Source organism: Eptesicus fuscus, chromosome 6 (genome assembly GCF_027574615.1).
Source record: "Eptesicus fuscus isolate TK198812 chromosome 6, DD_ASM_mEF_20220401, whole genome shotgun sequence".
In the NCBI taxonomy this organism is placed as follows: domain Eukaryota; kingdom Metazoa; phylum Chordata; class Mammalia; order Chiroptera; family Vespertilionidae; genus Eptesicus; species Eptesicus fuscus.
The window spans coordinates 66,071,459-66,124,405 of record NC_072478.1 but is presented as its reverse complement, the minus strand read 5'-3'; the positions used below and the strand labels follow the sequence as shown (position 1 = coordinate 66,124,405).

At 38.7% G+C, this 52,947-nt stretch overlaps 1 protein-coding gene across 2 annotated transcripts; it reads left to right on the top strand.

Annotated features, from left to right (window-relative positions):
* The first annotated feature begins 266 nt into the window (after positions 1–266).
* Positions 267–49,639, top strand: HSPA4L (heat shock protein family A (Hsp70) member 4 like). 2 transcript variants are annotated; one of them, XM_054717753.1, is made up of 20 exons: positions 267–698; positions 1,795–1,992; positions 9,418–9,475; positions 12,303–12,443; positions 12,804–12,926; positions 14,912–15,011; positions 15,345–15,478; positions 18,289–18,533; positions 18,658–18,734; positions 20,189–20,340; positions 21,471–21,583; positions 24,327–24,460; positions 27,112–27,311; positions 31,220–31,315; positions 37,459–37,596; positions 39,099–39,224; positions 39,730–39,837; positions 41,890–42,009; positions 46,471–46,632; positions 48,956–49,639. In XM_054717753.1, the coding sequence occupies exons 1-20, from the start codon at positions 307–309 to the stop codon at positions 49,145–49,147; spliced, it is 3,009 nt and encodes a 1,002-aa protein (XP_054573728.1). In that variant the 5' UTR covers positions 267–306; the 3' UTR covers positions 49,148–49,639. The 2 variants fall into 2 exon arrangements, with proteins under 2 accessions (XP_054573728.1, XP_028006274.1); XM_028150473.2 differs by lacking the exon at positions 267–698 and adding an exon at positions 1,544–1,703.
* The last annotated feature ends 3,308 nt before the right edge of the window (positions 49,640–52,947 follow it).

Sequence of the window (52,947 nt, the reverse complement as noted above, 5' to 3'; positions counted from 1 at the left end):
TTAAATGGCCCTAGGAGATTTTGGAATAAATCTAGGTGGTGGGCCCAAGAGGATGATGGCTGCAGAGGCAACTGAGGGGGAGGGTCAAAGCCAGGTGCCACCAGGGGTGGGTTTCTATGGGGAGCCCAGTAGCCAATCCCCATTGTGCTCAAACACTGGCCAGCGGGAGGCCCCTCCCCAGCCTTCAGTGTCCCTGACAACGGCATTGTCCACCAGAAGCTCCAGTGAACTTCTGAAGAGGTGTGACTCCCTAATGTAGAAAGACCAGAGTCAAAGCAATACTGTACATTCCAGTTTCTCTTGAAAATGGACTTCATGGTCCCTATAACAATAGCAGCAGGAGCTATAGCCACATTTGCTGTTGCTGCTGTTGTAGCATTGATAGTAGTAAAAAGCATAAATTCTTTTAAGAAGTGGAGAAATAATGACAATACGAGTGCTGAAAATTTTGGTGAAACCGTCAGTTTCAAGATGGAAACAAGTGGGAAACAGGATAAAGAATCGATCGAGAAGGAACAGAAAGTATCCGAAGAATTAGTAGAAAAGGAACCGAAAACATCCCAAGAATCGGGTGAGAAGAAACAGGAAACATCTGAGGAAGTGGATGAGAAGGGCCAGGAATCATATGAAGAATTGGGCAAGAAGGAACAGGAACCCCATGAAGAACTGAACCAGAAGGAACAGGACAGCCAAACTCCGTAAGTGTAAACTATGACTTGGTTAATTTTAGAAGGACAGACATCAGATGCTGATCACGTGAGAGGGACACAGGGCTGGGCCACACCAGGCTGCTATCCTGCCTCCTACAGGGCAGACGCTGGAGGGAAGCCCTGGCTTGCTGGGTGTAGTGGTGGCAGACACACAGATGGTCACTTTCCTGAAAAATCGGTTTTCGGCGGCAAGGGTTAGCGGAGGGGACTGCATCTTTAGAATGGGGCGAAGGAAGTTACATGGAGGGAAAGCTGTCAGTGTGCTGGTTTCTTGACCATTTGGTTTTGGGTATTTCAAGCCCTGGCAAGGAGAAACACACACACACACACACACACACACACACACACACACCCACACCCCCACCACACACCCACACCCCAAGATCTGTCCAGTCACCTTTCACACAAGGCATTGAAGTGAAAAGGCCGCTTTCCCCGCGTGGCGGCTCCCTTGGGCGAGGCGGCCGTGCTGCACAATGGGCTCGACCTCACAGAGCCGAGCGCGGCGGGCGGCACGTGGGCGCCTCGGGACGGCGAGGTGCTGGGCTGCGATTGGCCCCTGCAAGGCTGGGAGCCGGTTTCGGTGGCATCCCGCCGCTGTGCCAGGCGTGGCCCCGGTTGCCAACAACAGCCAGGGCCGCCTCGGAAGCCGCGGGGCGGAGCGCGGGGCGGGGGCGCCGCTCCCCGAGCCAGCCGCAGTGCTCCCGGCCGCCGCGCGAGGGCGAGCGAGCCAGCGCCGTTTCCTTCCTCCTCCCGGATCCTCCGGCTCCGCCTTCCCGGTCCTCCCATCCCCCGGCTGGCTCAGCCTCCTCCATTTTCCAGATCTTTCTCGAACCCGCAGCTCCGCGAGCGGCCGTTGCCCGAGCGCTGACGGAAGCGGCCGAAGCAGCGGCTCGCGGGTCTCCCCGGAGGCCGAGCGCGCAGGCTCAGAGCTCGGTAACTGCCGGTTGGAGACGCCGACCCGCAGTGGAAACCCAGGCGGCGGAGGCGGCGGTGCGGCGACCTCCCTCTCCGCGGTTGCCCGACGCGCTGCCCTCATTTAAAGCGTAGCGACTTCGGGTCACCTCTTCTTTGCTTCTCGTAGGAGTCGCAATCCCAGGAGCAACAGCCCGACAGAGGACGCGGTCCCCACCCAGGAGCTTTCGGCACCAGCATCCCGACGACTCGGCGGCGGGATGTCTGTGGTTGGCATTGACCTCGGCTTTCTCAACTGCTACATCGCTGTAGCGAGGAGCGGCGGCATTGAGACCATCGCCAATGAGTACAGCGACAGGTGTACCCCGTAAGTGCCGTGTCCGGTCCCAATCCCGGCCCTGTGTGAGGTCCCGCCGGATGACTCCTCGGGATGCGCGCCGAACCCGGGGGTGGCAGGTGCAGCTGGGCGAGCCGGGCGGGCGTCGGGCTGCCGCCCCGCAAAGCGCCAGGGACTTAACTCTTACACTTTGCGCATCTCTACTTGCTGTGCCCGCGCCCCCGCCTCGTTCCCTAGCGGCCCTGCTTTAGTTTGCGGCAAGGGGTTGGGGTGGGGACCCCCTCGACGCCCTGAACATTAGAGAAAGATCTCCCATTACTTCTTTCTAGTGGGGCTTGCGGGAAATTCTCGGCCGCGGGCGCCCCCCCACCCCTTGCCAGCCGAGTGGAGAATTCTGCATTCATTCTGCCCTTCTCTCCTGCATTCATTCCCCCGTCTCTCTCTGCGTGACAGCTTTCTCGCAGAAAAGTAAGAAAATGAGAGCTTAGACTGCACACATCGGAAGATGAGTTATAGGGTCATCTGGCCCAGAAAGCTTTTTTCCCCCTTTCTCTTTCCTTTTTCTTTTCTTTTTTTTATTTTTCTTTTTTTTTCTTTTTTTATTTTTTTTAGCCAGTTGAGGTGTGCAGGGTTTTACCCCAGTGTCCCTGAGAATTCCAGGTAATGGCCCGGTTTCCAGGGGCGTGTGTATTAACACGTATTAATAGGAGAGAATTGGGGATGGGAGTCGTTGGCCTCTTGCATGGGTAATGTACACCCTTTAATGAGAAATGATGGTGTTAGACTCTATCCAAAGCGCATTTCTACAGAATGAATTGTTGTGAGAGTCGGAGGCGGCTGTCCTGTATAAACATGCTTGAGGAGTGATTGTGTTTCGAACACTTGATGAAAGACTTAAAAGAAGTGGCATTATGTCATGGAAACATGTTCCATTGTTTCTCTGGTCTGGGAAGTTTGTTGGCAAAATATATAATTAAGGCAGGGATATGAGAAATTGGCTTCGTGTTGTAGGCTCTTGTTACCGGTAATTTTATGAGGAAACCAAGTTTCCATGTCTTACCTTCTATGGACAAGTAACTAAACATGTTAATTTGACCTTTATGAATGGTCCAAAATATAATAAATATAAGACTAATCGTAACCAACACCAGTGTTAAGCTAAGACTTTAAATGATTAAATTACTGAAATTCTATGAATAATTTTTAAATATGTCAAGATATCCAGGAGTAGCTTACTTGAAGCAGTCTGCTTTGGTTTCTTTGAAGAATATTCTAGAAGGTTTTATATAACCTTTTCCAGATATGCATTATATTTCTATTGAAATTTTGGGTATTTATATACTCAAATATGAGCTTAGGTCAGTTAATCTTCATAGTACTGTTAAAACTCTTCTTTTTAGCCGAAACCGGTTTGGCTCAGTGGATAGAGCATCGGCCTGCGGACTCAAGGGTCCCAGGTTCGATTCCGGTCAAGGGCATGTACCTTGGTTGCGGGCACATCCCCAGTAGGGGGTGTGCAAGAGGCAGCTGATCGATGTTTCTCTCTCATCGATGTTTCTAACTCTCTATCCCTCTCTCTTCCTCTCTGTAAAAAAAAAAAAAAAATCAATAAAATATATTAAAAAAAAAAAAAAAAAAAACTCTTCTTTTTACATTTAAAAAATGTTTTCCATGTTCTAGTTGTCAAGCTAACATAACACAGATATTTCTAAGATATAAATATAATATGGAAGGATTCTATGGAAAAGAGGAAAGAAATGCTCAATTCCATTGGTTCAGCATCCATATAATTTTCACATTTGTTTCATTCTTTAACGTACATGATTATATTTAAATGAGAGAATACTGTGTGTAAACCAAGGACAGTTTAATGAAACAAATAATTGCTTAATTTTGGCCTACAATTAAGGGCCAGGTAATTTAATATATTAATTCTTCAGACTTCATCTCTGTAAAGTTGGGAGTGCTTGTACTAGCCTCTCATGTCGTGCATAAATTGAAGAGGGAGAAAGAAATTAACAGGCATAAATTGAAATTAGCTTAATTTTTCTGAAAATTTTCTTCAAAAAATAATTATACAAGCAGTACATGCTCATTGTAGAAATATAGGCACATTAAAAGATGAAATTAATAATTATAATTATTCCACCCAGAAATAAAACTTGCATGGTTTTCCCTGTGTGTGGTTTAAGAATAGATTATGTTACTTTATATTGTTTGGTAACCTCATTCTATCTAAAACATATCTTTACACTAATTTAGCATTTTTATCATTTCCTTAATTTAATCTATCCCTTATTGAACATTCAGATTGTTTATATATATTTTGATAAACAACTAGAGGCCCAGTGCATGAAATTCGTGCATGGGGGTATGTCCCTCAGCCCAGCCTGCACCCTCTCCAATCTGGGACCCCTCGAGGGATGTCCGACTGCCCATTTAGGCCCAATCCTATCTCACAATCCAGGACTGCTGGCTTCCAACTGCTCGCCTGCCTGCCTTCCTCATTGCCCCTAACCACTTCTGAATGACAGCTTGATCACCCCCTAACCACTCCCCTGCCAGCCTGATTGGTGCCTAACTGATCCCCTGCCAGCCTGATTGCCCCTAACTGCCCTCCCCTGCAGGCCTGGTCCCCCCCAACTGCTCTCCCCTGAAGGCCTGGTCACCCCTAACTGCCCTTCCCTGCAGGCCTGGTTGCCCCCAACTTCCCTCCTCTGCCAGCCTGGTCACCCCTAACTGCCATCTCCTGCAGGCTTGATCACCCCCAGTTGCCCTCCCTTGCAGGCCTGGGTCCCCCCCAACTGCCATTCCCTGCAGGCCCAGTCGCCCCCAACTTCCCTCTCCTGCAGGTCTGGTCACCCCCAACTTCCCTCTCCTGCAGGCCTGGACCCCCCAAACTGCACTCCACTGCAGGCCTGGTCCCCCACAACTGTTCTCCCCTGCAGGCCTGGGATCCCCCCAACTGCCATTTCCTGCAGGCCCGGTCAAGCCCAACTTCCCTCCTCTGCCAGCCTGGTCACCCCTAACTGCCTTCCCCTGCAGGCTTGATCACCCCCAACTGCCCTCCCTTGCAGGCCTGGTCCCTCCCAACTGCCCTCCCCTGCTGGCCTGATCACCCATAACTGCCCTCCCTTACAGGCCTGGTCCCTCCCAACTGCCCTCCCCTGCTGGCCATCTTGTGGCAGCCGTCTTGTGACTACATGGTGGCAGTCATCTTTGACCATGTGGGGGCAGCCATCTTGTGTGTTGGAGTGACAGTCAATTTGCATATTACTCTTTTATTAGATAGGCTAGAGGCCTGGTACACGGGCCTGCAGGGAAGGGCAGTTGGGGAGGACCCAGGCTGGTTTGCCCTGAAGGGTGTCCTGGATCAGGGTAGCGGTTCCTTTGGGGCATGGGGCAGCCTGGGCGAGGGGCCTGTGGTGGTTTGCAGGCCGGCCACGCCCTCCGGCGACACAAGCATAGGCCAGGGCTGGCTGGAAGCAGGTATCTGGGATTTATTTTATCTTCTATAATTGAAACTTTGTTGCTTTGAGCAGAGGCCAGGGCAGGCCAGGGCAGGCGGGAAGCTTGGCTTTCTCCATCGCCGGGTGCAACCCAAGCCTCCTGCTCGCTCCAGCTCCATGGGGGCTGCCATCTTAGTTGGGTTAATTTGCATGCTCGCTCTGATTGGCTGGTGGGCATAGCGGAGTGATGGTTAATTTACATGTTTCTCTTTTATTAGTGTAGCTGTGGCAATAACTATCTTTGTAACTAAAATTTTTTTAAGTAGCTAATCTTTACTGGAATTTTTATGTGGCAGATACTAAGCTAAGATCCTTCTGTTTTACAGAGAGGAAGGGAGAAGGATAGATAGAAACATCTATCAGCTGCCTGACCCATTCACCCTAGTGGGGATCGAGCCTGCAACCTAGGCATATGCCCTTAATGGGAATCGGACCGTGATCTCCTGGTTCATGGGCTAATGCTCAACCACTGAACAACACTGGCCAGGCTATAATTAAATTTTTTACTTTTAATTCCTTCAAATAAATTTCTAGAAATAGAATTAATGTGTGTACATTTGAAAGGCCTTCGATATGTTTGTACTGTTCAATTAAGTATACAGATGGGGATTGGAATTTCCATTCCAGGCTTAATTATATCAGAGTAATTAGTTTCAAACGTGGGAAAAGAAACTGCAGCCAAAGATCCTCATTCAGTATCAGATTAAAGCATGTGGTCAACTAAAACATTCTGCCATGTTGATAATAGTGCTTGCACTATCATACACACCTTCACTTTTTTAAAACTCAAATTGTGCTGAGATGGGTGGAAGGGCAGACATCTCACACTTTAGCATGCCAAAGCTAGGGCTATAAAAATATTTTATTTTATGATTATTTTTATCCTCACCCGAGGGTATGGTTTTATTGATTTGAGAGAGAGAGAGGAAGGGAGAGAGGGAGGGGAGAGAGTAAGAAAGGAATAGAGAAAGACAGAGAGAGAGAAAAGAAAAAAGAAAAGGAGAAGAGAAGAGAAGAGAAGAGAAGAGAAGAGAAGAGAAGAGAAAAAAGAAAAGAAAAGAAAAGAAAGAAAGAGAAAGAAAAGAAAAGAAAAGAAAAGAAAAGAAAAGAAAAGAAAAGAGAAAAGAGAGAGAAACATTGATCAGTTGCCTCCCATAGATGCCCTTACTAGGGATCAAACCCAAAACTTTTAGGCATATGGGATGACGCTTCCAACTAACTGAGCCACTTGTTCATCTTTTAGTATGAATATTATCTAAAATAAAACAAAATAAATCTTCACTCATTGCCTTGAATTTGTGGGTGAGAAATTCTAAAAGGTTTCTAGAAGGCCAGGAATGATAAATACAAATTACATAATATCTGAGTTTAAGATATTTAAAGCTAACCACTTAATTTAAAACAGTTGATTGACCTCTCATATCATTATTAATTGAGCTATTGTATTTTTTAGAGTCGACTCAATGATAGCAGATGAAGCTACAAATAGTTATTGTGATCTTATAGAAACTGGCAAGTAAGGTCAGAATTTTAAAAATAGGGATATATTAAAAGTGTAAGTGGTAAATCAAAGCATTTTGAATCCTTAGTTGAGATTGACAATGAAGCAAAGAAATTTAGAGTGCTGACCTTTTAAGTGAGAAGTCTCTGAGTCTGCTGGCAGTATGTGTTTCCTCCATCCTCATCAAGCATGGCCTTATAAAAATAGTCTCTATAAGAGAGAGAGAAAGTTAATCTTAAATTTTAAGGGGAAATATAACTTTCTTAAAGTAATAAACTGTCATTTGATTTTTATGCCCCTCCTCTTCTATAAGTGACATAGGACATTTAGAAGGTCTGTTTGTTTAGAGTTCTGTGGCATTCTCTGAGAATCTGTGACAGCCAATATAGTGACAATATTAGATTGAATATTATGGATTTAAGCTGCATTGTAAACACTCCTTTTTTTTTAGATACAAAATGGAATTTCTAAATAGTAGTTGAAATAATCTATGAAAGGATAATATATGTGGATTTTATGTTATACATTTCTTTAAATAATTGAATAACCTTTCCTATAAAACCTTTATCTGCCTAATATGTGATATAAAGTGTCCATTTCACTTGTTATTACTAAAGTTAGGTAAAAGTTTTGAGAGTGAATGGGTATTTATTTAGATTTTTCTGAAAATCCTTGGCAGATACTTATTTAGTGGTTGTGTTCTAGAATATTTTTGACAGAAAATTGAACAAAGAAAGGAGTTTGAAGACCTTTAGCTATATTTTAATTGTTTAGCTTTCTCTGTGACGTAATATATGTATGAAGTATATTTCAAAGCATCTAGCACTTAATAAGTAATAGTTGTTGAATCAATCTTATTTGGATCTAGTGTTCAAAAGAATTTAAACACTTGAGAAATCAACCTAAGAATGAGATTTTCTGTGCACTCAAGTAATGGTAGTAAAGTATTGAAAAGTTAAAAATTATTCAGGAGATTACTATGCTAAGTGAAATAAGCTAGTCAATGAAAGACAAATACCATATGATCTCACTTATATGTGGAATCTAATGAACAAAATAAACTGACCAACAAAAGAGAAACGGAGGCATGGATACATGGAACAGACTGACAGCTGTCAGAGAGAAGGGGAGAGGGAGACTGGAATAAAGAAGGTGAAGAGATTAGCCAAAGAACATACACGGTGTAACCCATAGACACAGACAACAGTGTGGTGATGCCAGAGGGAGGGTTGTAAGCAGAGAACTTTCATGACCTTAGTCTTTAGGAGAATTTCTCTGGGTATTATATTGAGAATAGACATATACTATATACTGGAAATGTCCTCAGCAAAACACATATTAAAATGCTTCCTCTTTTTTTAAGCCTTTATTCAGAAATCACCTTTACTACTAGTTTTTTCTAAACCTTATTATCTAGATGTGATTAGTCTTTTTTTTTTTTTTGCTACTGTCATTCATAATCATATTCTGATTTTTTTCAATAGACTATAAATTATCCAGAGAGTGATTGTAGCTAGTATGCACACAATGCCTGTAACTATTTGTTAATTAAATAAATAATTACCTTAGTTACAATGGAAATCATGAAAATACTTTCTTGAATCATTACATTATTGATAATAATGTTACTCTATACTTGCATTTATAAGCAGAATTATGTATAAATGCTGAAATAAAAACAGTAATTGTATTGTTCAAAGCATTTACCTATATTCACTTAATTAATACAGTCCTATGAGCAGGTGTTACCATTACTATCTTCCAGATGAGAAACTGAGGAAATAATGGTTAGGTGATTTCCACAAGGTTATTTACTTGTTATGTAGCAGAGCCAGGATTTAGATCCAAGCAGCCTGTCCTTATTGAATACAGTGTATTTTTTCCATTGATTTTTAGAGAGAGTGGAAGGAAGGGGAGGGGGAGAGAGACAGAGAGAGAGAGACAGACAGACAGACAGACAGACAGACAGACAGGAGAAACATCATTGTGAAAGAGTCATATCGATTGGTTGCCTCCTGCACTCCCCGGTTGGGGCTGGGAATTGAACCTGAAGCCCATGTACGTGCCCTTGACCAGGAATCAAACCCGCAACCCTTAGGGCCAGGGCTCATGCTGGAACCACTGAGTAACACCGACCAGGGTGAATCCAGTTAATTTTATTAGTAGGTCATAAACCAATAGAATTTGAAAAACAATTTTAGAAACCAACACAGTGTTGCCACCAATAGAACATTTTTTAAAAGTATAACATTTATTCTAACCACTTTTCCATTTCTTATGAAAGTTTGAAAATATGTAAAGTTCTGATTTTAGATAACCTCTTTTTAAAATAGTACATGATTACATTAATCCTTTAAATTTATTTTTATATAAGGTGAAGCAGAATAATAGCACATTGATATAAAAAACACCATGGAAAACAACATTGTGTTTTTCCCCTTTTAGGGCCTGTATATCTTTGGGATCAAGAACTAGAGCCATTGGAAATGCAGCTAAGAGCCAGGTAAATTGTTAATGTAGATGTTTTGATTTATAGAAACAATTAACTGAATCTTGGTAACTAAGCTCCCATTTTACGTAAATTAAGAGTGAAAAGAAAGAGTAGGGAAAATATGATAGATGCTAAACCTCTGTATTTTATTATATATATTTTGCTTTGGTTTATAAAATATTTTTAAATTTTATTCATTAAAAATCTTTAGTTGTGAAGTTAGGATGTTCCATCATATAGCATCAGTTTTTCACTGGGTAGTCATTTTCTATGGGATATCCTATCTAGAATATACACTTCAACAACAAGTGAGTGACGTCTTGGTAAAAGAAGGTAGGAAGAATGGAGGAACTAATTTCCAGAGGAACCCAATGTGGCTACCAGTACTTGACATGGAATCTGTTTAAGTCTTCATATTTTTAGGCTTCTGAAATACTTATGGTAGCACATTCACTTTTAACCCTTTGCACTCGCTTGCTTTTTTCTCGATTCCTTTATTCTACTCGGGATTTAATTTTTTAAATACCCCAGATTTTACAAAGTGCGGCAGTAGAATAAAAAAACTGGAGTTTCTTTTCATACAAACTTATTTATTTGGATTTTTTTTAAATATATTTTATTGATTTTTTACAGAGAGGAAGGGAGAGAGACAGAGAGCTAGAAACATCGATGAGAGAGAAACATCGATCAGCTGCCTCCTGCACACCCCCTACTGGGGATGTGCCCGCAACCAAGGTACATGCCCTTGACCAGAATCGAACCCGGGACCTTTCAGTCCACAGGCCAACACTCTATCCACTGAGCCAAACCGGTTTCGGCTATTTGGATTTTTTTATATTTCAAATTATTGATACATTCAAAGAGTATACAAAGAGCTGCTACCGATGCTAACCGTGTCGAGTGCAAAAGGTTAATATTCCAGGCTATAGGTTCATTGTCCATGGACTTCGTTTATTGCCCTAAACTAAAAGCCCTTAATAATTTCTTTAAAAATTTTAATATATACCTGGGTCTTCTTTTCTTCATTATAAGATAACTTGTTTAATGGGGCTTTTTCTTCATGACTTTGTAGGAATAATTGCTCATTTATCCAGGAATTTTGCTTATAATTTTTATCAAGTTTGTCTTATAATTGGTCTAGATATGAATAAGCTTGTATCTTCTACTTTCATCTATATATATAAAAGCCTAAGCGACCGTCCAGCCATTCAACTGCTTGACCAGTAGCTATGATGCTCACTGACCACCGGGGGCAGACGCTCAATGCACAGGCATGGAAACATGGAACAGACTGATGAATCTCAGAGGGAAGTGGGAGGAGGAAGGGTGGGAAGAGATTAACCAAAAATCTTATGTGCATACTGGAGGCCCAGTGCATGGATTTGTGCACTGGTAGGGTCCTTCGGCCTGGCCTGCAGGGATTAGGTCGAAACCGGCAGTCCAACATCCCCCAAGGGGTCCCGGATTGTGAGAGGGTGCAGGCCAGGCCGAGGACCCCATCGGTGCACAAATCTGTGTACTGGGCCTCTAGTTTGTACATAATTGTTGAGTTGGTTCCAAAATGCCCCCTTCACTAAAGTTTACATCTCATATTCTGGCTAATCTTCTAAGTGTATCATAGATATCAGAGTCTCTAAAGAAAGTTATTTCTCCTAAGGAGCTAAAGACCAACACGGTAATTCAAGATTCCTGCATTTTTCATCTCATAATTGAAGATCAACATCTATTTGGCTTTTAAAGGTCACTAAGAGGGCACAAATGGATCTCAGTAATATTCTATTGTTAGAACTACATATTCTAGTTAAAGAAAAAATTGCTTTATCAAAGTACAAGCCATTTACTAGTTAGCACTTTAACGTAGCACCATGCTTCATGGAAAGAGTTTTAATTCACAAGCCTAGGAGCAATTCGTTGCAATGGAAGCAACATAGTAGTACATGAGAAATTTCATAAAGAATTACGTATTCAGAGGAAAAGAAAGATCGGACAATAAAAAAACATATTAAATAAAAACAAATGAAATTGGAAAGAAATAAGAGAAATCAAAGATACTAATTTCCTTGGGCAGCGATTTCAACCTTTTTCATCTCATGGCACACATAAACTAATTACTAAAATTCTGTGGGACACCAAAAAAATATTTTTTGCCAATCTGACAAAAAAAGATATAATTTTGATTTATTTACAAAAATAATAATAATAATGATTACCTACCCTATTGCTCCAAAGTGATTTTTTAAAAAAAAACTCAGGTGCCTATACTTGTATATAAGGAGTTCTAGTACCACGAAATAACCAATCAAACACAATTAGATGCAACTCTATTATATGACCTATATATTTATGGTTCAAGACAAGGCATTCACACTTGATTGCTATTGTCACGTTGGCTGTTGTCATTTTTTATTTGACAATCTAAGGGAAAAGGAGGTCAGTGCCCCTGACTAAATTATCAGGTATTTCATTTTTTAAAAATTCTTGTGGCACACCACTTGAAAATCGCTGTACTAGAGCAAAAGTGTTGAGGGGAACCAGACACAAGTTATAGATAGGTTTTATTATCTGAAAAATATTTAAATTTTATTCTTTCTTTTTTGAAGACAGTAATTTTATATCTAACTTTCCTAGGAAAGGAGGAATATTGGGGGGGGGGGGATAGTTTACATGCATATGTTCTCATTGTGTAATTTTACTATTAGTAGGAAACCAGAAAAATGAATGAATGTGTGTAATTCTGCACTTGGATGTGTAGGATAAAGAGACTTAGTGGTTCTCAAGTATTAGCATAGTGTTTATTTTTCATTTATTAAGTAATTGATAAAGTGTTTACTGCCAACAGATAGTCACAAATGTAAGAAATACAATTCATGGCTTCAAAAAGCTTCATGGACGATCATTTGATGATCCTATTGTGCAAACTGAAAGGATCAGGATTCCCTATGAGCTGCAGAAAATGCCTAATGGAAGTGCAGGAATTAAGGTAAGTTTATATTCCCGGAATACAAACATATATTTGAATTAAAGTAACCAGATACCATATTTTTCTTCTTTATTGTTAGCTAGGAAATTGAATGATAAAAATTGCTTTTGTGGGAGGTAAGGATATGTAACAGGTAAAGACACTTTTGCAAGTAATTTGCTTGTAACAATGTGTTAGGCACTGAAACTTCAGAACTAAGAGATTATAACACTAGAACAGTCCTTTTGGAATATAACTTCCTTGAGCAAGGACTTTGCCTTTTTCACTGTTGTATATCCAGCATGTATAGTGGAGATTTTCAAAGAATATTTATTGGATGAATAAATGACTCAATAAAAATCTCTCAACTTTTGGTTTCAGGTGCGGTACCTAGAAGAAGAGAGACCTTTTGCTATTGAGCAAGTTACTGGAATGCTGTTGGCTAAGCTTAAAGAGACTTCAGAAAATGCTTTAAAGAAACCAGTAGCTGACTGTGTGATATCAGTAAGTTTTACTTCAGTAATGAGTACTCTTGAATCCTATTTTCTAGGGCACTATAGTTCTTCCTTATGCATGGGGGTTAAGTTCCAAGACCCCTAGTGGATGCCTCAAACCATGATAATACTAAACCCTGTATCTGTACTATGATTTTTTGTATGCATATATACCTTTTCACTTAAAGAAAGCAAGCGCTTTACAGTTTCTTTTTGGCATATTCGAATTACCAGCATCATTACTCTTGCACTTTGGGGCCGTTATGAAGTAAAATAAGGGTGACTTGAACACAAGCACTGTGGTACCACAACAGTCAGTATGATAACCAAGGTGGCCACTATGTAGGCCCCTGGGCAGATAGTGTATACAGCCTGGATACTCGGGACAAAGTGATGATTCACCCAGGCAGGACAGAGCAGGATAATACTAGATTTCATCACACTACTCAGAAGAGCATACAATTTAAAACTTATGAATTGTTTATTTCTGGTATTTTCCCTTTAGTATTCTCAGAACTTGGTTGACCATGGGTAATTGAAACCATGGAAAGCAAAACTGTGAATAAGGGAAGCATCCTGTATTAATGTTATATTAAAATGATTTTCTTTCCTTTCTTTATTGTTTCTGCCCTTATCCAGTAAATAAACTTAAATCCAGTTTTACTTTTTTGTTGTTGTTAATCCTCACCGAAGGATATTTATCCATTGATTTTTATTTTATTTTATAGAGAGTGGAAGGGAGAGGGCGAAACACAGAGAGGAAAATGTCGATGTGAGAGAGACAAATCGATTGGTTGCCTCCCATATGAGCCCTGACTAGGGCCAGGGATCAAGCTTGTAACGGAGTTACATGCCATTGAATGGAATCGAACCCAGGACCCTTCGGTCCACAGGCCAATCGCTCTATCCACTGAGCAAAACTACTGGCTTGGGCTCCATTTTTACTTTTAGATTAAAAAGAAATTACCTTATTTGGTAAAGTTCAGGAGAGAGGTTCCCAAAAGTCATTCATGATAATCAATGAATCTTGTAAAAAATACAGTTAATGTATGTGATTAGTGGCTTCTGTAAATGCCACTTCTTCCTAAGAATCTTTCCAGGGAGCACTGACTTTCCCACCTCTAGGGCTTGAACATTGTATCTCAAAGGTTGAAAACTCCCACATGGGACTTTGAAACTGTGAATATTCTGTATCAGAAAGAAGAGATTTTGTTTTAATGATAAATTGGATATATTTAATATGTATACTTTCTAAAGTTTTGACATATGCATATACCGATAAAACCATCATCACTGTCAATATAATAAACATATTCCCTTGTGCCTTTTTAAAGATAAAACTTGTTGGTTTTATAAGCTGTACAGTGTGATGCTTTCATATCATAGTGAAATGATTAGTGCTGTCAAGCTAATTAAAATTAACATATTCACCTCCTCATATGGTTACCTTTTTTTTTATTTTTTTTGTGTGTGATGAGAGCACCTGACCTACTTTCTTACAAAATTTCCATGATACAATATTATAAACTACAGAGCCCATGTTGTATATTAGATGAACTAATATTTTTTCATAGGTCAAACCAACATAAGAAGGATTTAGACTAACATATTTTGGAAGTCCTGTAGTATTATTCCATATTATTCGTTGCTTTACAATTGTTTGTACTTTAGGTCACATTTTATGATATAGAATAGCCAAACTTAAAAAAAAGAAAACAATGCCTGTCCCCCTGGGTCTCTCATAGTGCCCCATGCCAGAGCAAACTGTGACCTTGAACCATAGTCTGCAGGCACTGGAGCAAGTTACACAGGGGGGTGGGGGGTGGGGGCGGGTGGAAGAGTATGTTTTCTCATTTATTTCATTAGAACACCATTCTTTGCCTTAAGCTGTACACAAATTTTAGTGTAATTAATTTACATTTTCAGCTAATGAAATGTTTAAGTAAAACATATTACATAAATTTACTATACTTAATTGTTGTTTTTAAATATCAGATTCCTAGCTTTTTCACTGATGCTGAGAGAAGATCTGTGATGGCCGCAGCCCAGGTTGCAGGTTTAAATTGTTTAAGATTGATGAATGAAACTACTGCAGGTGAGCACTTCGCTGTTTGAAATTACTGTCAAAAAATACTGTTACTTTTTAAAAACTGTTATGTACTGGTTCTTGTAAGCTTTGCATTTTGAAGTATAAAAGTTTGGCATGTTTTACATTGGCTATAAGAATCATTAATCTTCAAGAGTTATAGATGAGTAAAGAAAAAATAAAATTAAAAATATTAATTAAGCAAATTATGAAGTTAAGTTAATTTGAAATTAATAATTTGTATTACTCTACTGTGTATTAAAGTGTATAGTATCAAAGTGATTTATCTGTTTCCACATGACTGCTATACTGAAAGTAACCTAATTCTTTGTTCTTACACAGTTGCACTAGCATATGGAATTTATAAACAGGATCTTCCCCCGTTAGATGAGAAACCAAGAAATGTAGTATTTATTGATATGGGACATTCTGCCTACCAAGTCTCACTTTGTGCTTTTAACAAAGGAAAACTTAAAGTAAGTAAATAAGTGATTTGCAATATTTAGCTTTAATGGTTCAGAGCATTTAAGACCATGTAGAGAACCTTAATGTCTGGATTTAAAAATCCATGAAAACTGTGAACTTGAGCAAGGTACGTAACCTCTCTAAACCTTAGGTTTCTCAGCTGGGGATACCATTAGTAACTATCTCATAGAACTTTTGGGGACAAAATGAGTTAATGTATACAAAATGCTTGGAATGCCACATAGTAGATACTATAATATTCATTAGCTATTTGTATTATTGAGGTATTACATTAGCTATCAGATAATTTTACATATTTATCTATAAATAGACATAAGGAAACATTTTTAAAAATGATTCCATTGTTTTTGGAAACCTTTGTATCCAAGAATCCTAATCAAAATTTTCTGCAATGTGGCATTATTTACTTGTATATGCTTATTTTCTTAGAGTCTGTATTTGGTTTTATATTTATTTTTACATTGGTTATCTTATCCAGACTTACACATTTTCTCCATTATGTACATGTATAGAATTGACTAGAATATGAAATGCTTTGGGTTATCCAACACCTTTTAGAGCCTTTTGTCTTACCTATATATATAAAAAGCTAATATGCTAAGTGTCTGACTGCCAACTGGTCGCTATGACACGCACTGACCACCAGGGGAGAGATGCTCAACGGAGGAGCTGCTGTGACGCGCACTGGCCATTTACAGAGAAATGGCACCACAGAGCTGGTGCCCACAAAGCAACACTCGGCTTCTCCCAAGTGGGACACAGGCCCCACCACCCGAGTGACAGCCCACCAAATCGCAGCCAATGCTGCTGCCGAGACCCCATAGCACAAAATGTGGCTCACAGCCCAGCCCAGCCTGGAAATGGTGGCTGTGGGTGCCAGGTAATGACATGATGTAGCAACGCCCGGCTTCCTCTCCCTAGCAACTACTAGCCTTCTTGCAGTTTTTTCAGCCCAGGAACACAACTTGCTTTATAGCCAGGTGCAAACATTTCACACTATAACCAAATGTCTGTAAAGCATTTTCCCATGCCTAATCTCATTCGATCCTCACAGATGTCCTGGAGTAGGTAGACAGGAGTCTTGGTGGAATCCTATTTTCTTTTCATTAGCCAGAAAATGGAGATTTAGAAAGTTTAGAAACTTGACCCGACTGAAAAGAAGTAAGAAATGGTGGACCTTGAAAATGACTTCAGGTTTTCTCACTGCACAGAATATAGTCAAACACTGCTCCAGTTAAATATTTTATCTTTTGTTCTCCCTGTGTGATCTACAATAATAATCTGCTTCATGTTGATATTTACTGCTGTGTTGCTGCTGACAATTACCTGAAAGAGAAGTTGGGGTGCTTCACTGGGCTGGAAAAAGTTTAGCTAAATCAGAAAGCAGGTCTAATTAAGCAAGTTTATCAATAGACTAGAGACCCAGTACACAAAATTCATGCACGGGATGGGGGGTTCCCTCAGCCCAGCCTGCACCCTCTCCAATCTGGGACCCCACAGGGATCGGGTCCACACCAGCAGTTGGACAGCCCTCTTCCAATCTGGCTCCTAACTGCTCACCTGCCTGCCTGCCTGATTGCCCCTAACTGCCTCTGCCTGCCAGCCTGATCGCCCCTAACCACTCCTCTGCCAGCCTGATTGATGTCTAACCGCTCCCCTGCCTGCCCAATCGCCCCCAACTGCCCTCCCCTGCCGGCCCAATGGCCCCCAACTGCCCTCCCCTGCCTGCCCAGTCGCCCCCAACTGCCCTTCCCTGCAGGCCTGGTCCCTCCCAACTGCCCTCCCCTGGCAGCTTGGTCACCCCCAGCTGCCCTCCCCTGCTGGCCCCGATCACTCCCAACTGCCCTCCCCTGTTTGCCTGTTTGCCCCCAACTGCCCTTCCCTGCACTTTGTAAGTAGGCATTTCTGCTCTCTACTGTGGGGAGAGAGACTACACATCTTGGTCCTATGACTTCAAGAAGTTCTGTGACTTGTCTATTCCTGTTCCACCTAATTGCTAGCTGGGGCTTATTGGTCAGCATGCTTACCATGTCAAATTCTTGTCATTCTTCTTCATACTTTTTGGTGTTCTTTTTTGTTCTCATGTATTCTTTTGTTTTTCTGTATTTTTATAAAAATAGACTCATTTTTAAAAAATAATTTAAGTTCTACTCCCTGAACTATAAATTGACCAATTATAGTATATTTTAGGTTTAATCTTTGGATCAGCTTTTCTTGGCTACTTTATTTTTGGTTATGTATTTATTACTATTTCTTTGTTCTGTTAAACTTAGTTTTTGGCCTACCTGTTTAATGCTGTTATAGAATAAAAAAGTGTGTAATGGTAAAGTTTTAGTTGTTGTAACTCAATTATTTCAGAATTAGAGATATATTTTTATTGATTTCAGAGAGGAAGAGAGAGAGAGGGATAGAAACATTAATGATGAGAGAGAATCATTGATCGGCTGCCTCCTGCACATCCTATACTGGGATTTGAGCCCACAACCCGAGCATGTGCCCTGACCAGGAATCGAATCATAACCTCCTGGTTCATACATAGGTCGTTGCTCATCCACTGAGCCACACTGGCCGGGCTAGAGATTATGATATGTTGATCTGTAACCTAAAGCAGATAATTCAGAGTGAGTACATATCCTGGCTAAATATAATTGATATAAGTGACTTCAAATTTGGTACCCCAGTGATTTTTGACAAGTTTTTTGGGTTTGATTTTATTTTAATTTTAAGAGGGTATTTTTGTTTGTTTGTTTCAAAACATCTATATTTCTGAAAATTCTGTTCTGGTTTTTCAATTAAACAGGTATTGGCTACTACCTTTGATCCATATTTGGGTGGCAGGAACTTTGATGAGGCTTTAGTAGACTACTTCTGTGATGAGTTCAAGACCAAATATAAGATAAATGTGAAAGAAAATGCTCGAGCCTTGTTGCGTTTATATCAGGAATGTGAAAAACTAAAGAAGCTAATGAGTGCAAATGCGTCAGATCTTCCACTGAACATCGAGTGTTTCATGAATGATCTTGATGTTTCTAGTAAAATGAACAGGTACCATGTATGTTTTCAGTTGGAAAAGTGTTTGCTTATTTTATAATGTTTAGATTCTGTTATTTTAGAAGATATGCTTGATTTTTATGTCTCAAAATAGTGAATTTCATTTCATTTTCCACAGGGCTCAATTTGAACAATTATGTGTTTCCCTCTTTGCCAGAGTTGAACCACCATTAAAAGCAGTACTGGAACAAGCTAGTAAGTGGAGATTATTGGACTAACCATGGAAACTGTAGCATGGTATTATTCATTTGAATGGTATAGGACAGCGATTTTTAGCCGGTATGCTGCAAGAATTTTTAAAACATATGATACCTGACTATTTAATCAGGGACAATGACATTTATTTCCCTTAGATTATCAAATAAAAAAAATGACAACAGCCAGCACAACAATAACCATCCACTGTGAATGAATCAAAATTATACCTATTTTTTTGTAAGATCGGCAAAAAATATAATTTTGGTGTGCCACAGAATTTTAGTAATTAGTTTATATGTGCTATGAGAGGAAAACGGTTGAAAATCTCTGGTGTTGGAAATGATAAAACTATAAACCTTCATCTTTTTTTTTTTTTTTGAAGATTTGTATTCCTCATTTTAGAGGAGGAGATTATGACTCACTCTTTATTCATAAAAATAAGGTAGTAGAAATCTGGGTTTTTGAGAACTTATCCTGGTTCATTTTATTGTTTATATCATAAAACTAAAGCTAGTAAAAACTGAGGTGTTTAGAAGATTTCTAAGATGAAAGTAAAGAAAAAATGGGCCCCTAGCTGGTTTTGCTCAGTGGGATCATTGGCCTGTAGATTGAAGGGTCTGATTCCGAACAAGGGCACGTAACTCAGTTGCAGACTCAATCCTCGGTTCTGGTCTCCCCAGTTGTGGTCGGGGCACATGCAGGAGGCAAGTAAGCTATGTGTCTCTCACATCAATGTTTCCCTTTCTCTCTACCTCTCCTCCCTTCCTTCCACTCTCTCTAAACATCAGTAGAAAAATATCCTCAGGTGAGGATTAATTTTTTTAAAAAGTAGAAATGGGAATATGTTGCTTGTTGTTAAAATTTTTGGTAATAATTAAAAGTACCTTCTGTGGAAAAAATTCTCATTGAAAACTGTTCCCAAGGAAAGAAGTGTATTTTGCCCTTTAAAAAAATTGCTTTCTGTGTGGATTCAGGAGGTGAAAGATAAAACATTGAAGGACTTTAGAGAGTCCTTTTAAAGCCCATGAGGCACTAGCTGGTTTGGCTCAGTGGATAGAGCATCGGCCTGCGGACTCAAGGGTCCCAGGTTCGATTCCAGTCAAGGGCACATGCCGGGTTGTGGGCTCGATCCCCAGTAGGGGGCATGAAGGAGGCAGCCACTCAGTCATTGATATTTCTATCTCTCCCTTCCTCTCTGAAATCAGTAAAAATAAGTAAATAAGTAAAGTCCATGAGGGGCTTGTTCTTATTGTCACTCCGTCACCAAGTGCAGTGCCTGACACATAGATAGTATTTATTAAATTTCGCCTTTTATTTGCCCATCTTCTTTCCTTTTATTCTTGTTTTAAGCAAATGAAATATTCACTTTTTAATAAAGTACTTTCCAAGGTCTACTTTTTACATTGTTACAAAGATTACCTTATTTTTCTCAAACACATTTTGCTTTCCAGACTTACAGCGTGAAGACATAAGTAGTATAGAAATTGTAGGAGGAGCAACTCGAATTCCTGCAGTAAAGGAACAAATCACTAAATTCTTTCTTAAAGACATAAGTACCACATTAAATGCTGATGAAGCTGTTGCAAGAGGATGTGCATTACAGGTATGATTAATATTAGTTTTATTTTGGAATGTGTATTTTTCCAGAAATATGGTGACTGACCTAAAAGGAGTTTAAATATTATCTGGTCTAACCACTTGTCAATAGGCTAAAAGTAAATTGAAATTATTCCTGAAAAGTAAGTCTTATGTCTTTCCTATTTTTTATTTTTGTTAAGTATATCTTTATTGATTTCAGAAAAGAAGGGAGATGGAGAGAGAAATAGAAACATCAGTGATGAGAGAGAATCATTGATTGGTTGCCTCTTGCAGGCCCTTTACCAGAAATCAAGCCTGCAACCTGGGTATGTGTCCTGACCAGAAGAACCGTGACCTCCTGGTTCAAAGATCGATACTCAACAACTGAGCCACACCAGCCAAGCTATTTATAATTTTACACTATCATAAAACAGTATGTCTATAACTCTATAACATTTATTTTATGAATCCATATAATTATTCCCATTAAAATTATTTTTGGGGGTTTTAAAATATTTTTGTATTAATTTTTGTAAGGTCACAGTAAAAGTACTCTGACACTTTTATTAAAAAAATATATATATATTTTTTTTTATTGATTTTAGAGAGGAAGAGAGAGAGAGAAAATCATGGAACAGTTGCCTCCTGCACGCCCTACTGCATTGGGCCTGCAACCCAGGCAAGTTCCATGATTGGAAATCGAACTGTGATCTCCTGATTCATAGGTCAAACACTTAGCCACTGAATCACAGCTGGGCAACACTTTTAAATTTTAACTAGTTTTACCATTAACCCTTTGCACTCGCTTGATTTTTTTCTCGATTCCTTTATTCTACTCAGGATTTAATTTTTTAAATACCCCAGATTTTACAAAGTGCAGCAGTAGAATAAAAAACTGGAGTTTCTTTTCATACAAACTTATTTATTTGGATTTTTTATATTTTAAATTATTGATACATTCAAAGAGTATAAAAAGAGCTGCTACCAATGCTAACCGTGTCGAGTCACACTCGACATCCGAGTGCAAAAGGTTAAACAGTAATTTTAAAATGTAACAATTTTATTGCAACGACTTTATTAAGCAGTTTAATCAAGGGTGATCTAGTGCGTGCTTTGTGTTTGTTGATTTAAATATGATGTACATTTTATTGGCAGTGTGCGATTCTCTCACCAGCATTTAAAGTGCGTGAGTTTTCCATAACGGACATTGTTCCCTACTCAATCACATTACGATGGAAGACCTCTTTTGAAGATGGAACTGGGTCTGGGTAAGTTACTTTTTAATATGTTTGTGTTTTTTATTGCAGAGAGAGGGAGAGGGAGAGGGAGAGAGGAAGAGAGAGAATGAGAGAAAGAAACAAGAAACAAACATTGATGTGAAAGCGAACCATAGATCAGCTGCCTTCTGTACACCCTCTACTGGGGATTGAGCCCGAAACTCCAGGTATGTGACCAGGAATCAAACCAGCAACCTTTTGGTTGTGAAGCAAAAAACACCCAATCAGAAGAGCAAAAAGAAAAAAATAATCTAAAAATATGAAGATAGTATAAAGGGCCTCTGGGACAATCTCAAGTGTACCAACATTCGAATTATGGGGGTGACAGAAGGAGAAGAGAGAGAACAAGATATTGAAAACCTATTTGAAGAAATAATGACAGAAAACTTCCCCTACCTCATGAAAATAATCGACTTACAAGTCCAGGAAGCACAGAGGCCCCCAAACAAAAGGAACCCAAGGAGGCCCACACCAAGACACATTATTATTAAAATACCTAAGGATCAAGACAGAGAGAGAACCTTAAAAACTGTAAGAAAAAACAAGTTAGTAAGAAGAAAGATAACAAATATGAACAATATCAAATGGCAATAAATATATGTCAGCAATTGAATCTAAAAATCAAAATAAATGAACAAAGAATCTAATGAACAGAATAAACTGATGATTAAAATAGAGCCGGAGGCATGGAAACATGGAGCAGACTGACAAATCTCAGAGGGAAAGGGGAGGAGGGGCAGGAAGAGATTAACCAAAGTACTTATATGCATACTAGTGACTTGGTGCACAGATTCGTGTACATTGAAAGGAAATTAATTAGGAAATGGCTGGCAGGGTGGGACTGGACCAGATGGGCCGGGCATGCCCTGGAGCCAATCTCCTGCAGTCCCTCCCTGGCTGGCTGCACCTGGGGTGGCACCACGGCTCGAAGAGCGTCTGCGGAGTGAGCGGGGTCCCTCCAGCAGGTGGGGTGCCTTGGCCTGGCCTGCAGGAATCGGGCTGAAACGGGCTCTCTGACATCCTCTGAGGGGTCCTGGAGTACGAGAGGGAATTCTGCAAAGTTGCTGTCGTACAGGGTGTGGAACGCAAATGTGCAGTAAACCAGCTTCGGGGCCGACAGTGCCCCAGGAACAATATAACCAATGGCCGAAGGTGGAATTGCGCAGCCCCGCGAGGAATCAGGATTACTCCTCTCTCGTTTTGGGGTGCGTCACCCAAGAACTGTCGCTGCCAAGTCACCGCAGCTTGGCAGCTCCTGCGTTGAGTGTCTGCCCCATGGTGGTCAGTGCGCATCATACCTACCGGCTGGTCAGACGGTTGGACGGTTGCTTAGCCTTTTATATATAGAGATTATATATATGGACACAGACAATAGGGTGTTGAAGACTTGGCTTGGGGCCGGAACCAGGTGGAGGAGGGCAATGGAGAAATAAAGGTGTATATCTGTAATACTCTCAACGATAAAGATTTAAAAGAAAGAAAATATATGCAAAGTTAAATTTTAAAGTAAATATATCTTAGTGACCACAATAAGAAAATAGAAGGTAGTAGGTTCTTGAATACTAGGATAGAGAAATGGTCCATGAATGTGAAAATTTTAAACCTTGCCTACTTAATAGGATGATGCTATGTATTGAAGAATGTGTTTCTGGCCCTACCTGGTTTGGCTCAGTGGATGGAGCATCAGCCTGTGGACTTGGGTTTGATTCCGGTCAGGGGCGCGTGCCCGGGTTGTGGGCTCGATCCCCAGTGGGATTGTGCAGGAGGCAGCCAATCAGTGACTCTCTCTCATCATTGATGTCTCTGTCTCTCTCTCCCTCTTCCTTCCTCTCTGAAATCAATAAAAATATATATATTTTTTAAAAGAATATGTTTCTGGGACACTGTAAACAACAGTTATAAAACTGTTACACTACTTAATGAATAGGAATTGCTTTGTAGGTTTTTAAATTGCCTGTACTTTAGAGAAGAAAATACTACAAATGACATTATTACATCAATTTAAAAAATTGAAATATGGATTATATATTAAAGTATCAGTGTAAATTTATAAAGTTGACAGTTGTACTGTTGTTATATTAGAGAATATTCCTATTAGGAAATACACATTGAAGCATTTAAGGTAAATGGCCATAAATGTATGTAATAGCCTCAATTGTTTCAGAAAAAAATATACACATACATTGACAGTGTGTGTACACTCAAATTATGAAACAAATGAGGTTAAAATGTTAATAGTAGCAAATCTAGGTAAAAATATTTATATAGGTGTTACTTGTCCTGTGTTTATTCTTGCACAATTCTGTAATTTTGAAATTCTTTTCAAATAAAAGTTCCTTTTTAAAGAAGCTAGAATAAAAAAAGTTCCATATGACAAGTATTTTGGAAACTAATGGGTAGGATTTGGTCCTTAGATGTAAGCAAAAAACAAACAACAACAACAACAACAAAAAAAAAAACAATCTCTCTGCATTAGCCTTAACATATACCTATTCTCAGGAACTTTTTTTTTTTATTGGCACTATTATTATGACAGACATTCTAAAATCTTTGAGCCATAAGCCGGTCAAAATCCAGGTTAATAGTACAAACAATTTATTTTTCTATACTTTGTGCATGGAAAGAGGCCTTTATAATTGCTACTTATGAATTAAAAATGAGGTGGATTCTCTAATTATTTTCATAGGCAACTTTCTATTTGTTTTAAACTGCATGTTTTCTCACTCCATGTTAGGGAATGTGAAGTATTCTGTAAGAACCATCCTGCTCCATTCTCAAAGGTCATTACTTTCCACAAGAAGGAACCATTTGAGCTAGAAGCATTTTATACTAATTTACATGAAGTGCCTTATCCTGATCCAAGAATTGGTAAGAGAAAGTTTTCATGCATTTTTTATTTTTGTAAATAATATGTTAATGTTTGAATTAAGGAAACAAATAAGTTGATAGTTAAGCTATGCCAGCACTGGATTTTAAAAGAAAGCTATTCCATATCTTTTTCTGAACATGTACTTTGTTAGTGCTCAGAGTTGATTTCTAGAATAACAGCAAAGTTTGAATATATTTTTATTTTGACATTTATATTTAAAGTGTTCTGTAATTGGCCTAAAAGGTTTGGGTAAGGATTATTTTTTATGGAAAAAGTCTAATCAGTAAATTGAAATTGTGCTGCCAGACTTACTATATATTCTGATTTTAAACTTATGCTCACTGGTGGCAAATAGAAAGAGTATCATTGAATTGATATGAAAGTGAGAATAGGAGACTATAGTATCCATTTTAGTTGGTAATCTTCCTAAAAAATATTTTAAAATATCATGATTTTATATCATTTAGAAGAGAAGGGCTCTGGCCAACATGGTTCATTTTTTAAAGTGTCAGCCTGTGCACCAGATGGTCTTGGGTTCAATTCCGGTTAAGGGCACTTACCTGGGTTGGGAGTTTGATTCCTAGCCCCTATCTGGGTGCCTGTGGGAGGCAACCAATCAACGTGTCTCTCTCACATCGATGTTTCTCTCTCTCTCTCCTTCCCCCGTCCCTTCTACTCTTTTAAAATCAATGGAAAAAATATCCTCAGGTGAGGATTAACAACAAAAAAAGAGAGAAAGAATCATTCTTAAGTTTTAAAATTCTCTATGTATTGCTTTTATTGACAGACTAGAAAGGGAACATTATAAATATTTCAAGTACAATATTTAAATCAGGAGATATTAAGTATTGAAGGTGGTATTCATTTGCTAGGGTATTTTTTTAACAAAGTACCACAAACTGGGTGGCTTAAACAATAGAATTTTGTCTCACAGTTCTGGATGCTAAAAGTCTGAAATCAAAGAGCTGAGGACTAAGAAGGAGGGATCCATCCAGTCTAGGCTTCTTCCCTTGGCTTGTAGGTGGCCATGTTCACATGACATTCTCTCTGTATATCTGTCTCCAAATAAACATACCAGTCATTGGATTAGAGCCCAGTCTGATAACCTCATTTTAACTTGATTAACCTCTGTGAAGACCTTATCTTTAAATCAGGTCTCCTTCTGAGGTATTGGACAGTAGGACTTCAATATATGACGGGCAGGGAGGGGAGCATAATTCAACCCACAGCACAGGTCAACCATATTGTTTACTACTCATTTTTTCTGCCTAGTATTCTTTCTCTACTACGGATATCATTATTTGAGATTTTTTTAAAATAAAACATTAGATTTATTTTTTTTTTAATCCTCACCCAAGGATATGTTTTTATTGATTCTAGAGAGAGGGGAAGGGAAAGGGAGAAAGAAACATTGATATGAGAAAGAAACATTGATCAGTTGCTCCTGACCAAGGATTGAACCTATAACCTAGGTATATGTCCTGACTGCAAATCGACCCGCAACCTTTTGGTGTACAGGACGATGCTCCAACCCATTGAGCCACCTGGCCAGGGCAGCATTGGTAGATTTCTTTTTTTTTCTACTTACATAATTTATTCTTTAATGTACTTACATATTTATTTTTACATTTGCCTTAAGTTATAAATAATTCCAAATAATTGCATGATCTATAAATATCTCTATATCAAAATGATGACTTAATGACTTAATGGTAAATCTTTCGTCATTTGTGTTTTATCCCTCTACCATTTTAATTTTGAAAAATTGCAAAGCTATAAGAAATTGAAGGAATAGTTTAGTGCAGCAGTCGCCAACCTTTCGGACCTCATGGACCACCAGTGGTCCGTGGACCCCACTGGCTGGCAATCGCCTGTTTAGTGAACACCATATATTCACCTAGATCCAGTTGCTAACCTCACAGATACATACACTTTTTGACAAACTGTTTGAAAGTAAGGCATAGATATCACAACAACTCACCACTAATTATATGCCATAGGTATCTTAAGAAGAACATTCTCTTACATAAAGACATTATCATACCCAAGAAATTTATTTTTGGAATAATACTGTTTACTATACAATCCATAGTCAAATTTCTCTGGTTATCTACAAAGATAATCTTTGTAACTGTGCTTGAAAAATTAATATGACTTCTGTAGGTATTAGTGACTGAATAACAGCAATTTTGCTATAGGAAAAAATCCAGGAAAATTTTAAGTAATTTTATTTATCAATTACCAAGATGATTATGATTTGCATAGCTTGTAGCAAAAAGGGGTAATTTTATATTTGGTTTTCAAACTCAGAAATTTGAATTTTATTTTGGTTTTAGAGCATTAAAAACGTACTTAAAAGTTATATTGCCTTGAGTCAGATTGTCCTTGGTTAAAATCCCATCTCTCCTTTTTTCTAGCATTGTTGATTTTGGACAGGTTGCTTACTCTTTGTAAGTCTTAATACCAAATTTATTAAGATATGAAAATGATTTGGGGAAAATACCTGTCCTGTAGTAATTAACCTGGATTTGGTAATAATTTTACAATTATTTGTCAGCATTGAAAAGATGATAGTCAAATTACTGAATTGAATGAATTGAATGAGTTAATCTGAGGCCCATGTATTGATCAAAGCTCTTTTTTCTTTAAGGGAGCTTCACTATTCAGAATGTTTTTCCACAGTCTGATGGTGATAGTGCTAAAGTGAAGGTTAAAGTTCGCATTAACATCCATGGAATCTTCAGTGTGGCTAGTGCATCAGTAATTGAGAAGCAAAATATAGAAGGGGATCACATCGATGGTCCTATGGAGACAGAAACTTCATTTAAGGATGAAAGCAAAGATGATGTGGTATGTAAAAATTCTGTTTCAAATTCCTCTAATTAAATATATAGTACTAGAGGCCTGGTGCATGAATTCGTGCACGGGTGGGGGTCCCTGAGCATGGGCTGTAGGAATTGGGCCAAAACCGGCAGTCCAACACCGCCTGCCGCTCCTGCTCATCCTGGCCCTGCAACGCCAGGGGGAGGGACCATGGAAGGTTGGCTGGCCAGCCCCTTGATTGGGGCCGATGGGGCCGACTGGTCGGGGGGAGGGGCCGAGGGAAGTTGGCCGGCCGGGGGCAGAGGGGCCACAGGAGGCTGGCCGGCCAGGGGGAGGGACCCCAGGAGGTTGGCCGGCCGGCCCCCCAATAGGGGCCTATTGGGAAGATCGGCCAGCAGGGGGGAAGGGCTGCGGGAGGTTGGCAGGCGGGGTGGGGGGCACAGGAGGTTGGCTGTGGGAGCACACAGACCACTAGGGGGTAACTCCTGCATTGAGTGTCTGCCCCTGGTGGTCTGTGCATGTCATAGCGACTGGTCAACCAGTCGTTCCAGTTGTTCGGTGGTAACAGTCACTTAGGCTTTTATATATCGGCAGTCCTCGGGTTACATCGGACTCGACGTACGTCATTTCGTGGTTACATTGCCATCTCCCATCCTATATAATAAAATCCTAATATACAAATGGAATGGTGGAATTGCCCGGTCGCTATGACACACACTGACCACCAGGAGGGAGATGCTCAATGCAGGAGCTGCCCCCTAGTGGTCAGTGTGCTCCCACGGGGGGAGCACTACTCAGCCAGAAGCCGGGCTCATGGCTGATGAGCTCAGTGGTGGTGGCAGAAGCTTCTCCTGCCTCCGCTGCAGGTGGGCCATAAGGAGCAAGGGGTCCCGGACTGCGAGAGGGTGCAGGCTGGGCTGAGGGCCCTTCCCACCCCCAGTGCACAAATGTTATGCACCGGGCCTCTAGTTTATTTATTAAAAAAAAAAAAATTCTGTCATTTCGACGTATGTACATATGTGCTTTATGTTTTTTATTATTTATTTACCACAAGTAAAGGTCAGGAATTGCTATCTTTCTTTTAAATTTTTTTTACTGTTTCACTTCATTACTGCTGTGTATGTGCTCCATGTGAGTGACATAGATGCTTATGTAGGTGGGTTCCAACTTACGGCGAAAATCACGTAACATCGCGTCGTAGGAATGGATCTCCAACATAACCCAACTACCTACTGTATAGAGATATTAGAGACCTACACTGGAGCAATTTTTTAAACAAATGATAGGTCACTTGCTAATGGTCTTGATGGCACAAAGGACATTATTATGTAGAAAAATACATACATTAACAAATTAATTGAATGATTTTCAGAAGCATTGGTTTCTGAATGTGAACAAGTTTTAGAACTATCTTAACCAATTTATTTGGTTAATTTGCCTTTAGATGTATAAATATACTAGAGGCCCAGTGCACGAAATTCGTGCACGGAGGGAGGTTGTACCCCAGCCTGTACCCTCTCAGCCCAGCCTGTACCCTCTCCAATCTGGGACCCCTCAAGGGATGTCCGACTGCCCGTTTAGGCCCGATCAGGCCCGATCCCAGGGATCGGGCCTAAACGGGCAGTCTGACATCCCTCTCACAATCCAGGACTGCTGGCTCCCAACTGCTTGCCTGCCTGCCTTCCTGATTGCCCCTAACCGCTTCTGCCTGCCTCTCACAATCCAGGACTGCTGGCTCCCAACTGCTTGCTTGCCTGCCTTCCTGATTGCCCCTAACTGCTTCTGCCTGCCAGCCTGATCACTCCCTAACCACTCTGCTGCCAGCCTGTTTGCCCTCAACTTCCCTCCTCTGCTGGCCTGGTCACCCCTAACTGCCCTCTCCTGCAGGGTTGATCACCTCCAACTGCCCTCCCTTGCAGGCTTGGTCCCTCTCAACTGCCCTCCCTTGCAGGCCTGGTGCCTCCCAACTGCCCTCTCCTGCTGGCCATCTTGTGGTGGCCATCCTGTGTCCACATGGGGGCAGGATCTTTGACCACATGGGGGCAGCTATATTGTGTGTTGCAGTGATGATCAATCTGCATAGTACTCTTTTATTAGATAGGATAGAGGCCTGGTACAGGGGTGGGGGCCAGCTGGTTTGCCCTGAAGGGTGTCCCTGATCAGGGTGGGGTACCCTTGGGGCGTGGGGTGGCCTGAGCAAGGGGCCTGTGGTGGTTTGCAGGCCGGCCACGCCCCCTGGCAACGCAAGCGGAGGCCCTGGTATCTGGAATTTATTTTCCTTCTACAATTGAAACTTTGTAGCCTGGAGCAGAGCCAAGCCTGGGGCTCCCTCCAAGGCCCGAAGCCATTTGTGTTGGGGTTATAATTGAAACTTTGTTGCCTTAAGCGGGTGGGCCCGGCCAGGGTGTGTGGAAAGCTTTGCTTCCCCTGTTGCCAGCGGCAACCCTGGCCTGCTCTCTCAAGCTCCATTCTGCCGCCATTTGTTTGAATTTGTTTACCTTCTATAATTGAAACTTTGTAGCTTGAATGGAGGCTTAGGCCTGGAAAGGGCAGGTGGAAAGCTTGGCTTCCTCTGTTACCTAGGAAACCTTGCTCTCTGTGGCTGTAGCCATCTTGGTTTGGGTTAATTTGCATGCTCGCTCTGATTGGATGGTGGGTGTGGCTTGTGGGCGTGGCTTGTGGGTGTGTCGGAGGTATGGTCAATTTGCATATTTGTCTATTATTATATAGGATACACACTAGTAGGGCTCTTTGAATAAGTATAAAACAAAAATGCCAAGTGATAAAGCATTTTGGCCTTTTAATTGGCAGCATCTTTTCTTAGTATTACAAGAAATGGAGTAAATAATGTAATTGTGTCTTCCTACATTTCAGCAACTCACCACTGTCACTTTTTGTTTTGTTATTTTTAATCCTTACCTGAGGATATTTTTTCCATTTATTTTTAGAGAGAGTGGTGAGAGAGAGAGAGAGAGAGAGAGAAGAGAGAGAGAGAGAGAGAGAGATCTGTGTCAGAGAAACACATTGATTGGTTGCCTCCTGCATGCTCTAACCACTGAGCACCAGCCAGAGCACCAGTGTCACTTTTTTCACCTATTCTCAATCACAGGCTTGGAGAAAATGTACACTTAGAAGGTGCAGGGGGAGTTGAAATAACAGAAATAATTGTCCTTTTATTGACAAATAACACTTACAACTTGTTTTTCTCTTTGGCACAAATAAACTTATTTTTTTTTATTAAAGATAGCCTTCTGATTATCCTGTATATGCTTAACTCCAGATATATTAAAAGACCTTAATTATACTGATTCCTGAATTCTAAGCTTTCTTCTCTTTGGAAGGACAGTCAAGGATAAGATTTTTAAAACCAGAAAAATTTAATACTTAGTATTATTTGCCAAATAGAGTCCATTTTGGCATCCTTAACTGGTTGAAAGTTTGTCTTTTAGACATAAAAATATTTTAAGTTTATGTTATAATAATTCAGAGACATCCACTTTGACAATTTTGCTGTATTTCCTTGAGTATTTTACTACATTTCAAAATACTATTGAATTTATGAAGTAACATAAATTTTTTATCTTTTTCACTTCATTTTCCCACATTAAGTTCTTTATTGACATTTTTCATGTGAAATTTAATAGGGTTTTTTGTTGTTCTTGTTTGTAAGCTTCCTTTTGCGAATTTGACTTGAAATTTTTCCATTTATTATGTGTGTGTTTTTGCCACAGGTGAATCAAACAAGATTTATTCACAGCATCAAATAGATCTTTTCATTTTAATTACCTGTTATTTGTAGTTATTCTCATGATTGAAAACAAGCTTCTATTTTACTGTTTACATAGTTCAAAACAGACTTGAACTCTGATATGCTGTTTATTAAAAAAAAAAAAATAGACACTACAAATACTATCAATTACTTATTTTCTTTTCAGGATAAAATGCAGGTTGACCAAGAAGAAGGTCATCAAAAATGTCATGCTGAGCACACCCCAGAAGAGGAAATTGATCATACAGGAGCCAAAACAAAGGTTTGTTTTACTATTTCTATGCTTGTGTCTTATGGGGATTGAATAATTCAAGTTTATGTATTTACTTTATAATGCATGTTTTTAATACACTTGATTTTTTGATTTTTAAAATATTTATTGTTGAGAGTATTACAGATGCCCCCCATTATTCCCCCATTGCCCCCCTCCATCCAGTTCCTGCCCTACCCCAAACCTTCACCACCTTATTGTCTGTGTCCATCAGTAATAAATATATGTATATCTTTGATTAATCCCTTCCCACTCACCACACCCATCTTCCCTCTGAGACTGATCAGTCTGTTCCATATTTCCATGCCTCTGATTCTATTTTATTCATCAATTTATCTTGTTCATTCGATTTCTTGTTCATTTATTTTGATATTTAGATTAAATTATTGATAGATATGTATTTATTGCCATTTTATTTTTCATATTTTTTATCTTTTCTTCTTCTTCTTCCTCTCCTTAAAGAATACCCTTCAACATTTCATATAATACTGGTTTGGTGCAATGAACTCCTCCTTTTGCTTTTTCTTGTCTGTGAAGCTCTTTATCTGATTTTTAATTCTAGATGATCACTTTGCTGGGTAGAGTAATCTTGGTTGTAGGTCCTTGCTATTCATCACTTTGAATATTTCTTGCCACACCATCTGGCCTGCAAAGTTTCTGTTGAGAAATCAGCTGATAGTCATATAGGTGCTCCCTTATAGGTAACTAACTGCTTTTCTTTTGCTTCTTTTAAGATTCTCTCTTTGTCTTTAAACCTTGGCATTTTAATTTTAATGTGTCTTACTTGATGTTGCCTCTTTGGGTTCCTCTTGTTTGGGACTCGGCATTTCCTGCACTTGTAATTCTATTTCTTTCACCAGGTAGGGGAAGTTTCCTATTATTATTTCTTCAAATAGGTTTTCACTATCTTGCTCTCTCTCTTCTTCTGGCACCCCCATAATGCAAATATTGGTAAGCTTGAAGTTATCCCAGAGGCTCCTTACACTATCTTCATACTTTTGGATTCTTTTTTCTTTTTGCTCTTATGGTTGGGTTTTTTTTTTTTTTTTCTTCCTCATATTCCAAATCATTGATTTGATTCTTGGAATCCTCTACTGGTAAAAAAAAAAAAAAAAAAAAAAAAACCCTATAAATTATTATTTATTTCAGCTAGTGTATGCTTAATTTCTGACTGGTCGTTTTTCATGTCTTTGAAATTCTCACTAAGATCCTTGAAAGGCTCACTAAGTCCCTTGAAGCTCTTATTAAGATCCTTGAGTAACCTGATAACTGTTATTTGGAACTCTGTATCCAGTAGATTGCTTGCTTCCATTTCTTCCATTTCTTTCATTTCTTTCACATGTTTCTTTGTCTCCTCATATTGGCTGCTTCCCTGTTTATTTCTATGTATTAGGTAGAGCTGTTATGTCTCCTGGAATTGATAGGGTGGCCTTGTGTAATAGATGTCCTATAGGGCTCAGTGGCTCAGCCTCCCCAGGCACCTTAGCTGGGCACTCAAGGTGTGCCCCTGTGTGGGTTTTGTGCACAGTCTTGTAGTTGAACCTTGATTGCTTTTGGCATCACTGGGAGGAATTGACCTACAGGCCAATTGGCTGTGAGGACCAGCTGCGACTACAGTGGGAAAGCTGCTGTGCATGAGACAACCCTGTGGAGCAGGACTTGCTTCAGTGGGGCTTTGGTGCTCACTGAGTCTTCCCCTTGAGTGTGTCACTTGTGGATGTGAAGAGTTGTAATCTGGTATGGTCTGAAGCTGTCTACTGTGCACACTGGCTCTGGGGCCTCCCAGCAGGAGCTACAGAGAGATCTACAGATTGCTGCTACTTGTATTGGGCTAGGAAGTGCCTAGGCGAGGCCCAGTTGTGAAGTAAGGCAGGCTGATGCTGGTGCTGGGTCTTGGGCCCTTTATTGATAGGTTTGTGACAGGCTGACTCCAGTTGCTGCTTGTTTAAGAGATTTTAGCAAAGTCTGAAGCCTGAGCCAGAACAGGCCATTCATATAGAAAAGTAGCTGCAAACAGCTTGGCTGGGGCTGCAAATTGGATGGGGCAGGATCTCGGGGAATCATCAGGGCAGAGAAAACAGTATGGGCCATGCTGATGGAAACTCAGATATGGATGCCAGTCCACTCTGCCATAGGGGAGGCACCAGCACAGGAACCATGAACCCTGTGAGCACCCTAGGCTGTGAGAAAGCCACCCCCCGAGTTCCTGCCCTGATATCTGACAGTCCAGTTCCTCCCCATATGTTCCTGGATTTCCCCAAAGCCTCTGCCCAGCACTGGAGCTCAGAGGAAGCTGGACCATGAAAGTTTGTGTGTAGGCCCTTCAAGACAAACATGTGAGTCTCCAGCAGCCTCCATGTCACTCAGCCATAATCCCCACTGGTTTTTACAGCCTGAAGTTTCCGGAAGAGAAGTCTGGGCTGGGGGTCTGTGTGAAGCTTGGATCCCCTGCTTCTCATATGAGGCCTTTGAGATATTCCTCCCATTTAAAAATAAATGCCACAGGTGGTTATCAGACCAACCTGTTCTACGACTCTGCCCCTCCTATCTGCCTTTCCTTACTTAGAGAAGTAAAAAAGAATGTTCTCTCTTCTTTACTTCTCTAGTTGTAGGACTTCCATTCAGTCAGATTTCAGGTGGTTCTGAATGATGGTTGTTCTGTATTTTAATTGTAATTTTGATGTGATTGTGGGAGGCGGTGAATACTTGAGTTTACACCACCATCTTGGTTCTCCAGTACTATATAATAAAAGGCTAATATGCAAATCAACCAAATGGCAGAACGACCAGTCGCTATGATGCACACTGACCACCAGGGGGCAGATGCTCAATGCAGTACGCTCCCACAGGAGGAGAACTGCTCAGCCAGAAGCCAGGCTCATGGCTGGCGAGTGCAGTGGTGGTAGCAGGAGCCTCTCCCACCTCTGTGGCAGTGCTAAGGAGTGCCGAGCAGACAGGCAGTAAGGAGCGAGGGCTCCCAGACTGCGAGAGGGTACAGGCCGGACTGAGGGCTCTCACCCTCCCAGTGCACGAATGTCATGCAACAGGCCTCTAGTATACTTGATATTTTTAATCTTACCAATATGGAAATGTAGAGAAAGCACATAACCAGAATAAATACATTTCAAAGATTTATATTATAGAAGATGTTTTAAAGAATGAACTTGATAATGCTATACACTGAGTGGCCAGATTATTATGATCTCTGAATGCATAATAATCTGGCCACTCAGTGTGTGTGTGTGTGTGTGTGTGTGTGTGTGTGTGTGTGTATTAGAGGCCCAGTACATGAATTCATGCATGGGTGGGGTCCGGCCAGCCTGGCCAGGGGGAGGGGACATGAGTGGTTGGCCGGTCTGCCTGCTGGTCGAACTCCTGGTCGAGGGGACAATTTGCATATTAGCCTTTTATTATATAGGATATGCACTGAGTGGCCAGATTATTATGCGTTCAGAGATCATAATAATCTGGCCACTCAGTGTATAAGTAAAATTAACTTTTTGGTAAGAAAAATGTACTTTTTGGTAACTGTTCATTAAAAATACAATCTCAGAGAAAATAGAAAATGGAATAATCATATGAAGAAAACTTAAATTAGCAGTAACACTGCATATTAAAGTTAACTACTGTAAGCATTTGACTGCATATTATAAAATATTTTTCTTTGTGCAAAAACAAATATTTTTTAAGTAAAAATATAAAGGATAAACGAGTCATTGTTTTATGAAGACATCATTGCCTTTCTCATACTAAGCAAGGTAAGTCAAACAGAAAAAGTCATGAACCACATGATTTCACTTATATGTAGGATATAAAACTGAAAGCAATAAATGGACAAACAAGAAAAACAAACAAAAACTCAGAAAACAGTATGGTGGTTTTTAGAGGGAAGATGGATGAGGGTATTGAAGGGTAAAGGGGGTCAAATATATGGTGACAGAAGATGGGACTTTGGGTAGTAGGCACATAATACAATATACAGATGATGTATCATAGAAATCTACACTTGAAGCCTATATAATCTTATTAACCAATATCACCCCAATAAATTTAATTTTTAAAAATGACATCATTGCTGATAAAAGGAGGGAGAGACCCTACCCCCATCACCCAGATAAATGTGGCTATAGTTCTAAACTATTATCTTAAGCAGATTGTTCTAACCTGAACAGAATTTAATCTGTGTAGGTTAGCTATATAGATTTTTCTTCAGAGGTTATATTCAGTTTTAACTCTTAGGCTTTTAAGTAATTTAAAACCTGAAACCTATTTTTATAAATTTTTAATTTTACCTAATATTTTTTGCTTTTGTTTATGGATATACAGTTTACCTACCATACAATTCACCCATTTAAGTGTACAATTCAAGGGTTTGGTTTTTGTTTTGTTTTTCAATCCTTACTCGAGGATATTTTTTCCATTGATCCTTACAGAGGTTGGAAGGAAGGAGGGAGGTGGGTGAGGGAGAGAGAGAAACATTGATGTGAGAAAGACACCACAAACCCTGACCAGGGCTGGAATCGAACCTGTGACGCTTTGGTGCTTGGGTTGATGCTCTAACCACTGAGCAAAATCAGTCCGGGCTCAATGGTTTTTAATAAACTCAGATTTTTCAATCATTTTCACAATCAGTTTTATATTTTCATCACCACAGAGAGAAGCCCTGTACCAATTAGCAATAACTCCCTATTTTTCTCCAGCCTTCTTCCTGCCGGTCCTAGACAACCATTAATCTTTCTGTTTATTTGCCTATTCTGGACAGCTACTTTCACTAATGTTTTTCAAGTTGTTCCAGGTTGTAGGATGTATCAGTACTTCAATCCTTTTTATAGCTGAACTAGTAACCCATCACGCGATATCACGCTCAGTAGGCCGCCTGCCACTTCCATGGGAGCCGTGCAACTTCTGCGGGAGGCGGGAGGGACCTGTGTTCATTCCGCGGGAGGCAGGAGGGACCTGTGTTCATTCCGCGGGAGGCGGGAGGGACCTGCGTTCATTCCACGGGAGGCGGGAGGGAGCCACGCTGCTTCCATGGGAGGCGGGCCCACCATCTCCTCTCCGGGCCTGCACTGGGCCGCAGAGGCTGCGGGCCAGCACCCCTGTCCCTGTCCGTGTCCGCTCCAGCTCCGCGGGGCTGGCCCAAGCCAGGCACGGCGATGAAGTGAGCATTCTGCCAGGCCGCTCACACTGCCCGCTCTCAGCAGCCACCCCCGCAGGACTGGGGGACTCTGGCAGGGCTGAGAGGACTGGGTGCTGCCATCTTGTGGCTATGGGCACCTCCATCTTTGTGATGGAGTGATAGTTAATTTGCATATTACCCTTTTATTAGGTAGGAAAATACTGCAATGTATGAATGCATACCACATTTTATTTACCTACTAGAGGCCCGATGCACAAAGATTTGTGCAAGAATGGGCCTTCCTTCCCCTGGCTGCCAGCACTGCCTTCGCTCTGGCCAGAGCCACATTTCTTCCTTCGCTATGGAGGAGCCACCTTTCTGCCTTCCCACACTGCCCAGAGGCCCAGAGCTGCAGGGGAGGTGCGGGACACTTTCGTTGTTGCCATGGCGACAACACAAGCATCCTGCCCCGCCCCTAGATGCTCAACGTCTGCATATGCAAATTAACCCACCATCTTTGTTGGGTTAATTTGCATACTCACTCCTGATTGGCTGGTGGGTATCACAAAGGTATGGTCGATTTTCATCTTTATCTTTTATTAGTGTAGATTGATCAGCTTGGGCCTGTACCTAGGACTGGAATTGCTGGATATATGGTATCTCCGTGTTTATTTTTTGAGAAACTTTTTCTAGAATGGCTCTAATTTACAATCTTGTCAGTAATGAATAAGGGTTCCAATTTCTTCACATCCTCACCAACTGTTGTCATTTTCCATTTTTTGTATTACTGCCATCTTAATGGATGTAAAGTAGCATCTCATTATGGTTTCATTTTGCATTTCCAGCCCAATATATTTTATGTAAAAAGACTTAATGTGCAAAGTATAAAATGTTATCAGCATTAAAGTAGTATTTTAAAATATAGTTGATAAGTTTTATTTAATTTTACTTTCTTGTTTCATCTGAACTAGCTTTAGAAATTTATTATCCTCTTGCTTTTTTTTTTTTTTTTCAGTCAGCTCCCTCAGACAAACAAGACCGATTAAACCAGACCATTAAAAAAGGAAAAGTCAAGAGTATTGATCTACCTATCCAGAGTAGCCTGTGTAGACAATTGGGCCAAGATCTTCTCAATAGCTACATTGAAAATGAGGTATATAAATCCGAGTTGATGTTGAAATAGGTAGTAGTGTATTCTGAGATTTTTGTAGAAGTCAACAGTTATCACCCCAAATGAGGTAATTAGTCTGTAACTACTAAGAAATTATTAAATAGATCATTGAACTACTTTATTTTGGACAAAATATTGAGCTGTATTAATGTCATGTACAGTTCAGTTTCATCTTAGTTATATGAGAAACATGATTATCTCCACTATAGAGGAAGACTAGTCCAACAATAATGATTCCTACCACTTTTAGTCTGTCTTTAACAGTAACACCCAGCAGATACCTTATGGGGAAGTAATAGCAGCTCCCCTCTTCTAATGTGTTGTCCTAAAAGATTAATGCTCTATTCAAAATGCTTTCTGACTTACAATTAATACTTTGTAAAATTTGTTGTCATTCTTGAAATTTTCCTTACATGTCTAAATGTTTTAGTCTCTTGAAGAGTTTTGTTTCTTTAATAGTAGTTGTGTAAGAAGTAATTTATTTTTATTTATTTATTTTTATTTCAGAGAGGGAGAGGGAGAGAGAGAAAACATCAATGAGAGTCATTGATTGGCTGCCACCTGCACACCCCCCACTGTGGATCAAGCCCACAACTTGGGCATGTGCCCTGACTGGGAATTGAACTGTGACCTCCTGAATCTGAGTATGTACAATGACATGGAATATATGGCTTTTAAAAAAATATAAATTCTAGCCCTAGCTGGTTTGGTTCAGTGGATAGAGCATTGGCCTGTGAACAGAAGGGGTCCCGGGTTCTATTCCAGTCAAGGGCACATGCCCGGGTTGCGGGCTCAGTCCCCAGTGGGGCTGTGCAGAAGACAGCCATCAGTGATTCTCCCTCATCATTGATGTTTCTATCTCTCTCTCCTTCTTCCTTCCTCTCGGAAATAAATAAAAACATATTTTAAAAAATAAAATAAAATTCTAATTCACTTTCTGTCTCTACAGATTGGCCTATTGTAGATGAATGTAATCATACAATACTTATTGTATAAATGTAGTCATACACTATTTGTCCTTTGGTGTCTGACTTATTGCACTTAGTAGATGTTTTCAAGGTTTATCCATGTTTTAACATGTATCAGAACTTCTGTTTTAGGTTAATATTCCATTGTGTATATGTACATTTTATTTATCCATTCATCTGTTAGTGGACAATTTCTACCTTTTCGCTATTATGAATACTACTTCAGTGAACCCTGGCATACAAATATCTGTTTTAGTTGCTACTCTGGATTTATACCTAATTGCTGGGTCATATTGTTATTTGAGGAACCACCAAACTTTTTGTCACTGCAGCAGCATTGTACATTTCCAACAGCAGTGTACAAGTGTTTCATATTCTGCACATCTTCACCAATAATAGTTTTGTTTTTTAGTCATCTTAGTAGGTATGAAATGATATTTTCATTGTGCTTTTGATTTGTATATCCCTAACTCCCTAATATTCTTAATGGCACCTAATCTGAAACTTTTTGAACAGGGGAAAATGATAATGCAAGATAAATTGGAGAAAGAGAGAAATGATGCTAAGAATGCTGTTGAAGAATATGTATATGATTTTAGAGACAAGCTGGGCACTGTCTATGAAAAGTTCGTCACTCAAGAAGTAAGTCTAGCTCTGGCCAAGTGGCTCAGTAGGTTGGAGTATAATTCCTTACACCAGGAGGTTTTGGGTTCTATTCCCAATCATGGCATATATGGGAGCAAACCAATTGATGTTTCTCCTACATCTATGATTCTCTTTCTCGCTCACCCCTCCCTCCCTCCGTCTCTCTCTAAAAATCAATAAAAAACATATCCTCAAGCGAGGACTGAAAAAAAGAAGTGTAAATTTTACAGTTTTTTACTAGAGCTACTTAAGTGTTTGCTTGTGACTACTAATACAAATTATGTAAATAAATGTGTTAAATGCATTATTGTCAATCTTCTTGAGCACATTTAGGAATCGTTCTTATTTTTCCAATTAGCAGAAGTATGGTGAAGAACATATTTATAAATAAAAGTCAAAAATATGAAATTAAGTTTTTATATTTGAAAATATTATGTCCTTCATTAAACTTGTATTTCTAAAGAGAGCATTTTTAGTCACTGTCTTTTAAATGTGTATCTAGGACTTGAATAAACTGTCTGCAGTATTGGAAGATACAGAAAATTGGCTTTATGAAGAAGGAGAGGACCAACCTAAACAAGTTTATGTGGATAGGCTTCAAGAACTAAAGGTAAATTTTTTAAAGTCCATGTTAGTATAAAATAGAACATTATTAAGTTTTCCTAAAAATTGGTTGTAAGAGCACAGTGTATTTTTTTCATAAATATGTAAGAAATTACTAAGGCAGACATGTGTAAGAGGAAATGTTCTTTCTCATTTAAAAAGCATTTTGAGAAGTGAGCAATGTTATATGTAATTGAAATCAAATAATGATAATCATATTTGTCTGTCATGATTCTCAGATATAAATATTTAGATGACCAGAATGTTAGTGTTACTTTAACAAGCCATATATTTCTGAGATGTCATTAAAAGTGATTTGTCAACCTGACCCCTTCTTATTAGAGGAGTCACGCTTCCTCAGCTTCTCTCCCCCTTCACTGGTTTGATTTTCACACTGCAACTGTGGGGACAGTTGGTCAGCAAAGAAGTTCAAAAGTTTTCTTTTTACAAAGAAATAAGGAGACGTGGTCACCAGACTCCCTTCTTCTAGGCCAATAGTTTGATTTTAAGAAAAAAACACTAGTAATCCTTTTCACCTGCTTACTACCCAACCCTCCTCCTATCCTGAAAAAGAAGTAGTTTGATTAGAAACTCAGACTGGAAGGATGACAGGGAATTTTAGTCTTTCCTTCTTAGTGTGGATCATAGTGGTGCTTAAATGTGTACATGAATTACTTAGGGCTCTTACTGAAATGCAGATTATGATTCAGTATATCGAGGTGGGCCCAAGATTCTACAGTTTTAACAAGCTTCTAAGAGATTCTGATGCAGTTGGTCCCTAAATCATTCTTTGAGTAGCAAGGGACTACATAAAAGCTAAATAATGGCATTAATAAGGATTTCTAGAATATGGGAAAACAACCTGTTAACTGGAGGATGGGGGTGCAAAAGAAGTTAAGCAAAAGAAGTTAATTTCTTGAAACAATTACTTTCATGCCATTAAATTATTTCCAAAGGGAATAATTATAAAGCAACTAGTAAACACAAGTTTATGACAGCAATACACGGCTTTATCACATTTTATCTTCTTGGTGATTTTACTCCCTATCTCCCTAAGAGAATGCATGTATTTTGGGCCATAGGAACAGCCAGGCAGCTAACGCTAATAGAAATAGCTGGAAAAGCCCAGAAGCACCCCAAATGGATAATTAACCATAAAAATGAATGCTACATAAGTTTTTATAGGCTTTACTATTGTTTTAAGATGGCTTTTAGAAATTTAAAATGCAGTCCTTGCTTCTTCTTCAGATATCCTATCCTCCTATATAATAAAAGGCTAATAGGCAAATTGACCCAATGGTAGAACTACCAGTCGCTATGACATGCACTGACCACCATGGGGCAGATGCTCAATGCAGGAGCTGCCCCCTGGTGGTCAGTGTGCTCCCACAGGGGGATCGCTGCTCAGCCAGAAGCTGGGTTCACAGACATCCCCCAAGGGCTCCTGGACTGTGAGAGGGAGCAGGCTGGGCTGAGGGACTTCCCCCGCCCCAAGTGCACGAATTTCGTGCACCGGGCCTCTAGTATTTATAATAAAAAGTATGATGTAAAGACTAAATGCAATATGGTATCCTGGAACAGAAAAAGATGAAGTCCGAATAAAGTCTGGATTTCAATTAATAGTAATGTACCAGGGTTGGTTTCTTAGTTTTGACAAATACACTGTGCTGGTATAAAATGTTAATATTAGAGAAAAGCGATGAGAGGTGCTTGGATCTATGTTTTATTTCCTTTGTAACTTTTCTGAACATCTAAAATAAACTGATTCTTACTTAAGTATGTAAACAATTTGAAAGAAAATAGTTACTCATTCTTCTATATTATACCTCTCCTAAATGTTATAAAGGCTATTTTAACATTTAGAAACTCCCCAATCCAGGGCCCAAAGATTTTTTTTTCTGGAAAAAATACAAAGATTTATTTTTTAAAGCACTGCTTTTATAAGTATACATTTTTAAACTAATAAATAAACATAATATACATAAAATTCAATGTCTTCTGTTAAAAGGTTTTTTTGTTAGTAACTTGTTCTTTTAAAAAAATTAACCTATGTTAACAGAAATATGGCCAGCCTATTCAAATGAGATACATGGAACATGAAGAGAGACCAAAAGCTTTAACTGACTTGGGAAAAAAGATACAACTTGTCATGAAAGTGATAGAAGCATACAGAAACAAGGTATTGAATTCATAATGTCAACTGATGATGATGGCATAAGGAGTACATGGTGAGCGTGGGGCAAATCTAAAAGTTCTCAGCTACAAAGCTGTAACAGTTGTTGCTACCAAATTTCAGAGACATTGTGCATCAAACTTGAAACTTTCCTTTTTTTATGAGAATTGTCAGTAAATGATATTACTGCATTTAAAATACAGTGCAGGTATGTGATTTTCTTTTTTTTTTTAATTCCCTAAAACCACATTACAAATTAATCTAGTGACCAAATCCATTATTGATCATTATTGATATAGTGAGAGGTTTTCTTGAACCTTTTTTATTACAGGCTTTATGTGACTGGACTCTGCTAGCCTTTATTTTTGTCCTGTGGCCTCTTTTTCTTTTGGTTTCCCTCTGTCTTCTAACTGGAAGACAGAGGGAAACCAATCCCTCCTGCAATCCCCTGTACCCATGGTTCTTTTATATACATACCCAAATCTATATTATCACCCTTGACCTTTCCACTGATTTTAAGCTTCAAAAATTTAGTTATATATCACCGAAACCGGTTTGGCTCAGTGGATAGAGCATCGGTCTGCGGACTGAAAGGTCCCAGGTTCGATTCCGGTCAAGGGCATGTACATTGGTTGCGGGCACATCTCCAGTAGGGGGTGTGCAAGAGGTAGGGGGTGTGCAAGAGGCAGCTGGTCGATGTTTCTCTCTCATCGATGTTTCTAGCTCTCTGTCCCTCTCCTTTCCTCTCTGTAAAAAAATCAATAAAATATATTTTAAAAATTTAGTTATATAAATGATATCTCCACTTGGATATAACAATAAGATTTAACAAAATTAAGCTTATTGTTTTTTCCCTCTAACCAGAGGTTAGCCAACTTTTTCTTTAAATATTTTAAATATATTTTTATTGATTTTTCAGAGAGGAAGGGAGAGAGATAGAAACATCAATGATAAGAGAGTATCATTGATTGGCTGCCTCCTGCATGCCCCACACTGGAGATTGAGCCTGCAACCCGGGCATGTGCCCTGACCTGGAATCAAACCATGGCCTCCTGGTTCATAGGTTGATGCTCAACCATTGAGCCATGCTGGCTGGGCCAACTTTTCTTTAAATGAACAAATATTTTAGGCTTTTCAGGCTTTATCTCTATACAGCTATTCAACTCTTCATTGTAGTGCAAAAGCAACCATATACGATATGTACATTAATGGGCCTGGCTGCATTCCAAAGTAACTTTATTAAAAAAACACACAGGTGGCAGGTTGGATTAGGTCTGTAGGACAAGTTTGCTGACTCCTGCTTTAAATAAATATTCACCTAGCTGATGTGGCTCAGTGTTTAGAGCATTGTCCCATGCACTGAAGAGTCTGGAGTTCGATTCCCAGTCAGGGCACATATCCAAATTAAGGGTTTGATCTCCTGTCAGGGTGCATACAGGAGGCAATCAATCGATGTTTCTCACATCAACATTTCTCTCTCCCTCCCTCTCTCTTCCTCTCTCTTTATAACCAAAGAAAATAACATATCCTCAGGTGAAGTTTTAAAAAAAAATTAAATATTCATTTTGGTAGCAAGGGAACACATAATTTTCCCAATTTTTATCATTGTCATTACATTGAATTTAATAAATACATTTTTATTGATTTCAGAAAGGAAGGGAGAGAGAGAGAGAAATATCAGTGATGAGAGAATCATTGATCGGCTGCCTCCTGCATGCCCCACACTAGGGATCAAGCCCGCAACCTGGGCATGTGCCCCGACTGGGAATCGAACCATGAGCTCCTGGTTCATAGGTCAATGCTCAACCACTGAGCCATGCCAGCTGAGCAGGAGAGGCTAGCTAGCACCTGAAAGATTCAAGCAGAGTATCAGTAATAGCTTACGTTGAACAAGCACTTAGTGAATTTGAAGCATTTTTATATGGATTATCTCACTTCATTCTCACACGCACATATAAGAAAACTGCAGTGCTTAAGCAACTTGTCAAGGTCGTAAATAGTGGGGTCAGGATTAAAACCTAAGCACCACCCAGCCAGTGTGGGTTAGTGGTTGAGTATGGACCCATGCACAAGAGGTTGCTGGTTTAATTTCTGGTCAGGGGGCATGCAAGAGGCAGCTGATCAAGTTGATATTTCTCTCTCATCAATGTTTCTATCCCTCTCTCTCTCTCCCTCTCCCTTACTCTCTCTCTAAAAAAATTAAAAATAAAAACCATATTTAAAAACAAACAAAACACCTAAGCAGTACCAAGTTAACATACAAACTCTTAATTATGGTGCTTTTCGCTATACAATGTAGAAAGAGGTTACTTATTACAGAAAAAGATTTGTGATATTTATAAAATAATATTGCAATTCAAGCGACCTAGAAGACTCCAGGTAAAGATTGTGAATGTCCCTGCCAATGTCAGCGTCCTAATTGTCCAAACAGGTACAAATAGAGCATAAGGATAATGGAAAGATAAGGAGGAGCAAGCAGACAACAGAAACACCAAGACTGTTTCAAATATGGTATTGGAGATACCCATAAAATTACTATGGCCCAGGTTTTAGCAGTCTTCTTGAGTGTGCAGGTTTAAGAAATTATCCAAAGCAAGACTTCACTTATGTTCAAGGATTTTTTGTTTTTATCATGTGCCAAGCTCAGTTCAAGGGGAGGGAACTACAGCATCAAACAAAACATTGAACCTTATGCTTTAGTGGGGAAAGGTAGATAATAAGTTACTGTAAAGTAGTCAGATAGTGATAAAGAGCTATGGAAAAAGTAAGGAACTGTCAGAGGTGGAGATTTGTCAGAAGAGCAGACTGCTAATAAGATGGCATACATGTGAGGGGAGAACTGAAGGAGGTAAGGGTTCAAGATGTATGATAACTGGAAGAAAAAAGTTCTACAAAAAGGGAATAGCAATTGCAAAACCTCGAGGGAGAACATGCTGAAGAAACAGCAAGGAGGCCACTGTGGTTTAAAACAGTGGTGATGGGTAAGCAGGTACCAGATCATAAGGGGCCTATTAGGCCTTTAGAAAAGTTTGGCTTTTCCTCTGAGAATATGAATACATTGCAGATTTTGAACATAAAAGTAATATGATTTAACTTATTTTTTTAAGGACTAGAAGCAGAGAGACTAGTGCAGCCATTAATAGAATAATACAGGCAAGAGAGAATGTGAGGCTTGAACTTGTGTAGTGGAGGGGGAAGAAGTGGTTAGATTTTTGCTGCATTTATTTTGAAGGCAGAGCTAATAAGATCTGCTGATAGATTTTATAAAAATATAACAGAAAGAAGAGTCCAAAATGACTCAAAGGATTTGGTCTGAAAGGATGAAGTTGCCATTTACTGGGAAGAGTAGGTAGGGAGGTGATTGAAATGTAGGGCATTTCAAACTTCACAAATAGAAAATCAAGTTGGAAGTTGGATATAGAGTTGGGATTTCTGGGAAGAGGTTCAAGGCTAGAGTTTGTGCTTTTTTTTTTTTTTTTAAGAATGTAAATATAGCATGAATGGAGAAGAACTTAAGCAATGATCCATGAAGTTGGAAGGAATTCAGAAAATGGGGGCAGGGGGGAATACCCAGAAACTGAGAGATGATGGGTGCATAATTTGTAATCACACTTGTAGAAAGATGGATCAAGTATCTGATGAAGCATCACCATCCTCTCTGTTCTTTGGCTTTGGAGTGTTCTTTCATTCTCTTTCCCTTTATCTCCATGTCCAATCTCCAATTCATCAGGAGACCCTCTTACCATATGTTGCATTGCCCATTTTTTCTGGTTCTGTGGCTAACAATTTAAACCATGGCTTGTTATCATGTCTTCCATGTGTGGCAGCTGCAGTTCTCTCTTTTTTAAAAATATAATTTTATTGTTTTCGGAGAGGAAGAGAGAGGGAGAGAGATAGAAAAATCAATGATGAGAGAAAAATCATTGATTGGCTGCCACCTGCACACCCCCTACTGGGGATCGAGCCTGCCACCTGGGCATGTGCCCTTGACCAGAATCAAACCTGGGACTCTTCCATCTGCAGCCTGACGCTCTGTCCACTGAGCCAAAACAGCTAGCGCTCCAATTCTCTTTTTCAGACAGCATTTTATTATGCAACTCCCCTTATCAACAACTTTCTATAGTGTTTGTTGTACATTCAGAAATTTCTGTTTAGTTTTCCGTATGCCTGCTTCCCTTATTTCTCTTAACTCTCTAACAAATTCAATTCCATGCAGCTCCGTTTTTGGCTAAGTACCTTTCCTTGAATATTCACCACTAGTCACTTTTTTCTAAACCTGAATCCTTCAGAAAGCCTTTCATTTTAAGAACCCATACTGATTTTTATTTTGCCCCAGTCTCTTCAGTTCTATGTAACATGCATGTGGCTTCTTCACATAGGTATGTGCAAAGTATATATTCAATAAATTTTATTAATAAAATTTATTTACTAAAAAAGTTCCATTAAGTCAATTTTTTTTTTTACTAGGATGAAAGATATGATCATTTGGATCCTGCTGAAATGGAAAAAATTGAAAAATATATCAATGAAGCCATGAGCTGGCTGAACAGTAAGATGAATATACAGAATAAACTAAGTCTCACTCAAGATCCTGTGGTGAAAGTTTCAGAAATAGTTGCAAAGTCTAAGGTAAGAAATTATAGAATTCTCTATAGCACTAAAATTTTTTAATGCGAATCATAATTTTTTAATTTGAAAAGATTCTAGGTGGGACATCTCTGTCCCTTGATTTCATGAGTCGCATACACAAGGCCTATTTTTTAAAAAATTTTTTAAATGTAATACAGAATGAAATAAAGCACTTTGACAACTTTTGACTGTCAAATATGTTAGACTTTTCTGGATTGGGTAAGACCTCTAAGTCTCCATTGTAAACTTGGCAGTACAGGTCAGTCTTTGCATAATTCAAAACGTCCTATGGTAAAATCTTATTTCTAGGATAAAGTTTCTACTCTATCATTATTACTGAAAATTTCAGTTGATCATAGAAAACATAAAAATAGGGGACAAACTTTTCAATAAAGATCAGTATCAACGTAGGAATATGAATAAATACATTGGATAAGCAGTTGACAAAAGAAATACATGTTCAATAAAAATATGGAAAATACAAAAAGTATTGTTCATCCTTATCACTAATCTAAAAAATGCAAATCTCTCTTTTCACCCATCTGAAGTTGTGTGTTTACATTTATAATCTTGCCATAATTGTCAATGGTATGAAGAAATGAATGCCCTCCCTGCACAACTTGGTTAAATTTGTTACAACTTTTCCGGGACATTGTATCACAATATGCATACAAATTTAAAGTGAGTAGGCACTTTAACCCAGAAATCACATTTCTAGGAATTCATCCTAAATTGATTATTGCACAGGTATATGCAGATTAAACACCTTTGTTTATAATAGCAAAAAATTGGAAACACCTAAAATACCTATCAGTAAGCAAGTCAATGAATAAATTGATACATCCATATAACACATTGTAGTCACTAAGTATTTTAAGTATAGAGATATATCTATATATAAAGATGTGTGCAACATACTGAGTGAAAAATGAAAGATTATAGAATATAAAGTTATCTCACTGTATAAATTAATGTATTAATAGATATATTTATATATATGTGTATGCCTGACATTCATCTAGAAGGATCATCACCCAAAATGTTAATATCTGTAGGATATGGAATTTCAGGTGATTTTTTCACCTAGTATATTTTTAGGTATCTCATGTTTTTTTACAGAAAGAGGTGTTATTTTAATCAAATAGAGCACTAAACGTATTTTCCTTTTGAGAAAGTTTTGCAAAGAAGCTGTAATAATTTATTCCTCATCAAATGAAGTGCAAAGTATGATGAAAGCAGTTTGCCATTAAAACATTCCCCCAGGATGTTACTCCCTATCTTTACTTCCCTATATCAATCTCTGTGACACAGGTCTTGAAAATATTTTAATGGTCTTTTTTGTCTATGTAAAAAAAAAAATAAAGTAACAATTTAGAAATACATTGTATTTCTTCTAAATTATTAAATTGCATTTATTTTCATGGTTTATTCTCTCAACATAAAAGGTTACTCATTTGTTTTAAAAAGTAAAGTTAGTGTGTATGTTTTCATATAAATGTTGAGAAATATCAATTCATGAAATAGGTGCTGGCATAATTCTCATAACAGAGTAGTAGGCATAATTTAATGAAATTAATTAAAAGCTATTTGCAATAGTAATCAAAAAAGATATATGATTCCCTATGTTAATTGCAGCATTGAAATAAGTATGGCAGAGAAAGAAAAATAGCATATGATTTTAGTTATGTGTACAATCTAAAAAACAAACAAGACAAAATAGAAACAGACTTCATGGTACAGAGAACAAAAGTGATGGTTGCCAAAGGGGAAGAGGAAGAGGGATGGGTATAAGAGGTGAAGAAGGAGGGGAGGTTAAGAGGTACAAACTTGCAGTTATAAAATAAAGAAAATATGGGGATATAATGTACAGCATAAAGAAAATAGTCAATGATACCACAATAACTTTGTATGGTGAGAGGTAATTAATAGACTTATTGTGGTGATCATAAGGTATATAAATGTTGAATCAGTATGTTGTACACCTGAAAGTAACATCATATTGTATGTGAACTATAATAAAAAATTTTAATGTTTAAAAATAAATAATAATGATTCCTGCTGAAGTAAACTATATTTTAAATTATGAGGAACCACTTTTTTAGGAAGATTCAATATAAAAACCACTGTTAAAGATTGAATAGTTCCACTGACATGCACTAGCCCAGAAGGTAAATCCCTCAATGAGGTACTTGAAGAAACTCAGTTGGTTATGTAACTGAGCTAACATAAATTCAGGTATGTGGAATTATATGGAAATTTTGAAAGTTAATGTGGAATTTAACAGTGAATTTTTTAATGTAATCAATATTCTTCATGTCTTTAGGAACTGGATAATTTCTGTAACCCCATCATTTACAAACCCAAACCAAAAGTAGAGGTTGCAGAAGACAATGCAAAAGCTAATAATGAACACAACGGACAGATGGATGGACAGAGTGGGACTGAAACTAAACCAGATACAACAAAAGACAGCTCACAGCATACTAAATCTTCTGGAGAGATGGAAGTGGACTAAGTCTTAAATTTACCTTCAAATAATTCAAACAGTGCAAGTAACCATGGGATCCATTCTTCTTTTACATCTGATACATACAACAGATGTTCAGTTGTTCTTAACCACTTTTTGTCATTTGTTATTTGGAGTAGTTTTGAAAAGTGTTTTATATTGAGTACACATCTATTAATTTCCATTGCTGCTTATGTGAGCTTTAGCTGCATATAGACTTACAAGTCAGTTTAAACTTTCCTAATGTATTTTATATCACATGCAAAATTGATATGTAGTTGGCCACAGTCTACCTTATTTAAAGCTTCTACTTGGATAAACTTTAGCTTCTTATTCAGGAAAGTATACTGTATTGCACTATTGTCGCAGACGCATAGATATAACTGATCATTATTTTGAAAAACAAATATTGAAATTGATGTGGTTTGAAGTCACTAGGGCACTGACTTTTTTCTAGTTATTGTATTGTTCTAACTTAAATATTAAAACAAATAAGAGGTTCCTTGACAAATTAGTCCATCTCATTGGTGTGCCATGAGTACTCCAAAAGCTTTGCTTTTATCACGTAAATGAACCAAATCACACGTTGAAAGGGAAAACGCACAATTTTATGTAAAGGTGACACCAGCAGTTTTCTTCCTTTATTAGAAATGTGGATTGATGTTTTCTTAGAGTATTTCAGTATCATTTTCACTTGAAACTTCTGATCTACTTGTCCTGAAGATCTGCTGCTGCTGCTAGCCTGAAGAAGGCTTTTTTATGAATATGTTCATGTGAAGTGGGAAATGCTGTTGACCTACTCAGACATGCATCTGTGATATTGATAGCCTTGTTTCAGTTTTGATATTTGTTTTAGTTTTATGGATTGATTCTGTTAATATCTTAACACAGGGAAGGGGGAAATGGCACAATGTATTGCATTATGTACACTTATTGAAGTACTTAATGTTAAGATATAGAAAAACACTATTAAATAAGTGGTAATACTTGAAAAGAATCACTTATACCATAAGTCTTAGGAAATAATGCTTGTAATAAACTTAACTATGTTACATATCAACAGGCAAAATAGAGAATGTTAGTTTAATATGACGTGATTAAATTATAGTTCCTGCTATTATAATATTACCTGTTAAGACCTTGGCTCCAGTTTTGGTGCTTCTTATATAAATTACATGGGACAAGAGACTGTGAAATTAAGATATTTTAAGGACTTAATCTGTGTTTCATCACCAGACTTGTTCACATTGTTCAGTTCCGTCTACAGGCTTGAAACTAACTGGGAGTAGACTGAAATGATTTTTAAACCTATAAGAAAAGAAAGCATAATTTAATGAAATTAATTAAAAGCCTGGGCTCTTGTATTTAATGCCAATCAACTAGAATTCAGTGATGGCGAACCTATGACACACGTGTCAGCACTGACACGCGTAGCCATTTCTGATGACACGCGGCCGCTGAGGCGGCCGCATGCCGAGGATGAAACATTTGCTGCTCCTGAGGATGAAACATTTGCGAAATAATGTTTTTTCCTCAAAGTGACACACTACCCGAGTTATGCTCAATTTTTTGGCGAAGTTTGACACACCAAGATCAAAAGGTTGCCCATCACTGAACTAGATTGACCTAGTTCTGAAATTTTCAAAGGCTCACTTTTTCCCAAAGCTAAATCTTTACATTAAGAATAATTAATATTGACTTTAGTACAAATTGAGAGTTTAGTACCTTTAGGGATGGTCATTGTTTCTCACAACTAGTTCTCTAAGAGAGATTTTGTTTCTACAATGTAGTCTGCACTGAAAGGGAGTGTAGAGGGAGTGCACTTCCCAGGGATTTTTATCATCCTTTTTGAGGAAGATATCCCTTGTTTGCATTTAAAAAAAAATCATATACCCTCAATATATTTTAATGTTTTCTAGTCTTTAAACTGTCCTTGTTTTAATACATTTAAAATGAAATAATTATATCCATTAGTAATAAGTGATAAAGTACCTTATTATAAAAAGCATTTATCAGTTACTTTTCATTTATATGTTGAATATACTGTATAGGTTCATTTGGGGAAGAACAAAATTATTAAAGGGAACTCATAACAGTACAAGTAAGGAGTTTATAGTTTTTTCTTGAGTTAGCAAGACCACTATCACTATTTTAGGAGCTATACCTCAGAAACCTCTTGGGAATAAATGTGGGAACCACCCTTTCTTCATCTGAATTGTCTAATATGTCCTGACATTTTCCATTCCTTAATCAGTTTATGTAGTTCTGTGTTTTGGTCAGATATATAACATTCCAATTGTTGCAGTTATATAATAATGAGTTAAATACATCCAAAGATAATACGTGTGCTTTTAACCTATTTATTCAACTTAAATTATATTTTCAAACACTCTTTAACCTTATAATGTAGTTATTTATTGACTACATTAGAATGTAATGTAGTTCTTCTACAAGAAAATGTTCTCCTAAATACAGTTTTGGGTACATAGTATGGTTTAGTTTCATTTTAATCACTGAAATATGCAGTGCTAGACAAAAGAATTAAATATTTTTTCAAAAGGAAAAGCCACTATAGATTTTTAAAAGATACGTAGCAAAATAGACTGTTTTCCTATAGTAGGCAAATAACGACTAACTATAAGAAATATCTAGGATGATTAATAAATATTAGTATATTTTGACTCTGGAAAAATATAAATTATTTGGTTTGAAAAACAACTCTTGATAGCCTATTATATTATGAGTATAAAAACAAAAACTGCTCAATATTACAACAATAATGTAACAAATTTTAATTCCTTAGCAGTAATCAGAATTCTTGAGTTTTAAAATAACTAGAAACAGCACACCAAAGAATTAGACTATTGGAATATCAGATAATCTCAGTTTTAAAAGGGTAACTGGTCTCTTATTAAGAAATAAAGATTTCTTATACTTTTTTGGGGTGGCAGTTTCTAGTATGTCCATGGTTATTTCTTTGATAGAACTCTTTATTAAAAGTGAATTTTGGGGCTCAGTCATCAATATAATAAAATGGTAGTGTTAAAGCATTTTATCCAAATTAGCACATCTTTAACTATTTTGAAAAATTATTCATATTTAAAGACAATAGATATTTGAATATAGTAATCAAATTAGCTTACTTCAGTTTGTCCCAAAATAGATATAGCCATTCCTCCTTTTTAATCAATTTAAATTGTAAACATTCCTATTAAGATTTTGTTTTTGTTGTTATTATTAATACTCACCCGAGGATATTTTTTCCCATTGATTTTCTTAGAGAGAGTGGAAGGGAGAGAGGAAGGGGGGGCGGGTGGAGAGAGAGAGAGAGAACAGATGTGAGAGCGTCACATCGACTAGTTGCCTCAGGCACATGCCCTGACCAGGGCCTGGAATCGAATCCTCAACCCTTCCATGTCCAGGCCAATGCTCTAACCACAGAGCAACACCGGCCAGGGTAAGATTTTGTTGTTTTTTGTTTTTTCAAGATTTTGTTTTAATGGTTGGTTTTGGGTAGTACACACAAATTAATGCTAAGGCAAGATTTATAAGTCTTATATTACTAGAAAAATAGTTCATCTTCCTCACCTTGTAGAATTTTACAACAAAATACTTCAGTTCTAAAGTAAATGTTATTTTGTGTTTAAACTTTGGAAGTTTTAAGTGGAATTTTATTTTGTGATATTTGATTCTGTAAAACTTAATCAGAGGCATATAACTAATTGTATTGCTCTATTAATATTTAAAATCTGATAGCATAAATTAAATAGCAACTGCTAACTTTTCAAATGACATAGGTAGGGACACTT

Bases quoted from the DNA above. Each gene is read 5' to 3' on its own strand.
- HSPA4L (XM_054717753.1), top strand. From the start codon at position 307: ATGGACTTCATGGTCCCTATAACAATAGCAGCAGGAGCTATAGCCACA. The intron at 42,010-46,470 runs GTATTGAATTCA...TTTTTTTACTAG, and splicing joins TAGAAGCATACAGAAACAAG to GATGAAAGATATGATCATTT. The intron at 46,633-48,955 runs GTAAGAAATTAT...TCATGTCTTTAG, and splicing joins AAATAGTTGCAAAGTCTAAG to GAACTGGATAATTTCTGTAA.